Below are 72,089 nucleotides of genomic sequence, written 5' to 3' on the forward strand. Positions count from 1 at the left end.
ATTTTATTTTACCGTTGTTTCCCTTTTCTTGAGTTTTATATATCCCTTTATTTTCAAGATTTATTCTTCATCTTATTTAGAATAGTGTTTATAAATAATAGATACATTTTAAAACTGAATTATTTTACATTTACTTAAAAATATTATTGTTTCCTCTTTCCTTAACTTTTACTCCCTTACTTACATAACATGGCCTCCCTCCGTTTACATGCAAGTTCTATTTAGGTTATCTATTTCAAAATAGCCCTTAGTTGAATGAATGGATTAATGAACAAAACAGATATGAATGTGAAAATTTTGCCAGGAAAGGACATGGTTTTAAATATTTCTGCTAGAGAGAAAAACGCTGAATTGGGGTTTTTAATCCTGAGTCAGGAATAGAAAAAACATCTGGCTAGATTTTAATTTTGCCTCCAGGTAAATCTATCTCCATCCTTTAGCCTGAAGCTGTCTTTGATGTTCTCCTTTAGTATACCATAGTATATGAGAAAAATATCGTAATTCTTCTTTTCTTAGGTATAGGAACTTACACCTAAAAAATACCTGGTACTTAACACAAGGCCTGACACATAATAATGACCCAATATATTTTTGTGAGCTAAGAAATCTAAATGTTAAAAAGAAACTTTTAGGACCAGCTGCAGTGGCTCATGCCTCTAATCCCAGCACTTTGGAAGGCTGTGGAAGAAGGATAACTTGAGTCCAGGAGTGCAGGACCAGCCTGGGCAACATAGTGAGACCCTACCTCTACAAAACAAATAAATAAATAAGCTGCATGTGGTGTCGCATACTTATGATCCCAGCTACTCGGGAAGCTGAAGTGGGAGGATCACTAGACCCAAGGAGATCAAGCTTGAGGTTGCAGTGGGCCGTGATTGTGCCACTGCCCTCAAGCCTGGGCAACAGCGTGAAATTGTATCTCAAACAAAGCAAAACAAACAAAAAAGGAACTTATCATCTGTTTCAACCTTCTACAGAATGCATAATATAATGAAGTTAAGATTTGGGTTCTTATTAAAAGATATTATTGACATTTTAATCCAAGTCTTATGTTTATGTATTTACTTTCAGTTCCTGGAAACTCTTTAGAATAAAGAGTTTCAGGTTGCCCCCCAAATATGTGGATACTTTTAATGGATAATCAATTATTACTATTGCTTTTTTAATGAAGGTGAGAACATTTTATGAACTGATTTTTCAGGTGAGTAAATAGTAGTTTAAGGAGGTGAAATAATGTGATGATAAGGAGGACACCTGGTGATGAAGCCCACAGTATTGTTCTTACAGGTTTTAACCACCTAAGTTCCATGCCTCATTCATTATTCATTCTGAGGTAATGATACTACACTTCATAAATAAACATGACACTATTGTATATAGCATTTGCTTTTCATTATTGGCCCAGTGGTATCACTGATCTAATTATATTTTATCATAGGTTCCCCACCAAAACAAAATATATTTCCAAGTTAGTTAGCTGATGCTAGGGGTGCAGCTGGTGAATCAGAACAGAAAGACCCATCCAGCCAAGTTCACTAATCTTTTTCATGTCCTGAAAAGCCTGAAAGGAAATGCCAAGGTGTCAATGTAAGCACATACAATCATAAATTAAAGCTTTGTTATATTCAAATAAAGTAATACAATGTTTATTACTTGCTGAAACAGCTTGGGAAGCAGCTACATTTAAATTTCAGTAGCCATGAAAATAACACAAGTTGCTTGTGGATAACAAAATTTACACAGAAACCATTTCTGAGATATCTTATAGTTGATGTATTTGTTTATGCATTCACCTAATTCACAGATTACCTCTTTTTAATGGAATTCCAAGTACTTCATAAATCTCACTTATAGAGGAAAATGCTTAATTAATTGGGGATGAGGGCTGGGAGGACATTAAATATCACTGAGGAAAGCAGTATCGTGAAGAATTTGCGCCTGGGGAAATCTCAATTAATTCTTAAACATGAACAGGACATGATGTCTTCCATTTTCATATAGTAAGAGCAACCATTCAAAACCGCAGAGGCAAGATAACTTAGAACCTGCCAGGTTTGAGCTGAGAATTGCTCTGTTACTAAGCAGTAGTCTCCCTGTTCACCAGGTCATTGCTGGAGATGGGTACGTGGTTATTACAGCAGAGTACTCTGGAAAATATTTGCTAAATTCACCTTTGTCTCAATCCCTCATAGGTCTATGACCTCAAGGTTGCATGTCTACATAAGCTGTTGCAATACTGCACTTAAGTATCTCCTTTTGACAAACAATGGGTGAAACTAGGAGAAGGACAGAGAAGTATTTATTAAGATTCTTGCAATTTCTCTGTGGCATATAAACTGTTCAAAATAAAAAGTTTGGGGCAGAAATAAATATAATTGAATCAAAAAACAAACAAAAAGTTGTATCGCCTGTTGATCACATCTTGGTTGGGAGAAGAAAAGAAAGGGTCTGATGGTGAATATCGGTACCAGTTAAGATTATTTGCATAAGAATGTGACTCCCAGTGTAATCACTTACAAATTAAAATATTTGTATAAATAGAGGAAAATACCATGTTTCTGATTGCTATCCTACATATTACATAATGAGTAATTCATATAAAAGATGACTTTGCTAATGGAGAATTGAGGAAAGGGCCAGGCACGGGGGCTCATGCTTATAATCCCAGAACTTTGGGAGGTCAGGGAGGGTGGATCGCTTTGGTCCAGGAGTCTGAGACCAGCTTGGGCAACATGGTGAAACCCTGTCTCTACAAAAAATACAAAAAAATTAGTTAGGTATGGTGGTGCATGCCTGTGGTCCCAGCTATTTGGGAGGCTGAGGTGGGAGAATCACCTGAGCCCAGGAAGCAGAAGTTACAGTGAGCCAAGATCACGCCACGTACTCCAGCCTGGGTGATAGAGCGAGACCCTGTCTCAAAAAAAAAGAGAAGAAAAGAACAAACAAAAAAGAAAAAAAAGAAAATTGAGCAAAGGACATGGATAGGCAATTCACAAAAGATAGTAAAATGGTCATTAAATATTTTTAAATATCTTGCTTGTACTACTAATTCAAGATATTAAAATTAAAGTAATTACTAACATTTTAATCATAATATTAGTAATGGAGAAGAAAAATAAAAATTAAATATGTAATTCTGTGCATCAGAGGTAAATCGGTACAATCTTTCTGGAGAGTTACTTGGCTATACATACATACACACACACACACACACACACACACACACACACATATACATATTTTAAGTTTAAAATGCCAAAACCATTCTTTTTTTTTTAGGTAGGTTCTCACTCTATCATCCAGGCTGTAGTGCAGTAGCAGTAGCACAATCAGGGCTCACTGCAGCCTGGGCCAAGCAATCCTCCCACATCAGCCTTCCAAAGTGCTAGGATTACAGGCATGAGTTACTGTGCTGAGCCCAACACCTTTATTTCCTCCAGATATTCTGCTTCAAGTGATTTATCGTAGAAATAAATAAATATTATATTATAAATATACATTTATAATGTGTAAACAATATTATAAAATAACTATTTTAAAATATAAAATAAATTTATATTATAAACAATGTATACAATGTATTATATAATATATATTCACAAAAGGTTTATGGAGAAGGATGTTAATGTTAGTACTCTCTTTAATAGAAAAAGGTTGGAAAAAACCTAAATGTGAAATGAGAGGAGACTGTTTAAATAAATTCCCATAATAGAATATTATATGGCCTTTAAAAAGTGAATTACAGAAAATGATACTATAGAAGAATGTTAAATAATATGGAAAACTTTTTGTGACTCAGCGTGAAAAATTCAGGTACTAAAACGTGTACAGGGTAAGACAAAAAACATAAATGAAGGTATTAGCTGTTCCACTGCTTGTGTTGAAATTATAAATGGGTCTGATCATTTCTATATTTCCCAAAATGTCTAAAGAATACAGGCTACTTTCATTATTTAATTCCACAATTAATGTTGTTAAAATAAATGTCAGTTGGCCAAGCACAGTGGCTCACGCCTGTAATCCCAGCACTTTGGGAGGCCTAGGCAGGTGGATCACCTGAGGTCGGGAGTCTGGGACCAGCCTGACCAACATGGAGAAACTCTGTCTTTACTAAAAATACAAAATTATCCAGGTGTGGTGGTGTGCGCCTGTAATCCTAGCTACTTGGGAGGCTGAGGCAGGAAAATTGCTTGAACCTGGGAGGCAGAAGTTGCCATGAGCCGAGATCGCGAACATCATTGTACTCCAGCCTGGGCAACTAGAGGAAAACTCTGTCTCAAAAGCAAACAAACAAACAAACAAACGAAAAAAACTCAGCCTGATTCCACTTTCCATGTGTATGCATTACTATGTACCAATTCATTGCTATTTGGCGCAGAACTGCACACCACAAGAAGTTCAAGCAAGAGCATCAGATCACATGCAACAGTGAGGGGGGAGGATGGAATTCAAAAACTAAAGTGTCAGCTCTATGTACATATGAGAGGTAGCATCTGTAATTCTTTTCTATACTTCAAGAGAATTTGAAGTCCAAGCTAGAGAATCACCAGAGACTAACAGCAGTATGGTGGAAATAGTGATTCTAGCATTTGGAGACATGTTAAACCCAAGCCCAGTCCTAAACATAGACAGTGGTCACCTATGAAGTTATTCAGGATAACTTTAAGGATGACTATTTGCTCAAAATATTGCCTCATGGTCACCATTTGAGTGAAAAGGATACTAGGTAAGAAATATCAAGGGAGTCTCGGGTAAATACAAATGTGGCCTCTATCAGTAACTCTGAAACCCAACCAGTGATCAGTAACTCTCAGGGACATCTGTTTTAAAATGGAGCCTCAGGCTCTTTCCCCATAGAGACTCTGATGTAATAAACCTAGGTTAGTACCAAGAAATCTGCATTTTTTTTTCTTTGAGATGGAGTCTCAGTCTGTCGCGCAGGCTGGAGGGCAGTGGTGTGATCTCAGCTTACTGCAACCTCCGCCTTCCGGGTTCAAATGATTCTCCTGCCTCAGCCTCCCAAGTGGCTGGGATTACAGGCACACACTACCACACTCAGCTAATTTTTGTATTTTTAGTAGAGACAGGGTTTTGGTTTCACCATGTTTGCCAGGATGGTCTCAATTTTCTGACCTCATGATCCGCCCATCTTGGCCTCCCAAAGTGCTGGGATTATAGGTGTCAGCAGGTTTAAATGATCAGCATACAGGATATTAAGTGTGTAATGCTTAAACAGAAATGTGAGCTGAGCTACTGCAGCTGGTGATGTGTGACATCACCCATCTTTTTGCCCCATGGTGGGAATCTGTAGTCAGATTAAAAACAATCCCTGAATTAGCTGTTTCTCTTGATTCATAAATAAAGAGGAACTAGAGGCTTATGTCCCAAGTGCATATATCCATTATAGTTTGTAGCAGACTTTCAGTCCTAATTGTATAATTTTATACACACACACACACACACACACACACACACACACACATATATATATACATAATAGTTCGCATGCCAGAGTGTGGGATTAAAAACTTTCAGCTAATCTTTCTATTATCTTAAAATCATGAGTTATATAATACTGTTTCATATATTCTAACTAGGGGAAGCTACCTTTTTTATTATATTCAAAATTGTGATGCCTGAATGGGCAAATTCAGACACATAACATTTCTTACCAAATGACGCCTTAAGAAAGTGCATTTCTTTTTTGTTATTGTATTTTTGTTTGTTTTTACAAGTTTTATAGTAGACACAGGGCCTTACTATGTTGCCAGGCTGGCCTCTAACTCCTGGCCTGAAGCAATCTTCCCACCTCATCCTGGCAAAGTGCTGGGTTTGCAGATGGGAGCCACTGTGCCCAGCGAAGAAAGTGTATTTCTTTCTAGATAGACTTACATATTACCTGGGAGTGGTCTCTGTGTTTTTTCTATTTGTACATTAACTAAGAATTGACCATCATATTATCTACTTTAATGGTTTTTCTTCTATGGCATTACTTCAAGTTCTAAGGATTCCTTTGATCCTCTGTGAACACGTAAGGAGTGAGCAAAAGTCTGAGGACTGCAGTCCTCCCAACCCCCATCTTTCATTCTGTGAACTTTTGCGACTCTCAGTATTGCCCCAAAAGTTCCGTATTCAAGAATTTTGCATGTTAAGTTTCTGTTTGTGGCTTTATCGGAAAATGGGTTCTACATTTAAAAAGGAGGATATTCAAGACTTTGAACATCAATGGATTTAGCCATCTAGCATTCACAAATGCTGGATGAAAATTAGCCATTCTGAAAGGCTAATGATTCTGGAATCAAAGCTGGATAAGAGCTCATTGTTAGTGAAGGAAAGCGTTATACCAAACAGATAGGCCTCAGGCATTCATTGTCAAAAAGTAACAAAATTTGCCCAAGAGTTTTAGAAAGTCTTCTCTGGGCAGTGACAGTTAAAACAGTTAAAGCGAGGTTTAAAAACAAATAGCAGTTTGTCACATGGTGTTGGGAGGAAGACATTGCTGCAAAGAGGGCATCATATAAAAGGACCTGAACATTGTGAATAATGTTGCAATGAACATAGATGTACAAATATTGCTTCAAGATTCTGATATCAATTCTTTTGAATATATACCCAGAAGTGAGATTGCTGGATCATATGGTAATTAGAATTTTTTTCTAATTTTTTAGGGGCCTCCACATTTCTTCCCATAGTGGCTGCACCATTTTACATCCCTAACAACAGTGCGAAAGGATACTGTATGATTTCACTTACATGAGGCATCTGAAACAGTCAAAGCAGAAAATATAATGGTAGTTGCCAGGGGATGGGAGGTAGGGGGAAATGGAGATAAAATTTCATTTATACTACATGAATATGTTCTACAGATCTGCTGTAAAACATAGTGCCTAAAATTAATAATACAGTATTGTGCACTTAAAAATTTGTTGATAATATTTCATATTAAACATTCATACCATGAAAAACTAAAATAAATGAACATAAGGAAACTTTTGGCGGTGATGGATATATTTAATATCTTGACTGTGCCAATTATATCATGGGCGTGTGCATATTTCCAAAATCATAAAATTGTATAATTGTATATGTTTAACACTTTGTATGGCAGATGCACCTGATGGCAATAACTCAAGAATACTCTGAGAATGACTGTATGGTCTAAGAAGAATATGTGTTCAGAGTCCTAAACTAAGGAATCTGGGAATGGCCAACCCAGAGAGATTCACTTCTTATCTGTGAAGGACACTTGAACTCCCTGCCTGTCCCTTGGAACGCAGGATGTGCAAGGAACCAAGGTCTTTTATTTTGGGCTAAATGGAAGTTGCTAGATGGAGAGTGCTAAGTAGAAATGTTATATAAACTGCATACTCTTTACAAATAGTAGCGGTCCTGTCCAGCCCACTGCCACTGGACCACATCTGTATTTAAGTCCTAAATAAACCCTATGTCCCATTCACTGGCTCTGGGTCTCTTCTTGGACACGATGCCATCCCTGTTGGAATCAACAGGACTCCAGCACAACACATGTGCAGGATATTTTTATATCAATTATGTCTCAATAAGCTGTTGAAATTTTTAAAGGGCCTGACCTGTCCTGGAAAGGTTAAAAACTTAATTGTGGCAAAAATGTACGTTATAGTGAAGGGAACAGGAAATGGTACTGGGACCATTTTTATCTCCAGCTGAAAAATTTGAATTTAAGAAATTTGGATATAGATAGCAAGGAGCCAATATTAAGCAGGAAAGTAACTTGATGAGAGTTTTCTATTAAATGTGATGGCAAAGCGGTAGGTGAGTACAGGCTCCAGTGGGACAGAACTTGTGGCAGAGAAACCAGGTCAAAAGTTAAAGTTGGATTTGTTAAGTAATTAAAGAGAGGAGTAGCATTTCTAAGATATAAATTAATGAGTTTTGCTTACATGCAAAGATTAAGAGGATAAGCTTAAGAACAATAAGTACCATAAAAATGGGTGGCAATGATGATACACTAGGGGTGAAGGACCTAGGGTTGTAGGGTTGCCCATGAGTAGTTGGAGTGAAGTGTTGAGATGATACGCCTATTTCATAGGGAGAATTAGAAAGAACAGAAAATCCACTTTTACTTTAGTTCTGGTATAACTATGTAAAAAGAAAAAAAAAGCAGCCTAATTGAGGACAAGAATAGACCTCATTTCTATGGGCAATAAGCACATTTCATTATTTCCCTTAAAAAACACTTGGTGAGGACTTGACCCAGATTATCCTCTTGGAATCTCTGATCCCGATGTCTATTTAAGTGTCAGAGTGGTGGCTTTAGATGGTAATGAGATCTAACTTTAGATGGTAATGAGATCTAACTCAGAGTGATGTCTATTTAAGTGTCAGAGTGGAAGCAGGTTGTGAATGCTTCTCCTTCCTTACGAGCGCAAAGCCTAACTCACTGAATGTGTGGATTACAAAACAAGGAAACATTAACTTATTGCAACAGAGTCTGGTTTAATTAATTAATCTTTTTGGAAGTTTTCTTTGACAGATCCTACATAAATAAATATAGTTTTTAAAGTGGACTTTTAAACATCAGTTGTTCCTTTTCCTCAAGGTTTTCCTACAACAAGGATAAAAAAAATCCCTCTTCCTTATTTGAAACTTCTCACAGTCAACTAGATTTGAAATTATGAACACTGACTCTGTCAAAACTATACTTTTAGTTACTTCTTGGTGAGCAAGAGAAATGAAGAATACAAAAGAAAATCATGTGCTATTTTTAATTTAATTTATCCTATACTTTTTTCAAAAAGTCACACTCACATCTGCTTGAGAGTTTTAGAGGAATATAATGTATTAAAGAAAATTACAATAACATAATGTACAAAAATGTTGTCACATATAGAAGAGCAAAAATGTACGTATTGGGGACTATTGCTGTGGGAAGAAGGGCCTGATCTTCATACTCATCTTCTTCATTGAGTACCATGACCCCTTCCAATTCATCCATACTACACCATCATCTGTGCCATGCTTTGCCATGTCCCAGCTATATTGTCCACCCCAGTAGTATCTGCCATTTGGATTGGCTGCATGACACCTATTATACCACCATCCACCACCATCTTCTTTAGAACACTGTTTCCTGGGATCTGCTGTTAACCTGAAAGAAAATGTGTTTGGGGTTATTAGAAACAGAACTACAGTGGTCAAGTTACTTTTTGCAGATTACCCGTAAAAGAGTGCTACACTCATGTGCACAGTACTCTTTCCTTTGGGTGCTACACATAGAGTCACACTAATACACCAAAGACCTCCTGTGCCCTATAGCAAGAAAGAGAGAGAACTGGGCCTTTGTGGCCAATCCATCTAGGGACTGCATTGGTTACTTTATACTGGAATAATAGCTTTTACATCCCTTAGTATCAGAGAACCCTGGAAATGAAAATGAAAGTTTTCACATACACATTAGAATATAGAGATGTAGGTATTTATCTAAAAGCTCATTACTCAGAAAGTAACTGTGCTCAAATTCTAGTTCTATCTCTGGGTAGTTGTGTGACATTGGACAAGTCACGTAATCTCTGTAAACCTCATCTGTAAAATGAGAATAATAATGTCTACCTTATAGTTGAAATGCTTTAGAGTGATGCATAAAGAGCTCAGTACAGTGGCTGACAGTAAGTGCCCAGGAAACAGTAGCTATTAAAAACATTGTTAATGATTCGGAGTAGTAATATTAGTGGGATTTTTTAAGCAGGAGCAAAGAGTGCCACACATACCAGCCGTCATTGTCTCTGTCATATGTGCTGAAGAACATGCCATTGTGAATGGTCATGGTCCTGTTTTCTCCCGTCAGCTGAGATGCTCCATCCATGAGGGCATTGCCAGCTGTTCCTCTATATTTGTTTACTGAGAGCTGGTATTTGTTGGCCTCATTCTGTACAGTGAATCCTCCATAGAGAGCCTTTACTTTATCTCCTTTCCAGTCCTCCATTTCAATCAAAAGTTCTGTGGGTCCCATCCTGGTAAGCTGGCTAATTTTATCATTTCCAAGCCAATACTCACCTAAAAGAAAAACAAAATAAAATCTCACCAAAAATAAAATTTGGGGAAACTAAACACTGCCTTTCTTCTCTTATCTTTAGCTTCCACAGTTTTGTCAGGAAACTCCTCTTAACTGCCTAAAACAGGCTTCCAACAATGTATGTTTTTTAATGAAAAAAAAAACCTCATTTCAAATAGAATGATTTTATTTTGCATGCCTGTCTGTTACCTGGTAGGCCACAGTAATTCTTCCCATCTGTGTTGGTTGCAATATTTCCAAATCCCTGTTTATATGGATTCCATTTCCTGCCAAAGTCAACGCTACCATCTTGACGATTCTGAATCACTGTCCATCCTTTGGTTAACAGAAACAAAAAGAGCATATATTAACCAACAGCAAATAATGTCACTTTGAAAATAATATCTGAATCCCCTGTCCATTCCATTTATTATATATTTGGTGCTCTCAAATAGATACAATAAGGAAATAAATGTGAGAGGAAAACTTGTAAAATCTGTGAAAACTACAAGTGCTTTATCCTACCCCAAATCGTGAATTATAGATACTTTATAACTTTTTAAATATCAGGTTGAATTCCAAATCAAATTATTCATTGTCAGCTATGTCAGATATTAGAGCTAAGTCTTGTTTCCTGGCTTTTCAATAAATTTTTTTTTTTTTTTTTTTTTTTGAGCAGGATCTCACTACCCTCTGTTGCCCAGGCTAGAGTGCAGTAGCATGATCAAGCCTCCAGGTTGTGGGCTTAGGTGATCCTCCCATCTCAGTCTCCTGGATAGCTGGGACTACAGGCACATACTATCAACCCAGCTGATTTTTTCTTTTTTTTTTTTTGTAGTCTCATGGTCTCATTATGTTGCCCAGGCTAGTTTCAAACTCCTAGGCTCAACAGATCAGTCTACTTTGGCCTCCCAAAGTGCTGGAATTACAGGCATGAGCCACCACACCTGGCCTTGTTTCCTGGTATTTTATGTCATCCAAATAATTATAGATCAACAGGTCAACAACTGTCGAAATCTTACCTCCATTTTCTGTGTTCATATCACAGTATACTCTATATGGTTTGACAGAACTGTCGGGTTGAATGAGATACATTTCAGATGTTTCACCACCTTTCCTGATAATTTCCTCACATTCTGCAAACATAAGACAACATTATGTTCAGGGGCTTAAGACATAATTACTTTGTCTTTAGTCACCAATTCTTTAAGATAGCATTACATAAGTTACTAAGGAATGTTTTATTATAGACCTTTGAGAATAGTATAACAAATATTAGATTTTCATTTTACTGTTGTAAATCCAGCCCAGTTTTGAAGATGTTTATCTGCTAAGAGGATGAAAAAAGCTCTTCTCTACCTTTTGTGTCCTGGAATAAGCTTCCAGAACACACAAGACGGAGAAACTTCTATATCTATCTGCGGTTCTGCCATCTGTTCAAGCCAGTACACAGATGTACACGTCAGCCACCCCTGGGACTACCACCATTATTATCCTGTGCCCCGTCCTGCTCATCAAAACCAGTAAATGCGCCAGGCTGGGCCAAAACACAGCCGGCTAAGGATATTTTTGTGATGTACTGTAACGTCATTATGATCTGTTGGGAAAATCCGCTCAACATTTTTATTGTCATTGTTCTCTTATTTTTGGTGTGTGAGTTCTTCTGGAACTCTCTAGAAATATGTTTATGAGTCAGTTACCTTTGCCAGACACCACAGGAATATTGCAACTGACAGTGCATGGGGTGCGACAATATTCCATTTGAGCTGAGACATCAGATTCTAACTTTTGTATTTTGCTTCTCAGGTTTTCCAGGATTGAACGAAGCACACGAAGATTAGTTGGGATATTACTATTCACAGTCTCGTCTATATATAATTGGTGCTTTTCCAGGTCTGAGGAGTACTCATTTACTACATTTTCATTATCTGGAAAAATGAAATTATGTAGAAATAGTCAGCATTTTTGCCTCATAAAACTAATGTATTTAACTATACAATTTTGATTTTCTGAGAATAAACTAATAAACACTGAGCTACCACCAAGCAGTTATGATATATAGTCATATTTATAGGAAATTATTTGGCCAATGACATATACAAATGAATATATATCCTAACTACCATACTAGTAATTTACCATAGGTAAAAGCTAAAGATTGTGTCCAGTAATAAATGAAATAGGTTGTTTATTTCTTTGGTGAGGGAAAAGAGGAGAAAGCAGTATTGGGGTCTTCCATCTGAGAAGTTCAATCTTATAGAGTGGATACGCTTGATTTATTTATCCATTTCACGTAAGTATAGCAGAACCTTGAAATTTATAAGATCTCAAGATTTCTTTGATTTCTTTGAAAAATTTCCAACTGTGGGTATGCTACTCACTGAGATGCCTGTGCCAGGCTCATGCACTAGCTATTTCCTGACCACCAAGTCAACAGCACTTAACATTCTGACCTCAAGATTCACAGGTTAGGTGTCATTATCCACAATACAATTGAATATATTATGGATAACTCTCTCATTCAAAACCTCAAATGTTGAAACTTTAAATGCTAGCGTTTTTTTCCCACTCTGTGAATATTATCTTCTGAGTCACAAGTTTCTTGTATACTTAAAATGAGGAGTCATAGTGGAATTTTTCATAGAAAATCATACTTGCTGATGCCGGACTTGGAATAAGAGCTGAACAGTGCTTATCTGGCAAGTTGCTGGGGAAGGTGCCCAAAAGCAGTATGAATGCTATTTAACTAACCCAGAAATGTTAATCTTCTCACAGCCATGCATTCTCGTGGCAGTCAACAGCTCCAGTTTTATAGCTGAAAATCAAATAAAAAGCACAAGGATATCTACCTTTTACTTGCTTCTGCTTCTTTTGCCACATGTCTTTCAGCAAATACATGTACTGAAAGTTAGAAGAGGAGGTCTCGGAAACAGCTTGCACATTGCTATTTAACTCATCAACACTGTTTCTGATTGGCCTTTCCTGTTGTAGCAAAGCTTCTTGCAACTGACATCCTGTAGGACACAACACCCCCTAAAAACAAAGAAAATAGCAGGCATTAGATGAAGGATTTGGGTCGTGGACATTTGTTAAAATAGCACATAGGAAAATTCAGCAATATGATTAGCCAACATAAAAACTTACTACTTGGTTTTCTGTAAGACCAGAAATTTGAAAGTCATCATCATACTCTCGTGGAGATTTAAAATATTCCTTACTATAGAAGAAATATAATTGGGCTATGAAAATTTTACCAACTGAACAAAGGCAGTGGGAAGAATACAAATGGAAACGTGGCACCCACATATCCTAATTTGTAATTTTGGGCCCAGACCAAAGAAAACAAGAAAGAAAGCCTAACCCAAGGCCCAATATGTTTATGTTTTGAATTTTATTTCCAAAATAAACAAACAAAATAACAATGATGGTAACGCAGGTCAATGAAACATTAGGAGACTGCCTTGACTACAGGCTTTCTCTGCGTGAGAGAGCCACCACTGCAAGAAACATCAGTGCACCCACCATGTCTGGGTCAGCGTGAAGACAGCCTCCAGCATCAGGGGCTTTTCTTTCTACTTTCTTTTGACTGGCAGCTGCTTTGGCTGGACGAGCCCGATAGCCACCCCCACTGATGGGCGGTGGGGCAGGCCTCAGGCTGGGAGCCTCTTCTCTCTTCTTGTCAAGGGGTCGATGACCGCGGCCACCGAAGAGGCCCTACAAGGATCGAGGCAGAAATAAAATGAAGAGTGTTATAGAAGATTTAGAATGTAACTATTTCAACATCCTCATTTCATAATTTAGGTTATCACAAGCTTGATGATTCATCAACTGACTGGTTGGTGATAGTGAATCTGTAGGTTGCTTACTGTTTAGTAACAGTAGAAAGACCAACTGCACAAAAAGCTATGATGCAATGTAGTTTTTAAAGAGAGGCCTTAGAACAAAGTTGTATCAGATTATGAATAGTAATGACTTCATATTCCTAAAACATACATAGGAACACACAAAATTTTAAAGAATCTATACTGTCAAGAAGAATGAATATTCTCAAGCCACTTGGATTGTTAGATTCCTATGATTATTGTTAATCACTTCCCTACTTTCATTTTTGTGAACTGATGATTAGACTCATTTACAAACATGTTTAAGAGACATTAAAGACTTATTAAAGTTTGATTCTTCTTAGAATGTATTTGTAATAAGACAATCTTTGACCCTCATAAGGTACTCTGGAGCTAGGCTGCTTGTAAGTCTTGACCCTACCTCTCACTAGCTATGGGACCTTAGGCAAGTTGCTTTATCTGTGCCCCAGTTTTCTCATCTGTGAAATAAGTGTAATGACAGTTTGAATCTGCCTTACAAGATTATTGTAAGGATTAAATAACTTATTGCATATGGTACCCTCAGAACAGTACTTGGCAATAATAAGTGCTCATTATAATTTTTATTGAATTCACACATAACAAGTACTACAGTTTAAGTGGCCTCTCCACTGATAAGTTCACTTTTAGTCTTATCTTCTATCAACAAAATTATTGGTTAAACCATTATCTTGAAATTTCCTACATGATTTCTTTATGAAACACCATGATTTTCTTGTATTTAAAATAATTATCAAGCCTTGTGCATTATAATTCAAATTACTTGCTAACTTAAAATATTACATTAAAAGATAATGAGGCAGAAAATATGCATTGCAATAGGAAAGTTTTGATTTGGATTAACTACATTCTCATATATTTTTGTCAGTAGCTACATCCTTTGGATCTTAATTATAAATTAACAAATGGCATGATTTGGAACAACTGAGCAACAACTGAGTTCTCTTGCAATTTTGTGAGTCTAGAAGTCATCAGATGAACTCTATTTGGAATTGTATTGTCATTTATTCATTAGGTTATAATATTATTTAACATTTAGTAAGATGGTGCTAGGATTAAAACCCAGCCAGGCTGGCTCCAGATGTTCCTGTTTAACCAGTTGACTATATATATCCTTAATATGTAAAGATTTGGAGGATATATACATATTTCACATTGAAGGCATGGTCCTAGTCAGAGCTTACCCTCTCTAAAACAGATTTTAAGAAATGTGATTCATCTGTTTATTACAAATAAAATTATAACAGGAGAAAATTATTTTCTTTTTATTTAAGAGTGCCACTAGAGAGGTAGCATGCATGGTCTGACTTTACTAGAGAAAACGAAATTTTAAAAAATACTTAAAGAAATTATATACTTAAAGAAAAACACTTAAAGAAATTATGAAGGCCACTTGTTGAATAATCAAAACCCCTAAACTACTAAACTATCTCTGTGAGGATTAGTTGGTAAACAGAAATGTGAAAATGGTTTGCAGAGTACTTTACAAAAATTTAGTCTTATATATTCTTTATATTTTTCTTACCTAATATGATTAACCAGACTTAACCAGATTAACCATATGTTTTTACACATACAAGCAGATTAACTATATGTTCTTACATGTCGAGTCTGATAATTAGAACACTGAAGTTCCCTTGAAACTCAATAATGATCCAAAATGAATCACTTCATTTAAATATTACTATGTATTCTTATTTCTAGTTTAATACTATGCTATATGTAAGAAATTTGGCCAAGATACATTTGATGATAAAATTTAAATTTCTTAAATATTCATTGTCCTAAACGCATTTCTGTATTTTTAGTAACTGCAAATTAGCAGCAATAATTCAGCAAAAATAATAGTTGAGGACAAACTGTTCTACAAACAAATTAGACTGAACCGTGCTTCATAACTATTAATAATAACAATACACACTACCTCTAATTTAAATTTTTTCATCTGAAAAAAGCAGTATTTCATTTTCTATCATTACACTTGATGTATTTTACTTTTAGGCTTAGTTATAATTTTTATAAATAATAATCTCAGTAATAATATATTACCTTCCCTCACCAAAGAACAATCTACCTACCACCAGTATTTTTTTATTTTAAAATACTGCTCTTTTGTTATTTTATAGTTTGTGACATTTTCAGATCTTGTCCTCTTAATTGTAATCCTGTATTTCTAGAAGTAAATGAAAATCACAGTACTCAGGATAGCAAGTGAGAAAAGCACACCTTACATTAGCTAAACCATCTTCATCTTAAGAAAACACAGGTGATAAACCAGAAAACAAGAAATTACTTTGTTTTTATATAAGAAATACTATGAAACATTCTTTAAATACAATAAATCAAAGGTTAACAATTCAATTTCATAACTGTAAGCAATGCTAATTTCATTGAGATAACTATTCACATAATATAATTGTTACATCTTATATTAATAATACTACTACTAATATAATAATGCTTTAAAAAATTCACCTCCTCATTGCCGTTGACACCTTGGGACTTAACTAGAAAAGCACACAATAGTAGCAATAATAGATGTTTCATGGTTTTAAATTTGTGGAAGCTCCAAGAAACCATCCTTTTCATGTAGACTTAACTGAGAGATCTTCAATCCTATATATATCTGAGTACTCTGCTAGGAGTGACTTTAGAAATGGTTACCTTTCCTTAGTTAATAGTTAATTTTTGGTTCACTTGTTGGCTGAACCATTTTATCACTTAAGCAACATCTTCCCAGCAAAACTTATTTACTTGTCATACAACTATTACTCTCTGTTGGTCTAGTTTAGAAACATTAAGTATCTTCAATCCATTTAATTGGACAAAATGATGGGAAGTTGGGGCATTCCTAAAAGAGAGATGTGTATCTTATTTCTGGTAAATTAATGTGGAAACTGTACAAGCTCACAAAGAATATGTGAGAAAACAAATCTAAGCTTAGTAAATTTGACCTATAAATCAAGAGTAATGTTATATCATAATGTGTTTATCTTTTGTTTTAGACATTAATCAAAATAATAAAATAACAAATTCATATCCTATTCTATGAAGGACAAACATCAGAAAGACTTTTTTTTTTGCTCTGAACATTTATATTTTGTCCTTAATTCACATAAGGTAAAATGTTCAGCAAATTCTATACATTATTAAGATAACTGATAAATTATAGATTTCTGAATCAAAATTATGATGATGATTAAATACATCTTTAACATTCTATTTTATTATTATATGATTTATATTCCAGTATTTATAAAAACAATGTTATTTTAACATCAGTGAAGTCTTCATACATCTATTTCGATTAGTATGCTCACAGACTAAATGAGGCCCATTTTCCTTCATTTCCCATAAGCCACAACATTTATCTCTCTTGTCTGTTCACTTGTGTGTTGCAATCAGGATTAATAACTCCTACAAGAATCGATAGGAACACCAGTCAGTAACCCAAATCTCAGTAAGTGCGTTGATTCAAAGCATTTTTCTGTTTTTTGTATGGAAAGTGAAACATTCTCATTAAATTTAAAAATAAAAGATAGCAGGTTATCAGGGTTTGGATCAGCAAAGTACTGAAACAATGCTTTGAAACAGAGCCTTGAGAATGGTGTGAGACCCACTACACTTCTTTCTTCTCTAGGTAGCAGACAGTGCATTCCCAAATTCTTTTAACTCGGATTCCTAGAAACAAATTCTTCTCTTGGTAGTATATGTTGTCCTCCCAAATTCTTTTAACTTAGCTTAATAGAGACAAAGTACTTAGTTTAAATTAAAAAAAAAAATTCACTTGAGTCTTTCCAAATTTGTGTTCCCTTTATTAGTACTGAGTAAATAATATATTTTGAGAGTTTTTGTTTAGTTTCAATGTTTCTTAAAGGGATAAATGATCTGGCAGAAAAAGCAAATATGTATGTGGATATTAATTAAAATATATGCAGGAATATTTACCATGAAAATATAACTGATAACAAAGTTTATTTTAATAATCTGGACAGGATTTTATTTTAGTGATGTACAGGTTCATACTGATTTAAAAAGAATTATCTGTTAAGAAAACTATAACAATTTTTTTTCTTTTGAGGTAACATATTAGTACATTTTCAATGACTGATGTTTGGTCAACTAACAGTAGAATCATCATTTAACTTTCAGAAGTCTGTAAATTTGTGAAGTTTTTTCTAGTATATAATAGACTCTTGATCAACACTAAAGTGGAGTAGTTCCTTTACTTTCCTACTTTGTTCTACTCTGACTGGCATTCTTCCCATGGTCAGAAGGAAGATGGAAGAAATCTAGCATACATGCACCATAACAGCACAGACTTAACATTCATCTTACAAATAGTTCTTGAGAGTCTCCTCAGTGACAGGTAGTGTGATAGGGGCTGGGAATGCATTGGTGGGCAAGACAGACATAGTAGGCTTTCAATACATAATTACAGGATGAATGAGTGAACTAGCCGTCATTGGTACATGCCTCAGATGCCAAATTAGGGTAGTCATTTACCGTATTTAATTCTTGAAACCACTATGTTCTACAGATGATGAAACAGATTCAGAGAGGTTAAGTAAACTACCCCAGAGTGTATAGGTAGTAGGCGCTGGTATGAGGACTTGACCCATGTCTGTCTAACTACAGTCCACACTCTGTGCCCATTACATCATATTGCCCAACAGTATATAAACATTATAAAAATTTACCTCCTCTACCTGCTTTTCGTTTGTTTGTTCTTTTGGAGTTTTTGGCCAGCCTGTCATCTTGGAACTATAATGTATCAGGCTGACACACTCACTCATAGCCCTTACTTTTACTTATCTTTTTACCCTCATACATGGGTATAGGCATTCATGTCTGTGTGAGGCATGTGCAATGCAGTGATAATGAGTTTCTTTAATTCTAGTTCTTGTTAGATATGTCTTTTTTTCTGTAGAGTTATATACAGTTACACTACCATTCTGAATTGCCTAATATTACAAAGTAGATGATCATGTTTTCAGGGAAGAAATATATTTGCAGAGACACTGCTTACTAAGATGCTTAAATTTTTTTAGAATGTTGATGCCATTGGTGGAGGGGAAAGGGAGTACTATTTGTTCAGTTATTTTGAGGTCACTAGTGCAGTGTTCTTCATATTAGCTGATGTCGTTGCATAAGTTAAGAGTAGTAAATCAGTGACAGAGAAAGCAGAGATAATCTGTCCTGCCCAGCGGCTCTCTGGCTCGAAGGGCAAAGACTTGCCGATACCAATTGTCAATATACTTGTTGATACTTTTACAACTCATGTCAGGCCCAGTCTTCATAGCACAAGGCAATTTGGGCTTAACAACTATTTACAGAGCATCTACTTCATAGCAGGTAGTTTGCTAGGGGCCCGGGAGACCTTAGCGAAGTCTTAAGTCTAAAAGGAAAGACAGAAAATGAAAACCACTTACAATAATTAGTGTTGAGCCTAAGATTGGGGGAGGTGAGGCTTTGGGACTGGTAACTTAAGGACCTAACTTCCTTCAGGGGGAAAGGAACTTCCAAGGAAAAGGGCTTTTAGACTTGAAACTTGGTTTGAATGACTGTATAGTTTATATCATTCACCTGGCACATAGCCAGTATTTAATAAATAGTGGTTGAGCAAATTCATGAATATACAAATGGACGAATGACTAAAAGGAATACTGATTCTCGTTGTCTAAATAGGCATAGGTTTTGAAGTACTGTCATAAGTTGTTAGTCTCTGTACGTATTTTCCTTGTGTTACCTTGAAAAACAGTTTGAGAACCACTATCCAAAGGAAAATTAACACTGAAGAGCTGTAGGCCAGGCTGGACCAGAGCTCTTGGGGCAAGCCTGAAACCAGTGCAGTGGCGCCACCTGCAATTGGCTACTCATCTTTAGTGGGAACGCCTATGGTGGGGAAGAAATAGGAGATGACGCCATCTCTTGTGGAATGTCTCCCTCTACTGGCTTAGATGTCAGTTTCCTTTTCTTATGGGAGCCGACATAGAGCATGGTAATAAGGGATAGGACATTTTCTCCTCCAACTGGATGGAGATCACAAGAGCTAAGAAAAGATAGAGATGCTCTTCTGCTTTTGTCACATTAAGACCCACAACCATTAAGAGTGTAATGAACACCTCTGGGAGGGCTGCTCCCTTCTCCTGGAATGACCCCTAAAATGGAAATGTGAAGCTTCATTGGTCCCGTCAGTACTACAATACCCTGACCCTCCAACCACAGGTGACCAAGCTAGAGGTAGACAGACCCCTTACCCAGCTAAACCTACCAGATTGTCTCTCCAAATTTGATATTTGCTGAAGAAGAAGGAGGAGGAGAGGGAAAGGGAGGGGGGAGGAGGGGGGAAGAGGGACGGGGTGGGGAAGGGGCAGGGGAAGAGGGACGGGGTGGGGAAGGGGGAGGGGGAGGAGAAGAAGGAGAAGGAGAAGAGAACTGGGTCAATTGGCCTGATGTCATATTCATGGCAGCATTTTAGAGGGGAAGCCTACCAACTGCAGCAACAGAAGTAACCAAAACTTCCAAACATAATAATTTGATTCTTCGCAGCCCAATCTGTGGACACCTGATGTCCTTTCTATAGTACTCATTTTACCTTTCATTAACTTTGACTGAGATGATTTTTGGCATTTGTTGAGAAAATTAAGATCAAATTTTTAGGAATCAGACCGGCTGTCTTATTTTTAAGCATAAATTGCATGTTAGAAAGAGAAGCTTTATATTCAAATACTATAATCAATCACTAAAAGTTTTCATATATTAAGCACATGGGCTGGGCGCAGTGGCTCACAGTTGTAATTCTAGCACTTTGGGAGGCCAAGGCTGGCGGATCACTTGAGCCCAGGAGTTCGAGACCACCTTGGGCAACATGGTGAAACCATATCTATACAAAAAATGCAAAAATTATCTGGGCATGGTGGCACACACCTGTAGTCTCATCCACTCCAGCTACTCGGAAGCTGAGAGGTGGGAGGATGGCTTGAGCCTGGGAGGTTGAGACTGCAGTGAACTGAGATTGTACCACTATACACCAGCCTTGGTGACAGAGCAAGACACTGTCTGTCTCTCTCTGTCTCTCTCTCTCTCTCTCTATATATATATGTATATATTTGTATTTTTTTGTAGAGATAGGATTTCACCATGTTGCCCAGGCTGGTCTTGAACTCCTGGGCTCAAGTGATCCACCAGCCTTGGCCTCCCAAAGTGCTGGAATTACAGCTGTGAGCCATCACACCCAGCCCATATACTTAATATATGAAAACTTTTAGTGATTGATTATAGTATTTGAATATAAAGCTTCTCTTTCCAACATAGAATTTATGCTTAAAAATAAGACAGCCAGTCTGATAGTATTAGCAGTGAAACTCTAGGGAAAATGGGAACTTTTATTTTGGTGCATGTCAGTGACATGCATTTCAAAAATTTCAAAAATCTTTCACAATTTAATAACTAATAAGTATTTCTTGAATTAGATTAACAATATTTTCTGTAAAATGTGCACAGGATTGGACAAAGGTCTAATAAAATTTTTATGAAGAGTTACAGTTTGATGAGAAAGCATGAACCCTATAGATAAAAATGGGCAAAAGATGTATACACATGTGTATATATATGGATATATATATTTTTAAAAAACCACAAACATGTACTTGAAAAAAATATGGAAGCTAGATATAAATCAAAGAAAGCCAGAAAGGCTGGCTTCTAGAAACATGGATACAATGTTAGGGAAGAGGGAGAGGTGGGCAGAAAAATCTCTATCCTCTCCACATAATAAAGAGGTAACGACAAACTAAGTAAAAGAGGCAGGTTGAATGAAGATGGACAAAGTATGCGATTGGGTCCAGGATCTCCCTTCAATCCTTTGCTATTTGCTCAGTGTTTCAATCTACTTTGTTGATATGGTTTGACTGTGTCCCCACCCAAATCTCACCTTGAATTCTAGTTCCCATAATCCTCATGTGTTGTGGGAGGGACCTGTTGGGAGGTAATTGAATCATGGGTGCAATTACCCTCATACTCTTCTTATGATAGTGAGTTCTCCCGAGATTGAATGGTTTTATAAGGTGACTTCCCTGTTTCGTTCTGCACTTCTCCTTCCTGCCATCATGCGAAGAAAGACATATTTGCTTCCCCCTTCTGCCATGATTGTTAAGTTTCCTGAGGCCTTCTGAGTTCTGCAGAACTGTGAGTCAATTAAAATTCTTCCCTTTATATATTACCCACTCTTGGTATGTATTAGTAGTGTGAGAACAGACTAATATATGTGCTAATATTTTGCGTACTAGGTTTCCTTGTGGGGAGTATTGAGATCCACCGTAGGTTTAGATTAGGATGAAAATAGAAGCTGCTTGTGTTGACCTCTGACTTCTAGTTTACATTTATGCAGCTTTCTCCTCTTTTAGAACAAAGGGGATAATTGTTATCATATAACTAATGCTTATGGACCAAGTATTTCTGTGCCAGTCACTGTTACTAGTATGTTACACTTAATTCTTACAATAACTCTATGAGGTGGAGTAGTACTATTATTCTCATTTTACAGATGGGAGAATTGAAGTACAAAAAGAAGAAAGTTGCACAAGATGATGCAGAAGGTAAGTTGCAGAGAAGAAGTTGAATCATGGCATTCTGACTCTATACCCTTACCTACTATGATGGACAGTTTCTTCCTGTTATGCACAAAGCTATTTGTTCTCTTGTATTGATGTGGTGTTCCTACCTTATCAAAATGAACACCTGTGTCTGTGTATCTTTGCATCCTTCTATGAAGATTATATATAATACATACATACATTCATACAGACATACAGACACACACATTCTCGCACACACACACACACAAACACACATACATACATACCAAGGACATTTTTAGAAAGTAAATCTATTGTAACAAAAGGTATGCAAACAATTTTGGGGCCAGGAGTGGTGACTCACACCTGTAATCCCAGCACTTTGGGAGGCCGAGGCAGGAAGGGTGCTTGAGCCCAGGAGTTTGAGAGCAGCCGAGGCAACATAGTGCGACCCCTGTCTCTACAAAAAAATTAAAAAATTAGCCAGGCATCACAGTGAACACCTGTAGTTCCAGCTATTTGGGAGGTTGAGGTGGGAGGATCTGCCTGACCCCAGGAGGTCGTCCACTGCAGTCCAGCCTGGACAACAGAGAAAGACCCTGTCTCGAAAAAAATTGTCAGCTTATTGATAAACTACCTATGAAAACGATTGCCACCATTTATACTCTCATCAATATTTAGGTTGTCCCTTATCCTTGCCAACACTGGTTTCTTGTCAAATTTAAAAAATTTTTGCCAACCTGTTAGGTGAAATATGTTATCTTATTGTGATTGTGATTAAAATTTCTTTCATCATGAGCACACTGAGATCTTTTTAATTTACACATCAGCCACAATGTCAGTGGTCTTTCTGTGAACTGCCGGTTCATGTGCCTTATCTTTTGAGTTGTTCATTTTTTCTGTTGATTCATGAGAGCTCTTTTCATATTAAGAAAATTAGCCCTGTGGCTAACATACACATTACATGTATTTCCCAATTTTTCATTTTTCTTTTGTCTTTGCTTATGATATATGCAACTTTGGCCTCATTTTCACTGAGTGGAATCCCAACAGCAGCATCTGCCAGGCTGACATGTTTGAAAAAGGCAGCAGCTAGAATGCCTAATGCCTCTTTGTGTTCCTTCACCAGCTGCCAGGCATTCAAAACATCCCACAAGTTTATCAATCCAGGGGCTCCATTTAGAACTGTGATGCAAAGCTTAGGCTTCCGTGTATATTACCTGCACAGGAGTCTGAGGAGGGATCATTCTATACTGCAAGGGCATCTGAGATATTCCTTTACTGTACTATTTCCTGAGGTAATCTGAAATTGCTTCATCATATTGTGCCATATAAGTGAATGTGAATGCCTTCAAGGCTAACTGGCGTCTAGTCTCCAAGAAGGTGTCCTTACTCTTGCAGCTCTGCCTCTCTGTGGACACTGCCTCATAGTCCTCTGACATACCACTGTCACTGGATTGTGGTTTTTGGTGGCATCTCTCAGTAAGGTTACTCTACCAGTATAAATGTGCTTAACAGCCTCTCAACCATTACATGGAGAAGCCACTCTCTTCAGGAAGGGATAGAGATTACAGGCAACAATCAGGCCTGGCCATATCAGCATTACCTTTTGGAATATTATGAGCAGGATCCCAGCATGGATTTCAGGATACAAAGTTTTCACAGCATTTCAGGAAATCCTGTCAGCTCAGAGACCTCTCTGACTGCCAGACCAGTATCCCTGACAGCATTTGCAGTCCCTCCAGAAGCAGCAGTAATGGGGCCACATGCACAGGGAGGAGGGAGGTCCCTGAATCATGTTTTCACATCTCTTAATTTTTTTTCATTTAGGTCTTGCACATTTTAAAATTTATTGCTATTTTAAATAAAAATCCCTTTCCCTGCTATATTTTTAACTGCATAAACGAAAACTATTGATTTTTCTACTCAGCTTAGTGAATTTTCATATTGTTTCCAATAGTTTTTTCAATTGTTTTTTCAGGTATAAAGTCATACCATTTGCAAATAAAGATAACTTTGCATCCTATTTCCTACTTAAACAATTTAATTTTTTGTCCAATTGAATAACTAGTACTTTCATAAAAAATAAACGTGGATAATAGTGGTGATGGTGGACATCCTTGTATTATGACTAAACAATAAGAATATTTTTAATGTTTCTCTGTGAATATGACACTGGCTTTTGGTAGCATATTTCTAAAAGAAAACCTAAAAGTGTCTAAAGAGTATTATTTAATATAAATAAAATGGGATCTATAAATATGAAGTAATAATAGTAAAATATTCAATCAAATGCCTTACTTTTCTTAATTATTCATGTCAAGAAGTATTTCTGCTAACTAAACTGAATATTAAAAATGTTTCTACAGATAAATTGTATTTTGTAACTAAGTAGCTAAGTTTTATAGAAACTAAATAAAATTTAGAATTAACTTACTTAAATGTAATGGAAAATATTTTTCATTGTCGTAAAATTTACAATGACCAGAAAAACAGAACTGAACTGACTTTTTATAAGCAATTGTTTGCATTACACATACAGAAAGACTGTGATCAAATTAATGGTTGCTGAAATAGCATCTTTTCGGGGTGAGCACATCACACACACACACACACACACACACACACACACACACACACACACTATCTTTCCTGTATATTCAGTAGCTGCAACTCCAAATCAAAATTAAAGTCTCGGCCGGGTGCAGTGGTTCACACCTGTAATCCCAGCACTTTGAGAGGCTGAGACAGGTAGATCACTTAAGGTTGGGAGTGCGAGACTAGCCTGGCCAACATGGTAAAACCCTGTCTCTACTAACAATACAAGTAATCAGCCAGGCGTGGTGGTGCCCACCTGTAATCCCAGCTACTCCAGAGGCTGAGGCAGGAGAATCATTTGAATCCAGGAGGCAGAGGTTGCAGTGAGCCGAGATGGTGCTACTGCACTTCAGCCTGGCCGACAGAGCCAGACTCTGTCTCAAAAAAAAAAAAAAAAAAAAAAAAATTAGGCTTTCAATGCCACCTACACCCATAATTAAGTGTATACAGTATAATAGCTTACTTATTCATTCATTCAATAAATATTGAATGATTACCAGTTGCAAGTCAATTAGATCCTGACTGTGTGACAGTAAACATCATGCCATATTCACCCCATAAGTCTAGTGGGAAATACAGATATTTATACAAATATTACAACCAAACATTCAGCTAAGAAAGCTGGAACCAAGACATTGTTATTTCTTCTATGGCAGTATAAACACCAAAAATATTTCTGTAAAATAAAAACATTTGTAAATGCCTGTAAATATTCATAAGTACAAATTCTTATTTGTAAAGGTAAACAACAAAAGTCATGATTATGTTCAACATTGTCACTTGTTTTGTGATATGGTGTTGTGGGTTGAATTGTGTCCCCCCCAAATTCACATTCTGAATTCCTAACCCCCAGTACCTAAGAATGTGACCTTATTTGGAAATAGGGTCGTTTTGGATGGAATTAGTTAAGATGAGGCCATACTGGAGTAGGGTGGGCCTTTGATTCAGTATGATTAATGTTCTTTAAGAAGGGGAAATTTGGCATAGGCATATGCACAGCAAGAACGAAATGTGAAGTTGAAGGCAGACATAGGAGTGATGCAATAGAAGCCAAGAAACGACAAAGACTGCCAGAGAACTACCAGAAGTTAGGAGAGAGGCATAGAACACATTGTCTCTCACAGCCCTCAGAAGGAACCAACCCTGCCAACACCTTTATTTCAAACCTGTTGCCTCCAGAACTGTGAGACAATAAATATTTGTTGTCTAAGCCAACCAGTTTGTGGTACTTTGTTACATCAGCCCAAGCAAACTAATACACATGAGATGGGGCTTCATGTAGTAGAGGATGGTGAAATTGTGATAAGTAAGACCTGAGGCCTCTCTCTCTCTCTCACACACACACACACATCTTGCTAAGATATTTATAACTGACAGTTTATAACTGATAATACAATCTAATTACTCCCAAAGTCTTCCCAGACATTAACAGGAAGAATAATCCCTTCATGTAGTAGAGGATGGCGATACTGTGATAAGATCCGAGGACTCACCCTCTCTCTCACACACACACACTCCCCCCCACACACACCCACACACATACACCTTGCTAAGATATTTATAACTGACAGTTTATAACTGATAGTACAATCTAATTATTCCCAAAGTCTTTCCAGGCATTAACAGGAAGAATAGCCCCTTCGCTGTTCCTTATAGTCCCAGAAGCCTCTGCTTCAACTATGCTACAAGAAAGTATCTGCTAATACTACCTTAGTATTTAGGCAAATTCATAGCATTGTGCTAAACAATTAAAGATCAAACTTTTGGAAGAAATGTCCAAGTATCATTTTTCACAGGTTTTGACCTCAGAAATTCAAATAAACAGTGATAACTCCCACGATTACTTTCTTTTAAATTAAGGAACAATTTCAAATATGAAATTTAAGGGCTGGACATACTGAGTCACACAACTCTAAAGAACATTGCATACAGTGTTTTTGAAAGCTTGTATATTTAACCCTTTAAGTTGAAACAGGAAAATAAATAGTAATATTTATTATTTTATGATTATAAGAATCAGAAAACACTTCTTATAAAAAATATCATAAAAAGCTGATGAAAATGGCACTAAAATCTATACTCACATGACCTATCGCTGTTCAAGAGCAAAGGACAATATTTGAAGGAGAATAAAAAGACTTTCTGTATTGGTGAGTTTAAAAAATCTTGCCTAAAGAAGGAGGGCTTTCCTTAAAACTTGTATTCTTGGTTTTACACAGACATAATACTAATATTTATATTAATAAGTTGCTTGCCATGTCTGCTTTAAGGAGAGCGCTGAGGGCCCTTACGAACAGCAGTAGTGACACCTGCTGTTCAAATAAGGCAGCTTGGTGTGTCAGCCAGGCCATGTGTGTATCCTGGAGCCCTTCAGGAATCCAGTGAAACTTGTAGATCCTTTCTCCAGAAAATAAAACATATTCCCATATAAATACAAAATTTTCCTACAATATACATAATTTATGAATCCCTGAACTAAATAATAGGCTCACTTGAGTTCTATATTTATCTAAAATACTGTAAACTTTCAAGTGGATGATGTAATTCTATAAATTCACGACAGTGTTTTAAAAGGAGCAAATTCGAGGCAATTTACCTCAATCATTACCATGTTGATATGAGTCTGGGCCTATAAATTAATGTCTCCAGGATGATTAAGTATGTAAAAAGTTAATAGGTCCAACCAGACAATTAACATATTTCCATAGATAGTAGTCTTGCTTAGGTTTCCGTGGTTTTATTGTCATTTCAAATCATTATTTTCTATAGTTATTATTCATAGGTGAGTATATTATTTAGTTCCTCAAGTATATATTTTATAATTACGGTATTTTCTTGCAAGGAAATACCATCACTGGCCACTTTCACAGAAAATCAATTCTTAGGACAAACTCACAGTCAAATACAGAGATGTTTTATCTTCATGTAAAAACATGACCTTAAGGCCGGGCACGGTGTCTCATGCCTGTAATCCCTGCACTTTGGGAGGCCCAGACGGGCGGATCACCTGAGGTCAGGAGTTTAAGATCAGCCTGGCCAACATGGTGAAACCCCGCCTCTACTAAAAATACAAAAATTAGCCGGGCGTCGTGGCGGGCGCCTGTAATCCCAGCTACTCCGGAGGCTGAGGCAGGAGACTCGCTTGAACCCGGGAGGAGGAGGTTGCAGTGAGCCAAGATTGCGCCATGGCCCTCCAGCCTGGGCGACAAGAGCAAAACTCCGTCTCAAACAAATAAAAAACCATGACCTTAATGTTTTTAATGAATTTCCAAGTGAGGTTGATTTACACTGCTATTCTTTTGCTAGATTGTTTCCCCCTCTCAAAGTGTATGCAGTATGCTGTCAGGACAGGATCAGTGAAACTAAAACAGGGCCAATAAAATGTTTTGTCTATTTAAGTTTGCAAATGCCCAAGTCCATCCATTTTTCTTTTTACATAGAAAAATAATTAGGTAGGGTTGATCAAAACCGGAGATTTTACCAGGGTAGGAAGCAAAAATACCAATACTTGGCACAAGGATATGTATAAATAAAAATGGCTGAAGTCTCCAAGTTTGTCTTTCTTCTACCAGCTTTGAAAAGCTGTACCCTGGCATTGTTGAAGCCACAATAATCAACTAGGAAATGGCCAAGAGCTATGCAGTTTTGAGAAATTAAAAAAAAAATCTATTAGCAGAAAATAAATATGTTTTTTAAAAATATCTACATGTCAAAATTTTCCAAATTAAAACAGCTATTCCTCAACATTCACTCAGCAAGTGTTTACTGAACTGTTTAAGCGAAATTGTTTTCAGGTGTTAAGCCTACAAGTGTCCAAGTGCTTCTCGCCAGGATTGGAACCAGGAGACACAAAGCACACAGGCGACCTCCAAAGAGATCAAGGCAGTGGAGGCGCCTTAGATAGAGCCCACGGGAGTTTGCTGTCCAGACGCTTAGGCTCTCTGAATAAAAAGCATTAAACTCCGGGTAATACAGCACTAACAACCAGGGCCCCAGCCAAAACATTTAAGGCTGTGATATATCACAAAACATAATTCGAAGACTTCTTCAGAGGGGCGAGTGAAAGCCTCCAGTCAGGCGCTTCCAGGTGTCTCCCCTCTACAGCCTGGAGACTCCGCCCTAGGGGCGGTCCTGAGGAGGGAGACCCGCCTCTTGATCCCAGAGGGCCGGGGGAGACTAGCGCGCGTGCGCAGAGGTTGCATCACATCCGCCGCCTGGGCGCCCAATTCCGGAAGGTGCAGCACAGTTGTGGCGGCGGGTACTGCGTTAGTGATTAGGGTTTCTTCCCTGCCGGAGGTGGGATACGCTGTAGCATCATGGTCGAGGTAAAGTGACACTGGGACTCTCAAGAGTCGTTTGTCTCTGGACTGTTTTTCTTTGGCAGTGGGCGTGGGGGATTGAGAGTGCTTGGAGTCCGGAGAGAAGAGGCTACGAGGGAAGCTGTTTGGCCAAGGCCGGGTGGTCTCTTCATCGGGTTTTCGGGGAAGGGGTAGAAGCCGGATGAGAACCCGAGTCGGAGGTTCAGTCCGGGCGCTAAGCCTAAGATAATTCGTCCAGTCCTCGTTTGACTCTTGGGAGCTGGAAACTGTCCTTGGAGGCGGGGCCTCTGTTGGTGTTCGACCACTGGTCCTCGCCGCCCTCGGGGCAGTGTCAGTGATTCTGTGCCCGAAAAGATTGGCGGTCTTCTCTATCATGCGTTCAGGTCGTCTCTTATTTCAACTCTACTCCCAGAAAAACTTGCCATTCTTTACATCTTTTCCTGGCATGAACAGCCAGCCATTCTGTTAGCTGGTCTTGTCCATGTTACCCCACATGTTTATTGATTCCATTCACTTTTCTCCGTATCCACTGCAGTCCACCTTAATTGAGACCAACATCATCTTTCACCGGGACTGGTGCATTAGCTCCCCGTTGATTTCCCTGCTTCCATTTTTGTTCCATAAGTTGTTCTGTTTAAAATGTAAGTTGTTCATACCTTTCTTGTTTAAAACCCTTTACTGACTATGTTGCTAGAACAAAATATAGGATGTTGTAATAGTCTAAAAGACCTTACCTAATCTGGACCTTGTCTACCCTTGCAACCACAAAGCACCGTCTCATCCACCATATACAGCTGTGCTGCCCTCCTTGTATTATTTCAGTTAACTGAACATTTTTTTTACATGACATTTCCATCAGCCTGGTTCGTTCTTACCTCTGTTTTGTGCAAGGCTAACTCCCTTTCTGCTTAAATATCACCTTAGTGAAGTCTTTCACAATTATACTTAGTCCTTCGTTTCCTGACCCAGTGCCTTGCTTGTTGCCCTCATAGCACTTATCAAAATGTGGAATTATTTTACTTTTTATTTGTTTCCTCTTGAGCACAGGGACCATGACTACCTTTTATCATTCTATTGTGAGATTCTAGCACAATACCTGCCAGACACACAGTAGGAGCTCAGTAAATATTTATTGAATAAATCACTAAACTACGGCATCACTCAGTTGCTATACCTGAGGTTCTAGCCAAAGAGGAGCTTCCTCCTCTTCTCTGAACTTGACTCCTGTAGCTCCCAACAAGTAGCTATGGTGAGTGGTATAAAGCTGTTTACATATTTAAACATGTGAAGTGTATAATCAATCTGACATTAGGTTATGATTTGTGTAATTTGTAGGTAGGTGTGTAATTACATTTTTTTTTTTTTTTTTTTTTTTTTTAGGAGGTACAGAAACATTCTGTACACACACTTGTGTTCAGGTCATTGAAGAGGACCCATGACATGTTTGTAGCTGATAATGGAAAACCTGTGCCTTTAGATGAAGAGAGGTTGGTATAGTTTTTTTTTCAATTGCTGAAATATTTAACATTCTAATATTGGGGGAAGAGAGCAGGGAGAGGGAGACCTTTAAAGATAAACTGGTAATACTCATGGACTAATTCAATAATGAGTGGTGTTCTGGCATAATTTAAGCTGATTTAACTTTTTTTTTTTTTTTTGGCCTTTTACAGTAAAAGTTCCATTAATTAATTGCATTTTACAAATACCCAGTAATTAAGAGAGTCCCTTTTAGGTATTTTATTTTATAATCAATCACTTTGTATGTGCTTTCAGCTTCCCCCTGCTCTCAAAGCCTTGCTGAGCTGAAATTGTACCTGGCCAGTACCTCTACTCCCATCTTTTCTCGTTAGTATGATGAAGATTTTTGAGTGGTGGCATATTTTTGGTTCTACATATCCAGCTCCAGTCTGGGATTGCATTATGTGCAGTGTTCTTTCTTTGTCCTTTACCCTTTTAAAATCTACTTAACTGCTCAAGCAAGCATTTATATTTAATTTGTAGAGTAGACTATTTTTAAAAGTAATATAAGTGCATTTCTTTTTAAAATATTGAACCAATTAAGTACTTTTCTTCGTTCTAACTAACCTGTTTGGATACATCTAGTAAAGGTTGCTATAGAGTTTTTACTATATTTAAATTTTGAAGGAAAGTATATTGACTTTCAGGTTTCTTAAAGGGCGTGTTAGTTTCGATATATCTTTCAAGCAGACCCTGGATAGTTTATCATAAAATATTTTCTGTTTATTAGGTAACAAATTAAAATATTACTTAGGTTTAATGAGTGCTGTGTGGTGGAATGAGCAAAAGAACAGATATGGTGGGGAAATGCACTTGGAAATTTTTGATTCTTTTAAATACTACTTAAAATCTTACTAGAAACTTTTTCTACATGATTGGGCAAACTTAAGCTGTCTAAGTGTTTGTTTTAAAGTATTTATGGATACGTTCTTATGTTTATAATTTCTAAATAGTCACAAACGGAAAATGGCAATCAAGCTTCGTAATGAGTATGGTCCTGTGTTGCATATGCCTACTTCAAAAGAAAATCTTAAAGAGAAGGGTCCTCAGAATGCAACGGATTCATATGTTCCTAAACAGTACCCTGCCAATCAAGGTGAGTATGGTATTATCAGAAATGTCAGACTTACATGTGAATTTTAAAAATAGAAAAATAAAATATGTTATTTTTGCCCCTGCTGGCAGGACTTAGGTGTGGTCATACAGTATTTAATGGCTGTACCAGTATTATAATGGAAATTTTGATCCTCATGGGAATACTGAGACGTTGGTTGATGACTTTTTTCTTATAGGAAATAAAAATGGTAGTATAATGATGGCAGAGATTCTTAGAATGTGGAGAAGGTCACAGTAGAGATTGAAGGAAAAAATTGGAGAATATTCTTAACCTGTGGGGATACCATCTATCCTGTTTGTAATTCAGAAAGAGATATTAAATACTGAAATCTTAATAAATGAAGAGAATTCAAGCTTCCACAGGAAACCATTTGCTTGGAAGAAGTACCAGAGTGGATTGTCACTTGATAGGAGGGCTTCTTTGTATACCATTGCTATATAGCAAATGGACAAGGACATGGTTTACAGAGATCAAAAGTGACCAATTTCCCTTATTTCTGAGGCTTGACTTTAGTTGAGAAAATCTGATAGATCCAGTTGAAAATGTAATATTATTTGATACTTTAAAGAGATGATAACTTTTATATATAAGATAAATTCACTACTATTGATTTTTTTTGTCTTTTTTCTAGGACAAGAAGTTGAATACTTTGTGGCAGGCACACATCCATACCCACCGGGACCTGGTTAGTGAGTTGTTGTATATTGAAAATGTCTTAAAAATGTCACATACATTTTCACTAACGAGCCAATAATGAGATTCTTGTTGCCTATAAATTGCAAGATAAGCTCAATAGCCAAGCATCCATGCATAGCTTTGTAGGTGATAATGAATACTCATGTGCCTTTATTCAGCAAACATTCTTGAGTATGTATAATTTTTCAGGCAATGTGCTAGGAATTCAAAGACAGTAAAACTGTTGCAGGCCTAGACAAATTTATTATCTGGTGGTTTAGGCAGACATGTAAATATCACCAAGCTTATAAAAATGATGGAAATGTTAGAGGCAGTATCTTAGAAACATGTCCTCTGTCTGTATTAAGGTATTGGCCCACAGACGGAGTGGCCAGTATAACCGGGTAGAGGACAAAAGGCTTAGTATATATAGAAAGTACAGGAAAATTGGGTGCTTCTAGTTGTAGTAAGTTACAACCACTCTTGGAAACATTCTGTTTGTATTTGAGGAACTGCTTAATACTGACTTTTGAAACTAATACCCAAATACAATGGAAATTAACTTTACTGTTCTGGGCTGCTTTAATACCTTGTAGGCTGTGATCAAATTTGAGTTATGTGTTATTAAGCAGTATTTATTGTAGAAATTAAAAACAAAGATGAGCAAAACTTAATCAAAATTTTTATCACTGCCTGGAATTAATAAACATTTGGAATGTTTTCCTTCATCATTTTATTTTAAGTGCATGTAAATGAATAATATAAAGCTACTAAAAGAAATTGATTTTTCATTTAAATAGGGGTTGCTTTGACAGCAGATACTAAGATCCAGAGAATGCCAAGTGAATCAGCTGCACAGTCCTTAGCGGTGGCATTACCTTCTCAGACCAAGTATGAAATATTATAATTACAAAGATCTTAAAAGCATATTTCACTGTTCACATTTTTTCTTTTTAAAATTTCTTTATAACTATTGTATGACATTTTCCTTTATTAGGACTTATAACAATTTAAAATAAAGGGTTAGTTTTGCAGAATACATGACTGGAGGCGTTAATTACTTTGAATATAATATTTCTTTTGCCTCAGGGCTGATGTAAATCGTACTGCACCTAGTGGAAGTGAATACCGACATCCTGGGGCTTCTGACCGTCCGCAGCCTCCAGCGATGAATTCAGTAAGTTTTTTCTGCGTCAAATAGCAGGTTTCTAACTTTTTAAACATGTTGCCTTATTTCCCTCTGATCGAAAGTCTTACCTTAAATACTAAAGAAATGAACACTTTGGAATTATTAAGATAAATAGCAGCCTGAGCTAGTCATTCATATTTCATAGTCCTAAAACTCAAGTTGGTAGTAAATTAACATTTTTTGGAATGCTGTTATTTGTCTACTTGTACGTTGTGTGTAATATGTGTTTTGATAAAGATAATGTGATGTTGGTATTTATTGCCCACTATTAAAAATGCAAGGAGAGTTTTTCTGAAACTTGTGTTAGTATACATTGCATATGAAAGTCTTTTTTTTTTTTATTAAATTTTAAGTTGGTTTGTACAGTTATGTTGAGTGCTATTAGTGTTGTACTATTCATGGGCTATACAACTAGTCTTATAAATGAGCATTTAGAAATAAGTTTATCTGTAGGTAAATGGCAACTGGTATTAGTATGGTAGAAATAGTTGTAGAATTATTTTCTATAGTTATTTTATTGATTTATTTTTCTGCCATGTATTTTATTATGCTGCCACCTGAAATAAGTGCTGGCTTTGCTTCTCAGCTCATTATGCAATTGTTTTGACTTCATGAAGTGAATGAATGTGTAACCCCTACATCTCATTTCTTCCTTTATCTTCCATTCAGAGCATATCTTCTGTCCAGGCTCTCTACCCTCCTTATGAGGGTGTAATTTAAGCTTCTTGAGGGCAGGAACTTTATGGGCTTAATTATTTTTTGGATGACTAGATGACTGCTAACAATAGATGTTATATCAGGCAGTATACCTGTTAAAATAGTATTTAAATATTGTATTAGAAGATAAATAGAAGGAACTATCATATCAGTCTTTGCTACATTAAATCAATAATGTTAAAGTATGACAATGAAAGGCAGTGGCATTAATACACTTAAAATGACTTTAATAATGGGAGCTTACATGGAGCATTTACTACTTTTTAAATCTTTGTAGTAACCCTATGAAATAGGCACTGTTTGTCCCATTTTATAGGTGAGGCACATAGAGGTTACGTAATTGTTACCTAATGTCAAACAGCTAGTAGTGGACCAAGCTGGGATTTGAACCCATACACAGTGATGTGTGTTCTTAAGTCTAATGTTCTGCCTCTGTCTGATTTTATAATTGCTTTTTAAAATTAACATACAGAAAATGTTATTTCTTCATTTATGGAAAAAATCTTTTGTAAGTTCCCTCTTTCCATTTCCATTTCTGAATTGATATGAAGCCTTCGGTATGATATCTTTAATAATAATAATGTCTCTTCTATGTCTAGATTGTCATGGAGACCGGCAATACCAAGAACTCTGCACTGATGGCTAAAAAAGCCCCTACAATGCCAAAACCCCAGTGGCACCCACCGTGGAAACTCTACAGGGTGAGTGACTCTGCATTTATTTTATTATGTGAGTCATGATTGCTTTCTAGTTGACAAGCACTGAAGAATAGAGTAAGGAGGAAAAAGAGTGAATATGAAAAGCCGGTAGAGCAATCTGAGGTGGATTGAGAAGAGTCTTAGGGAGTATCTTAAAAGATCTCTTGGGAAGGCGACTTCCTTAAGTAAAAGTTATACTTGTATTTTATGTAAAATCATATAAAATGTCAAGATAAAGCTTCTAAATACGGATTGCAGACTAAATAAATTTAGAAAGTGTTCAAAGTAGTTTGAAGGTGAAGGGGGAAAACACCATATAAAGAAATTCTTTGGGCCTACCAGTTATTCTTTCAACTACAATAAATTAAAATGAGTCAGAGTGTATCATCTAAAAGAAAATGGACATGCATGCTCACTTCGGCAGCCCATATGCTAAAATTGGAACGGTACAGAGAAGATGAGCATGGCCCTTCTGCAAGGATAACACAGATTCGTGAAGTGTGCCATACTGTTCATTTTGCATTGCTTGCCTGTATCAAAATATCTCATGTACCCATAAATATATTTCTACTGCATACCCACAAAAATTAAACTCAAAATTTTAAAAAAGAAACTGTATATAGTAGAAAATGTACAGCTACATGTAATTTAATATATATTTTAAAATTTTTATTTTTCAAATGATTGTACAGCAAGAGACTTTTTGTTTGACATACAGGTGTAATGAATTGTAATAGATGTATTGATTTGGGTAACCGCTACCACAATTAGGATATAGACGTTACGTCACCTCAAAAAACACCCCTGTGCTATTCTTTTGTAGTTATATCTTCCTTCACCTCTGACAATCACTGATCTGTTTTCTGTCACTATAGTTGTCTTATTTTTTTTCAATAATTTCAGTTCTAATTTATTTTTAATTTTTATGGCTAACATAATAGATGTGCATATTTATGGGCTACATATCAAATCTGATACAAGCATACACTGTGTAGGCCAGTATGGTGGCTCATGCCTATAATCCCAGCACTTTGGGAGGCCTAGGCAAGTGGATCTCTTGAGTCCAGGAGTTCAGTACCAGCCTGGGCAACACAACAAAATCCCGTCTCTACAAAAAATACAAAAATTAGCTATGTGTGGTGGCGCACACCTGTAGTTCCAGCTACTCCAGAGGCTGAAGTGGGAGGATCACTTGGGCTCTGGAGGCGGAGGTTGCAGTGAGCCAGGATCACGCCGCTGCACTCCAGCCTGGGCGACAGAGTGACACCCTATCTCAAAACAAGAAACAAAAAAAGCATACAGTGTGTAATGATCGAATCACGGTGATTGGGATATTTATCTCCACGGTAATTGGGATATTATTTCTTTGTATTAGGAACATTCCATTTTACTCTTCCAGTTATTTTGATATATACAATAAATTATTCTTAGCTATAATCACCCTATTGTGCTACCAAGCTAACTAGCCAAACTAGTGCTACCAAACACTAAATCTTACTCCCTTTATCTAACTGTATTTTTATACCCATTATCCACTCCCTCTTTATCCTCTGCCTCCCCACTATTCTTCCCAACCTCTAGTAGCCATCATTCAACTCTCAAGATCATTTATTTTTTAGCTCCCATATATGAGAGAAAGTATGCAGTACTTGTGTTTCTGTGCCTGGCTTATTTCACTTAACATAGTATCTTCCAGTTCCATCCTTGTTGTTGCAAATGACAGAATTTCATTCTTTTTAATGGCTGAGTAGTATTCCATTGTGTGTATGTACCACATTTTATTTATTCATTCACCTCTTGATGGACACTTAGGTCAGTTTAGCTGTGTCTTTTTGACTATGTCATATAAATGGAATCATACAAAATGTACTTTTTGAGATTGGCTTCCTTCACACAGCTTAATACCTTTGTGAGTCACTGAAGTTGTTGCAAGTATTAATAATGTATTCCCTTTTATTACTGAGTAGTATACATTATATAGATGAGCCACAATTTGTGTATCTATTAACTTGTTGAAGATAATTTAATATTATAAAATATAATAGTCAAATTATCTTTTAAATTTATGATTTGAAGATGGGAGGGCAATTCAAACTTGGGCTGCAGTTAAACTTAAAAACATTTTAACTTGTATGTTAGCCGCCCATTCTACTTTGTTTTATACAGGTTATCAGTGGGCATCTTGGCTGGGTTCGATGTATTGCTGTGGAACCTGGAAATCAGTGGTTTGTTACTGGGTCTGCTGACAGAACCATAAAGGTAATAATGACGGAAGAAAAAATAAACATGACTTTGTGTTTGTCACATAAGTTTAATCAGTTACTATTTCCTGTGGCAGGAATTGCTATTGCAGTTCCTCTGTTATTTTAGACCTGAATAAGGAGTAAAATTTATCATTTATACTAATAAGTGTTCTAAATAAATATCTGTTTGAAAAGTGGTATTTAAACCTCTTTTTCTTTACCTGCTGAATACCTACCACTAATTCCTTTATACTTACATTTTTGTCTCCAACTGGTTACAAAATTAAGAGCATGCTCATTCATAGAAAATGTGGAAAATATAGAGAATTATGAAAGTACGTAGACCTGTATATAATCCTACCATTGTTAGATACTTGGATAAGTTTCATTTTAGTATTTATTTTTGTAAGTATAAATGCCTTTACTTCTAAGCTCTTTTCCTGTGTGTGTATCTTTTAAAAATCATTCTTAGTATGTAATTTTGTATCTTGCTTTTTTCCCTTAACATTGTATCAAAGGCATATTCCTGTGAAAAATTTACCATCTTTTAAAGTGGCTGCATAATATTATATCATTTGGATAGTCTATAATCTGTTTTCCTATTGTTGGATGGTAGAGTTTTTAGTCTGATTTTCACCATTACAAGTAATGCTGTTAAGTTTTGTATATAAGACTTTTTCTGTGTTTTAAATTATTTTGTTATGGTAGAGTTCCATAAATGGAATAAATGGGTCAAATATTTTTGAAGCCAATACCCAAAGTACAAATTACTTTCCAAATGGGTGAATCGATACTTGCAGTTAAGAGAGGATCCTTTTCAGCACATTGGTTGTACATTCCTTTACAAATATCTAATATGGTAAGCAAAAATGGATACTTAATTTTTTTTAAAAAGTTTGTATAGGCTGGGCGCGGTGGCTCACACCTGTAATCCCAACACTTTGGGAGGCTGAGGCGGGCAGATCATGAGGTCAGGAGATCGAGACCAGCCTGCCTAACACGGTGAAACCCTGTCTCCACTAAAAAATACAAAAAAATTAGCTGGGCACGGTGATGGGCACCTGTAATCCCAGCTGCTTCGGAGGCTGAGGCAGGAAAATGGCGTGAACCCAGGAGGTGGAGCTTGCAGTGAGCCGAGATTGCTCCACTGCACTCCAACCTGGGCGACAGAGCGAGACTCTGTCTCAAAAAATAAATAAATAACTAAAAAGTTTGTATAAAATTTCTAATGAGTGTGAACTTTTTCACATCTGTATTTGCTGCTTTTAGGGTTTCTTTAAGTTGTTGCTGTCCTCGGTTAATTTAATACCATACTTTTCATACTGTTATTATCAAAGATTCCATTTATATAACAAGAAGGTTAATCTGTCATCTAATTGCAAATATTTTTCCAGTTTGAGCATGCCAGTTTTTTTCTTGCTTTTATTGGTGGGGAGTCATTTTACAAAATTTTTTATTTTTACATATTTGTTATCTTTTTCCTCTTCTCTTTGAAAACTCAATTTTAATAATCAGGATTCTAAAATTTTGCTTTGCGGTAACCAGGGAAAGAAAAAAAAAAAATTCTTTGATTGCAGATCTGGGACTTGGCTAGTGGCAAATTAAAACTGTCATTGACTGGGCATATTAGTACTGTGCGGGGCGTGATAGTAAGCTCAAGGAGCCCTTACCTGTTCTCTTGTGGAGAAGACAAACAAGTAAAATGCTGGGATCTTGAATACAATAAGGTAAGGTTGGAATTAAGGATTTAAAACATTATGAACCACTGTTTATCTTTCTAATTCTACAAGTGTTAACTGTCCTGCTTTGTCTTTAGGTTATAAGGCATTATCATGGACATTTAAGTGCAGTATATGGTTTGGATTTGCACCCAACAATCGATGTGTTGGTAACCTGTAGTCGAGATTCAACTGCACGGGTAAACGGGATAGAATTGTGTTTTTATCTGTAAATATATTGCATCTTGTAGGGTGCACGTTTGATTTCAGAGTCTTCAATTGATTGATAGAGAATTAAAGATAGTTGTCTTGAGTCATCAATATCCTACTCCCTAAGTTTCTTAACTTGCATTTTTTTCCACCTTAGTCTTCAGTTCTATGACCTCATGATGTTAGTGTTATTAGTGCCCTGCCCCTGAAATGTGATATTCTCACGTTCCATTCTGTAACAACTATTGTCCATTAGTTCTTTCACTCAGTAGTGTTAAAAAGTAGTCCCATCATGCCCATTCTTAGATTTTCAGTGCCCTGATCTTTTAGCTTTTTAAAGTTCTTTCAAGGTGTCTCCTATTTATATTCTTCCTCCAGTTGATAAATCATTATCTTTCATTTAAGCATTTTCTTTATTATATTCAGGCACTAGTTGTCTAGTAAATTTTCAGCCTTGAATTGATCCAGTTATCTTCTTGAGATAATGAATACCTATTCTCTTTCCTAATACGTCTATTGCGTTTTTATAGATTTGGGATGTGAGAACTAAAGCCAGTGTACACACATTATCTGGACATACAAATGCAGTTGCTACAGTGAGGTGTCAGGCTGCAGAACCACAAATTATTACAGGTATGATCGATACTTTTCAAGTTTACAGAATATTCATATCAGAATCCATGTTATTATACATATACTTTTAATATTCACGATGACTCCTGCTTTGCATCGTGTTTACAGTGTTTCTGTGTCATATTTTAATCATGGACATTTGAAATATATTCAAATGAAATTTCATTCCACTGTTTTTATCTCGTGGTTTTTACATATCATAGAGTATGCCATACATGGTATCCTGTAATGTCTGACTAGAATACTGTGATACAAACAATGAAGTATTATTTTATAGTGTCAAAATTATTTTTCTAGGAAATTGAAGTTAGAAGACAAAATACCTTGAGACTAGTAACCTTTAGAACTGATTTGAATCTTACTTTGCCTAAATAAAGTTAGTAACAATGGCCGGGCGTGGTGGCTCAAGCCTGTAATCCCAGCACTTTGGGAGGCCGAGACGGGCGGATCACGAGGTCAGGAGATCGAGACCATCCTGGCTAACATGGTGAAACCCCGTCTCTACTAAAAAATACAAAAAAATAGCCTGGCGAGGTGGCAGGCGCCTGTAGTCCCAGCTGCTCGGGAGGCTGAGGCAGGAGAATGGCGTAAACCCGGGAGGCCGAGCTTGCAGTGAGCTGAGATCCGGCCACTGCACTCCAGCCCGGGCGACAGAGCGAGACTCTGTCTCAAAAAAAAAAAAAAAAAAAAAAGTTAGTAACAATGGAACTTTAATACTAGAAAATAATTCCTTTGCCTGATGTATTTTATTAACTTAAAAAAATCATTGAAGTTTTTTCCTTTTCACTAGAGTGTACAATCATATATTTGTTTTATTTGTTATTTGCATGTGTTTTAGCTGTTCAGTTGACAGTGAATCAGTTGTTGTATTTCATTTTTTTAAAGAATTAAAATCAACCTAAAATTTTGGAACTATGAAGAAATTAACCAAGACTGATTTGCAAGTGATAAGGCTTTCATTTAGAACATATGTGTTTTGGAAGAATGCTTTGTATTTTATTTAACTTTTGCATTATTTTTCCTGGTCTATGTTTTGAGGGGTATATTTGTTTCCATTACAGGAAGCCATGATACTACAATTCGATTATGGGATCTGGTGGCTGGAAAAACAAGAGTGACATTAACAAATCACAAAAAATCAGTTAGGGCTGTGGTTTTACATCCAAGACAGTAAGTGTATTTTCCTAATTAGCTTCTTGTTTTTCTTCAGTTCTTAGTATAATGCTGAAATGCTAGTGGTGTCAGCACTGCCTTTGGCAGTCATTTAGCTGCTGTCATTTCCAGGCCTGTGCCACATAGGAATGTGTGTTTCTTTCATTTTCCTTATGTACTATTTTGCTTCATGCCCTGTAAAACATGAGGAAAGCCTTCTACTTGATAACAAATAAATAATGTCAAATGAGACAATGTAAATAAATCATGATTAAATGCTGCATGTCAGAATAAAAGATATTAGTGGCTGGGCTTAATGTTTTGGACATAAATGATACTGAACACTGAGACATTCATTGAATAGTTTAATTCTTAAGGAGGAAGTTAATATATGTAGAAAGAGAAATAATAAGAACCGTGAACATTATAGTCAGAGTATCCAAAAAGGTGGAGCGTATATATCATATTGATATTTAGATATCACAAAAACTATTGTTTGTTGTATCAGATCACTCTGACACTTTTCTGGTTATATTCATATTCTTTCTCTTCTCCCTTTCCTCCTCTCTGTCTTCTACTCTCCATACCCTTTTCCCCCTCTCTTCTTCCTTCCTTTGCATGTCTTTCTCACTCTCATCTCTCCTCACTCCCATTCTCTCTCTTCCTCTTGCCCTCTATTCCTTTTCTCCCTTTCTTCCTGTTCCTGTCTTGCTCTCCCTCCCTCCAAAAGAGTTGCATAACACATTGCCCTTCTTGTGAAATAGGACTTCTACACATTTATTGCTCTAGCTTAGTGCAGAGCATTAAGGAAATGAAAGAATAAAACTTAAAGGAAATGAAAGAATAAAACTTTAGGACTTAAAATATCCTATTAAAAATGTGAAGATCTGATTTAACTTTGAACAAATGTCTTAATATTTTTACATTTTGATAGGACTATTTTGCTGAATATATAAATCATTGAGTACACAACACAAAATATAACTGAAATAAGCTTTTAAAAACCCACCACTTTATTTAACTTGGTTTCCTTTGTCATTAATTCTTTTTAATATTATTTCAGTTACACATTTGCATCTGGTTCTCCAGATAACATAAAGCAGTGGAAATTCCCTGATGGAAGTTTCATTCAAAATCTTTCCGGTCATAATGCTATTATTAACACATTGACAGTAAATTCTGATGGAGTACTTGTATCTGGAGGTAAAATAAGATTTTTATAATAAATATGTTTATCTGTTACTTTTAATGATGAATAAACATTTGTAATGCTTCTAAGCTGTCACACTTAAGTATTATAGCAGCACTTGCCTGATTAGGGCATATTTGCATGTTACTATGTGTGTTCATGCATATACATAATACATGTAGTATATTTCATAGTTTAGTCCTTTTGAGTTCCAATCTGATGAATCTCAGGGATTTATGCTGGGAATTGCCTAAAATTTTGTTTATTATTCTGGAATTGGATGTTAAATTTTGAGGTGCTTTTTAAGATCTATAAATTCTGAACCCAGCATAAATGAAAGTAGAAAAGCCAATATTAAGAGAAGATTGAGTGCCTGTGTCTTATGTATTTTTATAACTGAAGTATTGCCATGCTTGGGCTAATGATGCTTAATAAATGTTTGTCAAGCTGTACTGCTGAAGGGATACCAGGTGTAACTAGATTTTTCCCTTTAAGCTGACAATGGCACCATGCATCTTTGGGACTGGAGAACTGGCTACAATTTTCAGAGAGTTCATGCAGCTGTGCAACCTGGGTCTTTGGACAGTGAATCAGGAATATTTGCTTGTGCTTTTGATCAGTCTGAAAGTCGATTACTAACAGCTGAAGCTGATAAAACCATTAAAGTATACAGAGAGGATGACACAGCCGTAAGTTCTCTGTTTCACATTTGTTAAGTAAAGCAGCTATACCAATTTGGCACTGTGTTCTCATTTAATTATCAGAAGGAAAAATAATCTTTATAGTATTTAAGATATTTGTTTTCTTGAATAGTGTCTATTTATAGATTTCTATATTATTTCACTGATGCCAGTGAATTCATGGATGGTTTTAATTTTATCCCAGCTTTCTTTGTTATAGTTGCTGGGAAATGTTGCACCAAGAATAACAGCAAATAAATAGATTGTTATGCAAATTAATTTGAGAATCATAAGCTTTGGTGTTAGTAGAATATCCAAATAGAAATGTTATTTTAGATGAAAAACTGCAAACTAAACATAATGAATCCATCCATCTCTTATTAGACTTGGATAATGCCAGAAGTTTATCAACTCTTCCTAAAATTGTCAAAGAACTACTAAGTATCTAATGCCAGTGAATAATGTTAGAGGAGATACCTTATTTCTGTTAGAAAGGAAGACTGTTAGACATGAAGCAAACTAATAATACTTTATTTTAACTTGCTTTTCTACTTTTAGACAGAAGAAACTCATCCAGTCAGCTGGAAACCAGAAATTATCAAGAGAAAGAGATTTTAATGAATGTGGAATTTTTCTTTTTCTTTTTTTTTTTTTTAAAAAAAAAAAAAAAGCTTGGCGTTGATGAGGATACCCAGTCGTTTTGTGCTCTGGCTGGGAATATAAAGGAGAAATTCACTTGCTTCAATCATTGCTGCTTCATATTTTACAATAAACTGTCCCCTGTCCCCTACCCTTGTGTTTTTATTTCTAAAACAATTTGTGATACTAGGAAGATGCAGATACCAAGTAAATGCAGGTTTATTGAATGTAACTATTCTAGATGTAATATTTTGACAGTCTTATTAGAACAACCCTCTTTTTTTAAAAAATGTATGAAACCGATTATTATAATAGGACATTTGAGGGAGCAGTAGTTTTTTTTTTTTATTTTAATCCTTTAAAAATTAATATCTGTGACTAATAATTTGAGATTAAAAGATTTGAAGTCTTATGTATGTTTATTCCAAAAACGGTTTTTGAGTGTATGTTCTACAAAGTTCTGCACTAGATACCATTCGGGAAATAGACAAGTAAGATGTGTCTATCCGCTAAGACTTCCAGTTCGGTAGCTTAGTATAGAAATTCTGTAATGGAGGTGCAGGTGAAATGCTGGGGGAACAGAAGTGGGAATAAGATCATTTATTTTTCTCAGGAAGGATTGTGGAAGACTTCATAGAGTAAGTGGCATTGGAGATGACTTTGAGGTGAAGGAGGACAAAGAAGGAAAAGAGATAAGGCATGAAGCGATGAAACCAGGCACAAGAAAGTGTGCAGTGTGTCCTGGGACAAAGAATTTTCTGCTACTGTTGAATAATGGGGAGTAAAGCTGGCTTGTGAGGAAAGCTTATACAAATTTGGATTTTATTCCACAACTGGTAGGATAAAAATACTGCCATTGAAACTTGGGGAAAATAACTGGAGATACCAGCGCAGCTGTTTAAAACTGTAGCAAGGGCTGCAATCTTGTATAGATTTTAAAGAGAAGTTTTTCTTTTTTTTTTGAGCCGGAGTCTTGCTCTGTCGACCGGGCTGGAGTGCAGTGGCCGGATCTCAGCTCACTGAATGCTCCGCCTCCCGGGTTTTACGCCATTCTCCTGCCTCAGCCTCCGGAGTAGCTGGGACTACAGGCGCCCACCACCTCGTCCGGCTAGTTTTTTGTATTTTTTAGTAGAGACGGGGTTTCACCATGTTAGCCAGGATGGTCTCGATCTCCTGACCTCATGATCCGCCCGTCTCGGCCTCCCAAAGTGCTGGGATTACAGGCTTGAGCCACCGGGCCCGGCTTAAAGAGAAGTTTTAAAGTTTCTAATACTGATGCCTCTTTTTGGTAAATACAAGTTTTATAAATCTTGCCCTGGGATCCTGATTCCCCTTTAGTCAAGAAGATTTGTCAGACTTCACCTTCTATAATGAGAAAACACAGTTATAAGAACAGTCAGTTTTTATAATTTTCCAAATTAAAAAATTGCACTATGATTTTGAATAAGCATTTCCAATTACATTACCCATCTTGCATGCTATAGGTGGGAGTATAATTGGCACAACCTTTAGGAATGTAGTTTTCTGGGGTTTATTGAAACTGTTTGAACCTTTTGGCCTACTAAGTTCATTTCTAGGAAACTGCCTAATGGGAATAATCTGACAAGTGTACACAAGCAAATTCATTGCACCTTTGTTCTTTAATACCTAAAACTAACCCAAATGTCCTGTCAATAAGGGATGGTTTAATAGATGGTACCTTTATGCAATTTGTTTCTCAGTATTCATTAAGAGTGAGGAATGTCTGGATTATTAGGGCAAAATTTCCAAACTTTACTCTTAGTTAAAAAGTTGTGCAAGCATTTTTTGTGAACAACTTGATGCTCCAAAATACAACACCACATTACGAACAGTGGCTTTGTTAGGAAGCAGAATTATGGAAGAACTTTCACGACTGGCTTTACATATTTCTATGTTTTAATTTTCTATAAGCATGTATTTCATAAACTTAAATAAAGAAAAAACGCTGCACTTGCATTCCTGAGAGATTCTGATATGCCTTCTAACAACAAAAATCAGAGGTAGATGCTGTTAAAGGCCAAGAAGAAATGACTAGTCCAAGGACATGAGAAAGCCCCTACCAATCTTTTTAGCAAAGCTTCAACTATTGTGTTCAAGTTATGTATACATATCAAATTCTGAAAAGCATTTAAAAAAATCTGTTTCCCTGCTCCATGCTGGCCTGTATTACAGTGTTCCTTGAAACTTCTGTTGCATTAAGTTCATCTACCATAATGTGTTCATGGACCCTATGAAAGGTGCAGAATTTCATGCATGTGCCCTTTTACTTACCTGACAGACCCCCCACCAGGGTTAAGCCCAAATCTCTTCCACTGCCCATCGTGTATAGCTTAAGTGTAGTCAAGCTGTAAAGTGTTACCAAAGAAAAGCAGCTCCACAGACTGGACTCGTTCTTGGTCTGTTACCACATATCTCAAGTGAGCCATCAACAATGACCAAATACACATCTCCATAGTTAATGCCTTCTGCCTGCTGTTGCAGAGGATGAGCAATCGGCCTCACAACAATTCCCTCTGTGCAGCTGTTGCCATACACTCTTGCCCACCCAAGGACCTTGCTCCCATGATTAAACCCTTTCTCTCCTGTACCTGAATTTCTTTCCTCGGCCCTAAATGAATGTCATCAAAAAATAGGTTTCAGTACTGCCTCTTAGAAAAAAAAAATTACTGAACCTAATGTTTCCCTCTAGGAATACACCCATTTCTCTACTCTTATAGCTAAACTTTTAGAGTTTTTGATAAACATTTCTATTTCTTCACTTTACATTTTCTCATTTTCTCAACCAATTGCAAAAAAAAAAAAAAGTAAACATTTTTCTTTTGAAAAAAGAAATTGGTAAGTTAATGAAATAAGGAAAAATAGTAAATAAACTTAAAAATTGATTTTTTTGGTACAAAAATAGGTAAACCTAGATAAACCAATTAAACAGAAGTATAAAAAATAGAAACAAAGGGAAGAGGGAAGTAAATAACAAAAGAGCTCTGTCCAATTCCATGACATTCGCCAAACAAAATGATTAGTTTTAGAGAAAAAATTAGCCTATGGCTATTTCAAAAAGATACCGAAAACATAAACAGATTAATTGCCATAAAGAAAATGAAGTTGTCAAAGACAAATAACGCTGCCACCACTAACATACATCACTAAACCCGAAGAACTTCAGAATTGAGTCCTTAAATCATTCCAATGCACTTGACATTTTTTCCAGGACCTAGATAAAGAAGGAAATCTTTTGTGTGTTTTTAAATGTTAATATAACAAAGACACCCAAATCCAATAAAGAACAAATAAATTGTGGTTTCATCTCACTTATGGATGCAAATACTATTAGGAAAGTTTAATAAAAGAATCGGCCAGGCGCGACGGCTCAAGCTTGTAATCCCAGCACTTTGGGAGGCCGAGACGGGCGGATCACGAGGTCAGGAGATCGAGACCATCCTGGCTAACACAGTGAAACCCCGTCTCTACTAAAAAATACAAAAAACTAGCCGGACGAGGTGGCGGGCGCCTGTAGTCCCAGCTACTCGGGAGGCTGAGGCAGGAGAATGGCGTGAACCCGGGAGGCCGGGTTTGCAGTGAGCCGAGATCCGGCCACTGCACTCCAGCCTGGGCGACAGAGCAAGACTCCGTCTCAAAAAAAAAAAAAAAAAGAATCAAGCCACATACCCAAGCGGAGATTATTCTAAGAATGCAAGGATGGTTCACTATTAGGAAATAAGTTAATTAGCTATATTGATTTAGACAAAGTAGAAAATATGAGCATCTTCATAGATGCCGAAGAAGGGTTTCTATATATAGATAAAAAGAAGACAGAGTTTTGCTCTGTTGCCCAGGCTGGAGTGCAGTGGCACAATCGTGACTCACTGCAACCTCTGCCTCCTGGGTTCCAGCGATTCTCCATATAATTTGAAACTTATTCTTGGTTAAGAAACTTATTAGCATAGCAGTAGATAGATATTTTGATTAAATATGACTCTTCTTAACTTGGTCAGGGAAAGTTTCTCCTGAAACTTCTTTAGAATTTAGAAAGCTGAAAACCAGAATTCTCATGGAGAATTTCCGTCTTTCTTTCATTGAGAATAATTTGTTGCCTAATTAACATATCAAATAGAAATATTGACACCTAAGAGTCATAAATTATAGTTTAATTTTGTAAAAACTGAAGTTTACTGGACTCCTCTGTCTTAGAATGGGAGGAATGGGTGTGCTTTCTGCTTGATTTAAAATTGTGACCCTCCTATCTAAATCACATAGTACTCCCTAGCTATCACCTATTTCTGCTCTATTTTTCTCGATTATTATTTTTTATTGTTTGTTTCACCCAATAGAATGTAAGCTGCAAAATAACAAGTCTATCTTACCAATGTGTTGGCTGGTATTCACTATATTTTGTTAGATAACTGAAGTCAGAAATGTTAATAATTAGGAAATTGGAAGAATCACCTTCAGTGATCTGATTTGACTTTTTAAACTTTTGTAACAAAAGCAAATTATTGAATGAATTATTAAACAATGGAGTTTTAGAAGTAATTTTAACAAGGTTAATTTATACATTTATGAATTTAAAATGTAATTATCATTTAACAGCAAACTCAGATTTGGAAGATACTTTGATGTGATTAAGCTGAATTTAGAAAGTGTGAGTTACAATCTCACAGCATTTGTACTGTTAAATTTTTCAAGAAGTAAAATTTTCTTCTTTGAACAAACTGCACCCTCTACTGCTCTTTTTTTTTTTTTTTTTAATAGCTTATGGTTAAAAGATAGTGTCAGCTGGGCATAATGGCTCGAGCCTGTAATCCCCGCAATTTGGGAGGCCAAGGCAGGAGGATTGCTTGGCCCCAGGAGTTCAAGACCAGACTGGGCAACATAGTGAGACCCAGTCTCTACAATTTTTTTTTTTTTTTTTTAATTAACTAAACATGGTAGCACAAACCTGTAGCCCCAGCTAGTTGGGAGGCTGAGGTGGGAGGATCACTGGAGCCTGGGAGGCTGAGGCTTCGGTGAGCCGTGATGGAACCACTGTACTCCAGTGCAGTCAGCAACAGAGTGAGACCCTGTCTCACAAACAGAGTGTTTGCATTTCCAAAAAATTTAGCTCTGAAATACATAAATAATATAAGTAAATAGAGTATGCATTACATCCTTGCTTAATTTCTGCCTGAAATTCAGAAATTCAGATAAGTGAGGATTATCTGAAGGTCAGTGGTAAAAACATTTCACCTGTTTGGATACAAAACTGAGATTCCTATAACCTGCACTGAGTTGAGAGACCCCCTGGGAATAAACATATTTTTGTCATGTGGCTTCACCATAAACTGAATTTATTAAAGACAAGGACTGACATGCATTTCAAGTAGCCTTTCTTTATAGCTATCATTTGTGGTGATAAGTATCAACTGGAAATTTCTGGAAATGAAATTGAAATGACTCACCCCGAGAAGAGCAATATTTGGTTGGCATCTCTGACATCATACTTAAAAGAAAGCCTATGAATTTCTTAAAAACTTTCAGACATTTCAGTTTGTTCATCTTCAGCACCATCCTGACGATTCTGTGATGTCATGTGATCTTTTCTTCTGATCAGATGTCTGCAATTCTGGAAGAGGAGAAGGTATAGTTCAGAGCAGAGAAATTCACCCTGGTTTTATTCTTGGCTCTGACACTGGTTAATTGTGCAGTGCACTCGTCTACAAGTGACTTTAGTGACTGTATTTTTCTGTTTCTCAGTTTTCTCAGTGGTGAAACAGGGGTGATAATATTTCTAGCCCCATCAAGTTATTGTGCCTATTAAAGAGTAAAGTCATTACAGGGCCTGGCAAATCGTAAACACTCTATGAATATTAGCTATTATTTTGCCAGATATGTTAATTGCCATCATGGTTGGTTGCTGCTGCTTAAGTCGTTTGTGGTTGTCACAGGTTCTTTGCTCTCCTTTCTAGCTTGAGCTGTTGAATTAGTTCTAGACTCTAGGACACCCATCTCTCCCAAGGTCTTTGGCAAAGCGGCTTTTTTTATTTTAGGTGCAAATCAAGATGTCTCTAGAAATTATCCAGTTTCTGGTGAATGTCATGTGGGGCACTCACAGAGAAAATGACTACACAGCCTTGGAGGGGGCATCTGTGTTATTTTCAGGCTTCCCTTACAAATGTGTTTCCATATCTTCCCACATACTATTTTTCCCCCACAGAATTTATATACATATATTTACATATAATTTACTATATGTTTATTTTAATATAATTTATATTTTATATAATCATATACATTTTCATCTTTATATATAACATAGATAATTGTATTATATATAACACACTTGAAATATTTGACTTTGTTAATTGCCATTTTAAAATCTTAATGGAACCTTAATTACTTGGTTATTTATCTACATATTTCTTATGAAACAAGGATGAATTTTCCCCACTATCCAGTCCTCCCCCAGATATGTACCTGTGAATTAATTCCACGCCAACTCTTTTCAAAGACCTAGTTCTATTTTTCATTTTTTTTAGGAGAGGGACATATGGTAGGGTGAATTAATTTTCAATAAGGATTCTTCTCTTTCACTTTATTCCTTTTTTTTTTTTTTTTTTTTTTTGGCAGGGGTCAGTGGGGAAGGTGTGAGGGACACATTCACCTAAAATGCTACATTTCTCAGACTTTTATTCAGTTATGTGTGGCCATGAGGGCAAGTCCTAGCCAGTGAGATTTAATCAGAAATGTTGTGTGGGACTTTCAGAAAGTTTGTTTAAAGTTGTTGACTCAGCTGGGATATGTGGGCATTCACCCTTTCCCCTGTGAGGAAAGCAAATGTGATCGCTGGAGCAGCTATCTCCAGCTGGTGAGACAGACAGCTTGTCTCACCATCTTAGGACAAGAAGTGACCCTGAAAATCGAAGCCAGTGTTAGGATAATGCAGCAGGGATACAGAAACAGCCTGGGGTCATTACGAAAACAAGGCTGCTATTCCAATTCTAGATTGCTCACCTTTAGATATCTATTACATCATAGAGAAATAAACTCGTATCTTCCTTAAGCTACTGTTATTTTGACTTTTCTATTTTATAGGCAGCCACATTGTTTCTTAACAGATCCAGGGGACTCGCTTTTGAGTGCTTCCAAAAGTAGGTACATATCCATGGCAGTTCAGATGGGAGCTCATCAAAGTCTCAGGGCAGGGGAGAGGGTGAAAGATTGGTGAGAAGTTGGCTTTTGTTGAATGGCCCACAGTCCAAGTATAGGCAACAATGTGAGGAAGGTATTCACAGGAAAGTCACGAGAAGAAACTTGTAGCTTTTCTGCCAGGGGCATGATGATGAGCTCACAGGAATGGCAAGGGGTGGTCTGTAGGTGTTGGCTGGGCTTCTTGATGTTTCCAAGGGGTGGAGCTGACTCTTGGCTGACTCTTTCTTTTTGAAGAGGTTATAAACTCTCTGCTCTGTTCTCCTTGGAGCTTCTGTTTTGAATCTTAAAACCCTACTTTCTACTTCAAAAATAATATTAAAATAGTTTCTTTCTCCTTAAATTCCTGCTCTAACAATCTTAATTCTCTCCCAGGCAACATGTTTGCTTCTGACTGATGAGGGGAAGGGTCAGGAAGTGGAGGAGAGAAAAACACAAGGATTAATATGCTGGATGTTATCTCATTACAAGTACCTCCACCATGGTGTCTTCTAACACTATGGAAAAATGATTGTTAATATGAAAAAATACTTTTGTGTAAGCAAGTCAAAATCAGTGTAGTTTCTGTTGATTAAAAAAATACAAAAGAAAAATATCCATCAAACTTCCTAAGACATATTGTCCTGTACTGAGCATGCCAAATTTAAGAGAAAATTCTTAAAAGGAGAACCCATGAATACTGATGTTGTCAAAAAGTATGACATTATCATTTAGTAGATTGTTTTATGAATGAAAACAACTATTTGAATAAAAAGTCTTGGCTGTCTACCATCCTCTGGAAAGCTGTTTGCTACGACAATTGCAATTAATAATAATTAGATTATTAATTAATAATAATGGCTTCCAATACCTTTGGTGGCATTAGAAGTGAATGAAGGTACTGTTTTCTTTAGGAATTACTTGTAGGATTTTTCATTTCATTTGTACAAGGTGTGAAGGTGGAGACGTATTACAGTAAATCATTTACACTGGAGTGTGGCCAAGAGAGGGAATGTTGCAAGAGCAAAATATGATGAATGTCCATGAGAGAGTGGGAGGCCATAGTAGCTACAGGGAAGTAGGATGGAACAGGAATAATCTCAAGTACTCATATGACTGGGACTATTAGTGAGGAATAAGAAACAAGATTCCCTGAGCAAGCTCGTGACTAAATGAAAGTACCAGAGTCCACTTTCACTGGGGTGAGGATGTTAGCTCTTCCTTGTCCTCTGCTGGTGTTTGAAAAATTTGATATCCAACTGTTACTAACATAGGCTCAAAATACTGAGAGAAATAGCTAAGGGATGATCCCCAGATACAATGAAAGTAACTCTGTTTTCTTTATTTCTGGGTCCTAGCTATGGCAGGTTATCTCCTATCTTATTTTAATAAGATATTAGATCTTTGCATGATTCATTCACTCATTCAACAAACACTTGTTGACATGTCATTCTTCCCTCTTTCCAGCACAGAGGCAGTTTTTCTCTGTTTTTGCTTCTTTTAGTTATTTCAGTTGGGAAATTTGTGTAACTATATACAAAACATATATATATGCACACATTTAAAATTGTTCCTGAATTTTGAAAAATCATTTTGGAAAAATTATGACATAAAATACATAAAAATATGACATAAAATGTATGTATGTATAACATTCATCCTGTATAACATAATATACAGGAATTATAATGTGGGCCAAACAAGTCATTCTTGATTTTCAGATGTGCTATAGTTTTAGTTTTACATTTTATCATTTTGTAACATTACAGATCTTGCTAGTACATTTAATCGAACTTTATTAAATTGTGTAACTGTAAATGGAACTTTCTAAGTGCAAGTCTATTCTAGCCAGCAAAATGTATTTTATCAAGTATAGTGACAGAAGAGTGAGATACATAGGTTAGAAGTCCATATCTATAAAAAAATTATTCTAAGACTTGACATAATTGTAACCTTTTATTGGACTATGAACTTAAACTTGGATGTATATATTGTCATTTAGTTGTAACCTTATGTTGGACTATGAACTTAAACTTGGATGTATATATTGTCATTTAGGTAGTGTCATATATTGACACTAACTTGCCTGTCTGTGAACGATTAGAATGCTGAAGGCTTTCACATCTAGACTGTTTTAAAATTGTCCACTACTGAGACTTAAATCAATTTTTAATGATAAAACTGCATTATTGATTAATATGTATAAAGGACAGCTAATGTGTTAGTATTACCCTATCATTTAACTTGAACTATGGAAGAAAAATGTAAGATATTCCTTTAAGTACTTTCTGTTCAACACCTTTTAAGCAAGACTTGGATTTGAGGGGGTAATAAAACATTTATTCTAGTGTAACGTCACAGATTTGCAGATAGTTCATTTTATTTATTTTTATTTTTTATTTTTATTTTTTTTTGAGACGGAGTCTCGCTCTGTTACCCAGGCTGGAGTGCTGTGGCGGGATCTCCACTCACTGCAAGCTCCGCCTCCCGGGTTCACGCCATTCTCGTGCCTCAGCCTCCCGGGTAGCTGGGACTACAGGCGCCGCCACCTCGCCCGGCTAGTTTTTTGTAGTTTTTAGTAGAGACGGGGTTTCACTGTGTTAGCCAGGATGGTCCGATCTCCTGACCTCGTGATCCGCCCGTCTCGGCCTCCCAAAGTGCTGGGATTACAGGCTTGAGCCACCGCGCCCGGCCAGATAGTTCATATTAAATCTCTGAGGTCTACACTCATCAACACTGACTTATAAAAAAGAAAGATTTCCATTTACAAGATTCTTGGTAAATAAAGAAAAATACAAATATCACCAGCCACACTGTTCCCTATCCGCCCCACAAGCCTCAGCCATAGGGTGGAAGATATTCATGGACAGAAGCATGCTTTTCAGGGTAAATGTGACTTAGGATTCTTCCTGGATGGTGCATGTGCCTCATAGTTCCCCCTTCTTCCATCCTGGAGAGAGCTAGAGGAGTGAATGGGGTGTCTTGGAATTTTCCTAACACAATGGGGGAATGCCTTCGCAGCATCCCTCCCCATCTGTTGTCATGACTTGCACCTGCAGGGCGCTCACTCCACCAGCTACTGCCCACCTGTGCAGAATCCTCATTTCACTTCCCTTCATCAAAGACCCAACTGGTGGATGGAGCTCTAACTTCTCCTGGCTTAATTTTCTTTATCTTAAATAAGGAGACAAATTCAATAAACTGGAACATTCTTCTGGTTTGATTGTGTGGATCAATCAATTTGTGGTCTTTGATATCTTCTGAAATAAAACATACTATTTTATTAAAGGTAGAACAACATACATAGGTGAAAATATTCCAATCAAAGGCTGCTACCAACTTTACTTTTTAAAAAATCATCAGCCCAATTTTATATAACCATAAGCAGAAATTTCAGAAATATTCTCCTTAGATGATAAAGTGAAAAAAGGTTTTTAATGTTTCTAACCCTCTGAGACTTCTTTTCCTTAAAGGGTTGGTCTGTCCTCATGTTCTGTCCTGTAACCTGTTGTTTTGTTTGTTTGTTGTTTTTTTACCCTCATCTTTTCCGTGATGGTAAATCTGTTCTTTTTTGTCAATGTCCTTGATCTTCCCAGAGCCTGGCAGGTAACCCCACCCTGCCCTCTCCACAGACTTCCTTCCCCTTGCCTTCAGTTCCCTCATCCTCTTCCTCCTTAAGCTGCTCTATTACCAGTAACACATTTTAAATGTGGGGTTGGCTTTTTATAGATAATGGTTAGATTTAATATGTATGATTTATGTTTGAAAAGCAAGCAAGTTGTGGAAAGACTTGGGAATCAAGATTTGTTCTCGTTCTTTGATTGAAATCAATTTTGAAGAGTGGTACATAATACCACATGCAGCCTAAGGAACTTTATATCACGCTAGACTTGGTTTAGTACACATGGATCAGAATGCTGCTGTCAGAGGCGACATGCTCAAGATTTTGTTCCCCTTGGGATATTTAGGACAGTGTTCAACTTATTTTTCAATAATTGAGGCCTCTTGTCTGTAATATTTTATACTTTCCAAAGAATTTTCATTTATTTTAATTTTTTAAAAATTCTGGTAAAATACACATAGAATTTATTATAACCATTTATAATTATACACATCAGAAGTGCTGGTACATTCGCATTGTTGTGCAACCAATCCTGAGAACGCTTTTCATCTGCAAAACTGAAACTCTGCACCAACTAAACAATAAACCCCCATTTCCCTTTCCTCCCTGCTCCTGGAAACCACCTGTTCATTTTCTGCCTTTATGAATTTGATTACTCTAGGTTCCTCATATGAGTGGAATTGCATTTATCTTTTTATAGCTAGCCTATTTCACTCAGCATGGTGTCCTCAAGGTCCTCATCCATGTTGTAGCCCATGTGAGAATTTCCTTTCTTTTTAAGGCTGAATAATATTCCATTTTATGTATATACCACATTTTATTCATCCACTCATGTATCAATGGACACTTGGGGAGCTTCCACCTTTTGACTGTTGTGAATAATGCTGCACTAAACATGGGTGTTCAAATATCTCTTTGAGATCTTGCTTTCTTTTTTTGGATATATATCAAGAAGTTGAATTGCTGGATCACATGGTAATTGTACTGTTCATTTTTTGAGGAATTGTCATATTGTTTTCCAAAATGGCTGCACCATTGTCAATTCCCATCAACAGTGCACAAGCGTTCCAATTTTTCCATATCCTCACCAACACTTACCTTATTTTGTTTTGTTTTTGTTTATGTTTTCAAAAAAGGCAGGCCTACAAGATGCCTGAACTGTTTATTTCACCAGCCGGTATTTTTCATTTTCTTCCTGAGGCTGAATTTCAAAACTTTAGAAGTCTATACATACTGCATTTAGACTTTCTATATCCAGAGAAAGGGGCTGAGAGCAGAAGAGGTCAGGCCCCAGGCCGGTTTTGGGTGGGAAAAGTGGCAAAGATTTCTCCGTAACAGTCTGTGTCAGTTTTCTAACAATTAAAATGCCTTTAAGCTCTCCATCATCAAACTTTCCTCTATGACATCTGAGACAGAAAAACACTCCTCTTTCTTACACACGACACCAGCGGAGAGCAGAGGGAAGGGAGTGAGCAGAAAGGAGCGGACATTACACAGGCACAGGCCACATTTTTAATTCATCCAGAAAAAAGGATTTCTGATTTAGTTTAATGGCAAGGAGTTGGATAAAACCATAACATGTTCTGCCTCTTCCTCAAAGCGAGCTGGGCTGAATTTTTGTGATTGGAAGCATTTCTCATAATGGTGAATTAAGCGCTATAAAAAATAAAATCAATCCCATCTCTATGAGTAGCATAAGAGCTGCTTCCAGGAACCTAGGGATGCCCACATTCCATACACCCCCCTCCCCCCACCCGGACATGGCCAGTTCCTCAGACAGCTACATGGGAAGAATAAAACTCTTCTGTCAACTTTTTTGGGGAGCGAGGGAGAAGTGGTGTTTAGCGGAGATGTGGGATAGATTTTTTTTATTCCTCCCCCACCGCCCCACCCCCCCACCAAAACCTACATACATACACTCAGATGCACCTGCACACCCATTTTAAAGAAAGCTTTTTCTCCCTGTGACTACAGGATCCCAGCATCCAGCCTCCTTCAGGCTGCGAGATGATGCCAATTAACGGCCCAGATCTAACTCATCAACATACTACAGAAGGCTCCTGTGTTACCTCACAAGCTGAGGGGACAGGGCCAAAGAAGTGGACTCTCATGGGGGACTTGCTGTTTGTCTTAAGTCCAATCTACTCAGCAACGCTCTCAGGTCCTGGGGCTGGGAGAGGTTCTGTGGACACTTGTGGCAGACGAACTGATGGTCCTAGCCCATTGTGGTAAGCAGAAAGTGACTGAATGGGGATCAAGCAGCATCTCTCGCAAGGTCACTGTGGCCTCGGCTTCTAAACATCTTAGAAAGGTTGGAGTCCAGCACAGCCAGTGAGCCATCTTCTCTGTGAGAGGCCAGGAACGGAACATGGTGCGAGGAAAACACCAGCCCAGTGACACATTGGTCTCGTATAGCTGAACCAAGAGCACCTCCCCCTCTCTTGGAGTCCACAAGGGAGACTGTCCCATTCCCATCACAAAGATGAAGACTTCACTTTGCTGAGGATGCCAAGCCAGTGAGGTGGGAAGGCAGACAGAGACACTGCAGCCCACCTGTGACGCCGGCTTGGGACACAGAGTATGCCGGAATAAAATTCTACAGTCCTCACTGGAAGAAAGAAACAGAGTCCTTGCGGAGAGAGGAAGGAGCACAGGTGACCTGCCCAACATGAGATCAGTATGAATTCAGTGCCGCCGGTTGAGCAAGGTCCCAATCCTTGATGCTGAAGTCTTTGCTGCCGTTGACAGCTGAGAACGCTGAGGGTAGACACAATGTCGCCATGCTCATACTTGCAGAACTTGCTGACGATAAGTGGCCGGTTCTCATCCACCTCCCACAATTCACCAGCACCTGAATCAGAAGCCGCTATGATACCTCTCCCCTCCACCCAAGTGAGGTCGGCCACTCTAGCCTCCATTTGGGCTCCAGCAGAGCAGAAGCTTTCTTTGGGGATGGCACAGGGGTCCTTAAAAAGGCAGAGGGGGCCGGGAGCGGTGGCTCACGCCTGTAATCCCAGCACTTTTGAGAGGCCGAGGCGGGCAGATCACGAGGTCAGGAGGTTGAGACCATCCTGGCTAACACGGTGAAACCCCGTCTCTACTTAAAAAAAAAAAAAATGCAAAAAAATTAGCCGGGCATTGTGGCGGGCGCCTGTGGTCCCAGCTACTCGGGAGGCCGAGGCAGGAGAATGGCGTAAACCCGGGAGGCGGAGCTTGCAGTGAGCCGAGATCTCGCCACTGCACTCCAGCCTGGGCGTCAGAGCGAGATTCGGTCTAAAAAAAAAAAAAAAAAAAAAAAAAAAAAAAAAAAAAAGCCAGAGGGAGCCAGCCCAGCAGTGACCACTGAGACGGGAGGACCGGGAGCCCCCATGGGACCGGTACCGCGTAGCTTCCAACTACTTTCCATGCAGGCCGGTGCGTTAGGGGTCGGTAGGGAAGACGGATTCCTTCGGCATCTCCATGGTTCCAACTCCAACCTGGATTCTGCTCAGGTAGCAACTCCCACGTGCTGCACTGTTTGTTTTTGGTGGTTGTTGTTGTTTTCCCCTTGATAGTAGCCATCCTAATAGGTATGAGATAGTATCTCATGGTTTTAATTTGCATTTCCCTGGTGTTTAGTAGTGCTGAGCATATTTGTATGTGTTTATTGTCCATGTATATGTCTTCTTTGGAGAAATCTCTGTTCAAGTCCTTTGTCCGTTTTTAAATCATGTTGTTTGGTTTTTTTAATTGGTAAGTTGTAGGATCTCTTATCTATTCTGGATATTAAAGCCTTATCAAACATATGATTTGCAAATATTTTCTTCCATTTCATTCGTTGCCATTTCATTCCGTTTATTGTGTCTGTTGATGCACAATGATTAATTTTTATGTAGTCCAGTTTATCTATTTGTACTTTTGTTGTCTGTGCTTTTGGTGTCAGGTACAAAAAATCATGGTCAAATACAGTGTCATGAAGCTTTTCTCCGATGTTGTCTTCTAAGAGTTTTATAGTTGTAGCTCTTCAATTTAAGTTTTTAATTCATTTTGAGTTACTTTTTGTATATGGTGTTACTTCCGAGTCCAACTTTATTCTTTTGCATGTGGATATCTGTTTTTCCCAACACCATTTGTTGAAAAGACTGTCCTTTCCCCATTTACTGGTCTTGGCAGCCTTGTTGAAAATCATTTGACCACATATGGATAATTTATTTCTAGGCTTTCTATTCTGTTTCATTGGTCTATATGTCCCTTTATGCCAGTACCACACTATTTTGATTACTATACCTTTGTAATACATTTGGATATCGGGAAGTGTGAACCCTCCGAAGTTGTTCTTTTTAAGATTGTTTTGGCTATTCTGGGTCCCTTGAGATTCCATGTGAATCTTAGGATGGATTTTTTTTTCTGCTTAAGCAAAAACATTAGGATTTTGATAGGGATTGCATTAAATTTGTAGATCACTTTGGGTAGTATTGACATCAAAGTTGCCATTTTTGGTGATACAGGATCACTCTTGAGTTCAGAATTTTTATCCATAGTTGACAAAAAGAGATAAGGAAAACAACCATATGTAATGAGTTTCCAGAGATGTGAATATCAAAATATCAAAGAACATTCACTCTGTGTCCTCAGCTCAGGAGTCAGGCTTCTAGTTTCCTTTCTAGAACTCATTCATCTTTTTTACCCCAGCCTGCCTTACTTGTAACAGAACTGGATATGAACATTCCTGTAAGAGCGCTTACCAAATTTTCGCTAATTGACAGAAATTCAACATGTGAAATGTTTTAAGCACCCACACTACTTTCAGTTCCAGAGAAAAAGGACTTTTGAGATGGTAAGTGGCAAACAACATGCCCACTCTAAATGTAAACTCCGTCCCTTGCTTTCTACAGCAGTAGGCCTTTACCTCCAAGGAACTTCACATTGTCCATTTCACATTTGATTTTTATTTCTTCCTTTCATGTTTGAAAATCTGAACCTCCTTGGCAAAGCTAACTTTTAAATATATCATTATGAGAAAGCCTAATTATTTTTTAGAACCTTCATGGTCATTTATTTTTCTTAAGGGCCATTCATTTACCTGTTTCATTCACTTAGATTGAACACCCATCATGATTTTCAAAGTCATTTTGAAATAATGGAAACCCTGCCCAGTCCTTTAAAGGAAAGAGCTTACTTTAACAGATTTTGAGGGGTATCCTAGCAACCAGTCCATAGTGAAATTTATCAATTTCTTAAAGGGAATTTGCACTAAATCCATGAAAAAGACACTTCAATTTTAGTTTCTTAGGTCCATCTTTTCTACATTGTTCCAGGGATTGGACTTGATTCGACATCTTCACTTTTGAGACTTCATTTAATAACCATTAAAAACATAGTTGATGTTCTTCCACTCAGCGTAGCTCCTTTCATGGCATTTGACTCTACCTAACAATAGATAGATGGATACATAGAGAAATATTTCTAAGTTGTATAAGTATCCCAAAACTTAGTGCAAAAATTGAACACATATTCGTGCTTTTTGTTCTTATTTCTGTACATGGAAAACTGCAAGGCAAAATCTTGATCCCAAGAAAAGCCAAGGCTTGGAAAGCATATTCATTCATGCCAATCTTGGCTTTGCTGGGTGCTATGAATGAAAGAATACTTATTTGGTCATGCTTTCAGATATTAGTTGTTTCCAAGCTGCAAATTTTTAAAAATAATTCTGAACACAAATCAAAATAAAAATTTTCCCCAGGTATGTAGACAAGTCAAGCGTGAAATAGCATAAATGGAGTATACATTCTGCAAGTAGGATTTAAAATTGAGAAGGCTATTAAAATTAAATAGGATTAACAATTCAACTCTAGATAATGTGCTGGTGAAAAAATGAATACTTTAAGCATTTAGTAGCTGATATTTACACTGATAGCCTATTTCTGGCACAGTACCCACTAACAGAGTTTGAATTTATATAGAATATTTTTCCTTTCAAAATATTAGGTATTTGGCCAGATGCAGTGACTCACTTGTAATCCCAGCACTTTCGGTGGCCGAGGCAGGTGGATCATTTGACGTCAGGAGTTTGAGACCAGCCTAACTAACATAGTGAAACCCCACCTCTACTTAAAAAAAAAAAAAAAAAAAAAAAAAAAATTACCTGGGCATGGTTGCTCATGCCTGTAGTCCCAGCTACTCAGGAGGCTGAGGCAAGAACATTGGTTGAACCTGGGAGACAGAGGTTGCAGTGAGCTGAGATCACACCACGGCACTCCAGCCTGGGAGACCTCTGTCTCAAAAAAAAAAAAAAGTATTTAATAAAGATTGTTTTGTTTATTTCACCATACTAATTATTCTTTACAGTATTTTTATCTAAATGTACTCTGAATTTAAAATTTTATTCTTTCAGTTATTCTTTGAGCTCTTTTAATATGACTTTTGCTTTTTTCATCATGTTTGCTTATTTTTTATTTGTTGCATCTATTTTTAACTAGTTAGTTTGAAAGATTATTGTTCTTAAACATTTGATCCTTAGCTTATTGAATCCTGCTTTATTTGTTTTCCTTTATCTTTGGTTTCCTGAAAGGAGTCAGGTTATTATTAGTTTTTGTTGGCAACAAGGAAGTCTGAGACAGGGTGACAGCAGCAGCAAGGGCTCACACCAGGGAGGTGGGAAATGTTGGAACCCATCCACTTCCCTGGTATGGTCCTTCTCCTTTGACTTCTCTCATCCCCAAGGCCATCAGTGTTGATTCTCCAAATAATCTTAGCTAGCGCCATTTAAGCATCCCCCACAGGCTAAGAAGGCTTTACAAGGCAAAATTGTCTTATTTATTCAAACAGCACACTTGGATTCCCATCACCTTAGGCAGTCCTCAATTCACAACTCCCAGAACAGCAATTACTGACTAAATAGCTGTATGCTGACTTTATGCCCTATATCTGCTGTAAATTGGTTGTTTGGAACTCAGGAAGCATTTTCCAGAAACATTCCTATTCTTGTGTCTGGGTTCTTAGGTCAGTTGGCAAAAGCCCAGGGAATCTAAACCAGTCTGACTGTTCCCCTTTTTTCTTTTATTAAAAAAAAAAAAAAAAATCTTAGCATACTGAAGTCTTTTCTGTATATATTTACAACAATCCCAAGGAATTGGGTTTTTATTGAGTAAGTTTTAAGCCACTCCTTCCAGGGTTAATTGAGGTAGTGGGAGAAATAGATAGGGATGGCAAAAATGAGCACAGAATGTGAGCTGCAGTCTCAGATGGCTGTTCCTGGAGCAAATGTGACAATTGGAGAGTAATTCCAGCACAGGGGACTGAGGACAGTGGAGGCAGAGATAAGCACAAACACTTGCTGAGTGAAACTATCAAATATGTGGGGCACTTGGGATGGGAGAATGGACACAGAGACCAATACATGTCTGTGTTTTATCTTCAACAATGCTAAACAGATTTATGACCACCTCACTAAAATGGACTATGTGGGAGACCCTCAAGAGAGTATTCCAGAGAGTAAGAGATGTCAAATGGAAATTCATGGTATAGAACTTATCATTACTAATAGTTTCACTCTCAATCTTGATGACCTCCAAACAGTTTTTCCTTAAGATCTTAAATTTCTCAATCTGCAGCTCTCTACTGCCACCATGGTGGCAGGCATTCAGCCACTGAACTGGAGAACTGAATACTGAAAGAAGCCAAGACTAGCACAGTGGTATTGTAATACCCTTAATTAAAAGAGAAAAGCATTAAATTACATTAAAAACAAAATCGTGGGCTTTTGTTTTGTTTTGTGTTTCATTTTCTTGAGTGCTGATGATTAAGGAAAGGAAAGTCTAATTAGAGGAGGATAGAGAGATTTGGAATGGGACTTGTGGCTGCTTTCAAGTGCTTTGAAAGTTGGTGGCATTGATTCCTTTTGAACTTTTTTCTTTTCAATGTTTTTATGTGTAAGTCTGGATTGTTGCCCTCCAACCCTCCTGCTCTTCCCTCACTACACACACAATCTTTTAGTTTGGCTCACAAATGAAACAAAAATGGAACAATAAATGAGAAATAAGAAAGGTGGATTCCTGAGATAAAGTATCAGAGAGGAAGAAAGTGAAAGGGATCAAAGGAGATATTGAGGGGGAAGATTTCTCAAAGCCTAACTAAGAGAGTAAGGAGAGAGACAGAAAAGGAGATGAGAGCAAGGGAGAGAAGAAAGCAAGGGACAAAGGGAAAGAGTAAGGCAGGGAGAAAAAGGGGGAGAGAGAGGTGCAGAAATAGGAGCGCAGGAGATTCAGTGAAGATCTGATGTTAGCAATTTCAGATGGGGCAGAGAAACTTTTGATCTCACAGTTCTTTTAGCTAGTGCTGTGGACCTGCAAGTGCTTGGTTTAGATCAAAGAAACCTGGAATCAGAACAGCTTAAGGACTTCGTTCTTAACTCTGGCTTCACATTAGATCCACCCAGGGAGTTTTAAAAGCCACCTAGACCTGCCTCACCTCCCAGAAACAGGGACCAATTGACCTGGGGAGTGGCTCGGACGTCAATATTTTTAAAAGTTATCTGGGTGGTTGTAATGCCCAGTCACGGTTGAGACCCTAGGCAGGTCTGGAGACATTGAGGCAGTACAAAACTGGCTTTGTGCACTTGTGGGATGCTGTTTGTAAGCTAGTTGTCACCCTGAGGAGCTTGTCTACATCTAAGTACTATTCTAACAAAAGAGGACCCGGGGTGCTCTCCTGTGCTGAACTATTTCTAAGGAGTATGGGCTCCACAAAAGCCGTGGATAACATCTATGATAATTATCAAATAGGTTTTTTCAACCATATTATTCTTACATTATAAATTCTTTCATTCTTTTTTTTTCTTGACACAGTCTTACTGTTGGCCAGGCTCCCAGGCTAGAGTGCAGTGGCGTGAACACGGCTCACTACAGCCTCAAACACCCAGGCTCAAGCATTTCTCCCACCTCAGCCTCCCATGTAGCTGGGACTACAGGTGTGTGCCAACATGCCCAGATAGTGTGGTTTGTTTGTTTGTTTTTCGTAAAGACAGTCTCATTATGTTACCCAAGCTGGTCTTGGACTTCTAGGCTCAAATGATCCTCCTGCCTCAGCCTCCCAAAGTGTTGAGATTATAGGCATGAACCATCACACCTGGCCAAAATATTTATTTAAAATAATAACTTGTTCCTAGTCCCCTTTTTGGTGGCTCTTCTGCTGCTCAGATATACAAAGAAAGAAAGCTCTTTTGCTTCAAACTGTCAATTAATATAGGCAAATTTCTCAAACATTAAAGAATTTTGCAGCTGGTCAATAAAAAAATTCCTACAGCTGGATTTTTAAAGCAGGGGCCAAGAAATTTGAAAGAAAAGATCCTTATTAACTAGGATATTATCATCTTTATTAACAACTACTCTTTAATGAGCACCTACTGTGTGCCAGGCATCCTATTAGGTGAATTAGAGAGGAAATGTCATTTCATGCTGACTACTCTCTATCTAAGGTTTAAATGTTGTTGACAGTGATTACAAGAGCTAATCGAGCATTTAAGGGAGTTTTGTTCACATTCCCTGAGAAGTCATTACAGTATAATGGCAACTTTGTCTGGAAGTTAGAAACCTAAGAGACCTATTCATTTCTCCAAGTTGTGGCTCTTTTATTATTAAATGTGTTCAGACTGCATGATTTTGTAAGTTTATGAAAATCATGGTAAGAATATGTAGTTGGATAAAACTACGAGCTGTTGGGTGCAATACTGATTTATTTCTGGTGCTTTGCAATTTCCATTTCCATTATAAATGTCATTATTTTGATTCTCACTCAGCTCCCTTGTGAGGTAAGCAGTATAGATATCACCTCACCATTTCTCGAAGCAAGCCTGGGAATGTTATTTTTTCTTAAGAAGTACTACAGAAAGGGCAGTCAGTTTTTTTTCTTTCTTGCAGTGTGAAGCAGTGGGAAAAGTAATTGAGAGGTTCTATGACTGCTAAAACAAATATACAAAGAAATGTAAAAGCTTGACTTTTTCACTATGCATTGCAAATATTTTACGAATTTTCATTTTATAGAAGAAGAAAATCATGTGAATTGTTTCTCTCTAAAGTACTCTCCTTCAAAAGGCAGTTCAGTCTCCTAGCAACCAACACTTCTCCAAATGAGAAAAATGTCTGGAGGAAAGGAGACACTACAATTACACAATGAATAGAGCAGAATTCTCATGAGCCTGGAAGAGACTCATAAAGGGCATCTTAGCCCATTTCCATTTTCCCAGTGTCAGCTTTGGGGATTCTCAGAAGCTCCAAACAGAATCACCAGCAAGGTCAAATGTGGTGGCTTACCTTATGCCTAGGCCTGGTACTGGGGCCTCTTCCCTCCCACCCCCCTTGGAGCTTTGCTCTTTATAACCTTAAGAGTAAAATCCTCTGGAGTAGTGCTGTCAAAAATGGCAGCTACTAGCCTCATGGTTTGAGGGGGAAAACCAGTATTTTCTCTTCTACACCCCCAACAACACTTCTGGTCACCAAAATGTGTAGAGCTTTTTCCTATGACAAGCAATTCTCCAATTCTCTGAGGACACCAACTGGATGTCCTACAATTTAACTCAATTCTGACACCATTTACCTGGAGATAGCATCTGATCCCACAGGTTGAGGACTCAGTCCCCCAAGAAGGTCCGCCACTTCAGATGTCAATCACAAGTAGTGAGCCCCAGGTTGCCCATAACTTCTGTTTGACTTAGCTAATAATAACAGGTCCTCTCTGGCAAGGGCAGCTCACGGAACTCAGGAAAACAGTTTACTTACAAAATTACCAGTTTATTACAAAGAATACAATTTAGGTACAGCCAGAGGGAAGAGATGCCTTGGGCCGAGGTACGGGGGAAGGGATGTGGAGCTTCCATGACCTCTCTGGGCCACTGTCTCTCACAGCACCTCTACGCATTCACCAACCCAGAAGCTCTTCAAACCTCATCCTTTTGGGTTTTTATGGAGGCTTCATCTTGTGGGTGTCATTAATCAAATCGTTGAGCACTGGGATCAACTCAACCTTCAGACCCTCTTCCCTTCCAGAGGTGGGGGGATTGGAGCTCAAAGTTCCGACTCTCTAATCAGGTGGTTGGATTCCCCAGCACCCATCTCCCTGTCCTGAGGCTGTCCAGAGCCCCCAGCCACCAGTCATCTCATTAGTATATAGAAAGACATGATTGCTTCAGAGATTTCAAGGGTTTTAAGAGCCATGTGCCAAGAAATGGGGAAAGAAGACCAAAATATATATTTCTTATCATACCATACATGGCTATTTAAATTAAAAGACTGAAATTTTAATTACCTAAAATTAAATAAAAAAGCAGTTCCTCACTCACACCAGCCACATTTCAAGTGTTTAATAGCCACATGTGGCTAATGGTTGCTATATTGGACAGGTCAGTTTTAGAACATTTCCTTCATTCCAGAAAGTTCAATGCTGCTCCAGAGGCTGCTCTGGAGAGCGCCAACAGATCAGATTTGGATAGAGAAATTTCAGGTAGAAAGGGTTTGGTTGTATGAGGGGCATTGGAATTGCCTCTCGGAATTTTACTTTCATCCTTAGATTTTTCTCACCATATTTACACATTAGTTTTTTTTTTTTCATATAGTCCCATCCAATTGAAAAAGGAATTTTGAAAACTGGTAAGTTAACATTATGAATGCAACTAAGAGTTGCAGAGGGTAAGAACGGGAGAGGACAAGTACTTTGGGACAATCATGCAATTGATGTTTTCTCGAAATTTAAATCTGAAAGTTTATGGTACAAGTAGGAACAGCAGGTCACTAACAATAAAATTCTACCTCAAGATAAGTTGATATGGGATAGTCTGAAAGTCTTAGACATTGTTATTTTTTATTCCATTTTTGGTTTGCATTATTTGGCCAGCACATGAGCAAATGCTGCCATTCATGTTTGGGAATGAATACGAATTTCAAAAGATAGAACAGGATGTTCTTCTGGATTTCCTAGTCTTCTCTTTTTCTTTCAACTTACACACCACGTTAATAAGCTGCTTTGATGCCCTATGCACATGAAATAACTCAGTGCTTTGGAGGAAAAGATGAGGCAGAACTGGACTGTGGTGGTCCTGTATTCTGAATCCATCTGGACTGAGACCCTGAGAGGACCTGAGTATTAGACATTGGTGGAACCACCTTTGCAAAATTATGACAGCAAGAGAAATCTGACATAGTTGATTCCATCTTGCTTCTAACTTCAGAGCTTTCCTCAGTCATCTCTGGGCATAGGCCAAGCTAACTTTGGAAGGAATTTAATTTATAATTTAACCTTAAAGTGAAGATGATAATACCCCTTCCCAAAACGAAACTGCCTTTGTAAAACTGAAGAAAAGCCACAAGGTTAGGGTCATGAGAAAGGGTCCCGAATTCTGCGAAGACGTAGATGTAATTAAACAATAACTAACCATTGTTCTAGAGGTCACAAGGTTTGTAACTTTTCCAATTCCTCCTATAGATAACATCACTATTTGTAGAACCTAAGATTGGCCTTTTGAGATGTTTTTCTGAGGTGTATTTTCTGCATTTCTGATGACTGGCTGTCTCTACCTGCACCCTCATGACTCAACCAGTCCTGTGGTCCCACCCAGTGGTAGACTCAGTGCATGGGACCATTTTCCACACACCTATAATTGCTTCTTCAACTAGTAAGCAGCACCTATTCCCTAGCCCCCTGCCCACCAAACTATCCTTGAAAAACCTTAACTCTGAGCCTCCAGGGAGACTGATTTAAGTAATAACTCTGATTCCCTCTTGACTGGCCTCCCATGGATTAAACTCTATCTTTACTGCAATGCCATGATCTTAGTGAATTGATTTTGTCTGTGTAGTGGGCAGAAAGAACCCACTGTATGATTACATAAGGACCCATCAGTGAAATATCCAGCTCAGGCCACTGCCAGCACAGATCCCCCAAATGGACCCTTAGCTCCCACATGGCTGTGGGAGCCAAGCAGTCAATATGTGCCTGTCAAAAATGGATGCTCTTATTCTCTTTTCGTTTTTTTATTACTGAGACAGGGTCTCCCTCTGTTGCCCAGGCTGGAGTGCAGTGGTACAATCAGAGCTCACAGCAGCCTCAGCGTCCTGGGCTCAAGTGATCCTGCTACCTCAGCCTCCTGAGTAGCTGGACTACAGGCATGTGCCACCACACCCAGCTAATTTTTGTATATATATATATATATATATTTTTTTTTTTGTAGAGATAGAGTTTCACTATGTTTCCTAGGAGGCTGGTCTTGAACTCCTGGGTTCAAGCAATCCTCCTGCCTCAGCCACTCGAAGTGATTACAGGCGTGAGCCATCACACCCAGCCTGGATGCTGTCATTTTTGATGGCACTGTTTGTTTTCCTGGAGGGAAGGGCTTCCATGAATGCTGTACCGGAGAACTCAGCTGAATCCATATATCATTCGTCAAAGAAACTTCACATCACAGTTTTTAATTTTAATTCCAGGACTCTCATAGTTATGTCCACGTTTATAAAAATTTATTCTGTGCTTCCACAAAGCAGTTCTAAGTTGTATTTCTTCCTCCATAAAGTGAACATTATTTCTTAAGAAAATATTTTTACAGATAAGTCTCTGGAAGTCTTAATTTTAGAAAATATATGTCAGCTTGAGAGGCAAATAGAGCAAAACCAAGAGATACCTGAGAATTTGACTTAGTGTATAGAAGTGTGGCTTCCTAGGAAATGGCCAAATTTAAGTGCTCTGTGATCTCTTGTACCCACAGGGTACTGGGCAAGACATGATGGAACAGCTATGCTGAAAGGGAGGATGTTAACTGACATGCTCAGGGAGTGATATAGCACCCACATTCCTGCCCAAGGGTAATCAATCCCAAATGAGAGTCCAAGCCAGAATTGATCCACAGCACTAGCAAAGGTTTAAAATATTGCTCTTTCCATGTGGCTGCAAAATACAGAAAGCAGATCATGGCAGAGAAAAAAACAGATGCACAGAGTTGGTTGAGTGTCTAAAAGTTTCAGGGTCATGATCTTGTTTCCTTAATGACTAGAGCCAGCAGCCAGCAATCCAGAGCACAGTGAAGCAAGCAAAAAACACCTTCCTGAAATCAGTGAATAGATCATAATAAAAGGGGAAGCATTTTAAACATTCATTACACTCAGATTGGTAACTTTCTTTATTTTTATGCAAATCAACCTGCAAGCCCTATTTTGGCCCAGTGGTAGAAAAACAACTTGGCCAATTCAACAAAACTCAATTGCTTCTCGTTTGAAATACAGTCAGGTCAGAATTTAAACTTAAGAAAATATTTCTGGGGCCCTCCTGCTTCACACACACACCTAGACATCCACTCATGTTCTTCCTGCATCTGAAATCTGAGGAGTAGCTATTTTTTTCTGCTGTGGTTTATAGTATCACACCGTCCACTCTGAAACGGCTCTCCTAGAGCTCTATACAGGAATTGGGGCATGGATTTCCCAAACTTTTGAATACTCAAAACAAACTTGGGGTTTCAATATTGCCTCGTTCTGGGGCTAGATGCTGGGGATGAGGTATGGGATGGGGAGGGGCAGTGAGTCACCATTTTATTGGTGTCTAAATGCCTTTGCTCTCTCCTTTCTTTTCCATCCTCCCTCCAGTCCTCCAGCGACAGCTGCTGTCTGTCCTCGGTGTAGAGGGAAACTGTTTACACACGTGTACATTGTTCCTCTCCCCGTGACTTATAGCATGCCCAAAGCCTCCAGTGCTCCACTGTCTAGCTCTCTGGAAACACAAATCTTTGTCTCTCTTAACAAAGCCAGCCTTCTGCAAATGAATGCCTTGCTTTCTTGTTTGTTATTTATGTTAGAGATGGGCAGAAATTAATTTAGCACTTTAATTGATGTCTTTGTTGTAGGTTTTACCCACCTTCCTCCTGGGAACAATGAATGCTTTTGATTAATTGTGTGCCAATCCCAGAGGCTACTAGAAACTACTAGAATCACAGGGAATGAAGAAAACACATTAGTTACAAGGTCAAATATAATGCTATAATGATGATAATGGTGATAACCATCATATGTTGAGCTTTTATTATTTGCCATGCACTGTTGTGAGATCTTTCCTTGTCTCATGTAATCCTCAGACCAACTCTGTGAAGTAGACACTGTTCCCATCATAATTTTTTTTTTTTTTCTAGAGATGGGGTCTCCCTCTGTCACATAGGCTGTAGTACAGTTGTGCGATTGTGGCTCACTGCAGTCACGGCCCTCCTGGTTCAGTGGTCCTCCCCCATCTCAGCCTCCTGAGTAGCTGGGACTATAAGTGTGCACACCCATGCCTGACTAATTAAAAAAAAAAAAAAAAAAAAAAAAATATATATATATATATAATTTGTAGCGACAGGGTCTCACTTTGTTGACCAGGCTGGTCTCAAACTCCTGACCTCATGTGGTCCTCCCGCCTTGGCTGGGATTCCAGGTGTGAGCTACCGTGTCTGGCCTCCCATCCTACTTTACGGATGAAGAAATTCCCAGTCTTAGGAAGGAGAGGACATGTGACCAGGATTGTCCAGCTGGGAACTAGAGGACAAGGGATGCGAATCTCCATAATCTGACTCTGGGACCCTTGTTCAGAGTCACCCACCATATTCCTTCCTCACTGAGTGTCATGAACATCCCCCAAACTGCAGAAGAACTAAAACAATTATCAGAGCATTTCCACCATATTGTGTTAACTATATACTCTTTCACACTTTCAGAGGAAGATCACTTCCATAATAAAATCTACCAGAACATTCAAAAAGAAAAAGCTCTTCAATTGATCTTGCCCATATAAGGGAAAATGATGTTATATTGCCCTTAAATGAAAAAAAAAAAAAGCAAACCAGTGATGGAGATAGCCCCAAAAATGAAATTATAATGCTCCAGAGGCCATATTTGACTTGGAAATGTGTTGTCTGAGCCAGCACGAATTCTAAGGGTATGTGCATTTTTAGGAGGGGCACGCACTCCTGGTTTCATGTACTCCCTGCTATCTTAACCTTGGCTCATTCACACATTTATATTACTCACTGGCCCCTGAAGAGAGTTGAATTGCCATTAATTAATTCATCTGTGTTATAGGTATAAATGCAATGTATTAGATCCTTGTCATTTACAGATCTACTTTTTGAAGTGTGTGACCTGTAGCTCTTTTAAACTTTGTTAAGTACAAGTTTTAAATCCTGCTCAACATGTCACACAGGGCCACAAATAAGTGAGCCTGAAACCAACAGAACTCACATCTCCAAGTTTTGTTCTGCAAACATAAAAGAAGATTTTTTTCTGTGTATTAGGGGTTAAATCATGAACTATCAAAATAGCCATACATGTGGATATGTATCAATGTCCTGCTGTATGCTAGTAAGTATAAAATAATCACCTATCACAGCCATGCAAGGTTTAATCTAGACAATATTCAGGAGCAAGGCTACCAGAAATCAACACAATGAAAACACCAAGAGTGGCTCCAAGAAACAAAGTATGTTACAACTTAAAAAGACAGCCCCAAAAATCAGTCTGGGATGTTTTATGTAGCAAGAAACAGCTTCAAATACCTAAGCAGGCCCTGGGGGCATTGGGGAGTGGAAGAATCAGATATTCTTAATTACATCAAAGATTCATGGAGGATACTTCAAGTTCAGCATATTTTATTTAAAAGGCAGAATGTGAGCAATACATTAAAATATATACACCAAGAATGTACTCTAAGTCATAAAGGATATTTTCATGTGAAATGGGGCCAAATATAATTATCTGAAAATTTTGCCCAACTCCCTTGACAATACTGAGTTAGACAGTTTATTAAATCTGCGTATCAGTTCTGTAAAAAAAAAAATTAAACATAAGACAAAATGCTTCTCTATCCATATGGCCTTTGCGAACTGTCTGCCTGTGAGAGATTTGTTACGTGTGAGAATGAAAGTGCAAGAAGGATCCAATGTGTGAGAATGGAGTGCCTTTCCTATAGTTTTAGGGAGAGGACTGTGCCCGACATGGGGCCACCTACTAAACAACCCTTGGTGTGTGCTTGGTCCATGACTGGAATGCTGACCTATAGCATTTCCCCATTTTTTTTAAAAGCTGACTTTTTTGCAGGTAAACCAGAAACATTTGGGTACTCCAGTGAAGTGATGTTAAACCATGTTCGTGCATATGTTGAGGGCAGGGCAAGCCATCCGGCCATGTGTTCTCACACACTGCCAAAAGCAGACAGTTGGAATTATCAAATCCATGTTACAGACTCAAGACAATATCTCCTCTTGTCCACAGGATGGACATAGGATTTTCCAATCTCTCCATACAAAGAAATTCTTCCAGGGAATAATTTCCCAAAAGTAGGCAGAAAATGAAAGCCCTTCCATCTGAATGATATTAATTAGCTGCTATCTCCACCATGCCTGGTCTATCTACTGTTTACACGTGATCAAGAATGTGGGAGATGGCTAAATTTCAGCACACACAAAAAAAAGAAATATGGAAATTAGAGAAGTCAAAGAATGGCAAGTTGGTTAGTC

At 37.6% G+C, this 72,089-nt stretch overlaps 2 protein-coding genes, 1 non-coding gene and 1 pseudogene across 3 annotated transcripts; 2 read left to right on the forward strand and 2 right to left on the reverse strand.

Annotated features, from left to right (window-relative positions):
* Positions 1 to 8,455: 8,455 nt before the first annotated feature.
* On the reverse strand, positions 8,456 to 16,539 carry FGB (fibrinogen beta chain). The gene is made up of 8 exons (XM_023227932.2): positions 16,387 to 16,539; positions 13,553 to 13,744; positions 12,880 to 13,063; positions 11,731 to 11,958; positions 11,053 to 11,166; positions 10,241 to 10,366; positions 9,747 to 10,032; positions 8,456 to 9,127 (listed from the first exon to the last, which is right to left on the reverse strand). Exons 1-8 carry the CDS (start codon positions 16,498 to 16,500, stop codon positions 8,896 to 8,898), a joined length of 1,476 nt encoding a protein of 491 aa, XP_023083700.2. The 5' UTR covers positions 16,501 to 16,539; the 3' UTR covers positions 8,456 to 8,895.
* Positions 16,540 to 29,277: 12,738 nt separating this feature from the next.
* On the forward strand, positions 29,278 to 44,197 carry PLRG1 (pleiotropic regulator 1). The gene is made up of 15 exons (XM_023227921.2): positions 29,278 to 29,413; positions 30,788 to 30,894; positions 31,879 to 32,021; positions 32,674 to 32,727; positions 33,518 to 33,608; positions 33,807 to 33,894; positions 35,223 to 35,324; positions 37,488 to 37,580; positions 39,142 to 39,291; positions 39,381 to 39,482; positions 40,023 to 40,125; positions 41,187 to 41,295; positions 42,341 to 42,480; positions 42,962 to 43,155; positions 43,705 to 44,197. The coding sequence occupies exons 1-15, from the start codon at positions 29,405 to 29,407 to the stop codon at positions 43,762 to 43,764; spliced, it is 1,545 nt and encodes a 514-aa protein (XP_023083689.1). The 5' UTR covers positions 29,278 to 29,404; the 3' UTR covers positions 43,765 to 44,197.
* On the forward strand, positions 35,730 to 35,834 carry LOC111554195. The gene has a single exon (XR_002735178.1). It is a non-coding gene; the product is annotated as a U6 spliceosomal RNA (small nuclear RNA).
* A 12,533-nt stretch (positions 44,198 to 56,730) lies between the features above and the next one.
* Positions 56,731 to 59,502, reverse strand: LOC111551933 (annotated as a pseudogene).
* Positions 59,503 to 72,089: the final 12,587 nt, after the last annotated feature.

This window comes from Piliocolobus tephrosceles, chromosome 3, assembly GCF_002776525.5.
Source record: "Piliocolobus tephrosceles isolate RC106 chromosome 3, ASM277652v3, whole genome shotgun sequence".
NCBI lineage: Eukaryota > Metazoa > Chordata > Mammalia > Primates > Cercopithecidae > Piliocolobus > Piliocolobus tephrosceles.

Excerpts from the sequence above, each read along its gene's own strand:
- FGB (XM_023227932.2), bottom strand. The coding sequence starts at position 16,500 with ATGAAAAGGATGGTTTCTTGGAGCTTCCACAAATTTAAAACCATGAAA. Across the intron at positions 13,064-13,552 it reads TTCACGCTGACCCAGACATG|GGGGTGTTGTGTCCTACAGG; the intron begins GTGGGTGCACTG and ends CTTTGTTTTTAG. Across the intron at positions 9,128-9,746 it reads GACAGAGACAATGACGGCTG|GTTAACAGCAGATCCCAGGA; the intron begins GTATGTGTGGCA and ends ATTTTCTTTCAG.
- PLRG1 (XM_023227921.2), top strand. Across the intron at positions 40,126-41,186 it reads AGAACCACAAATTATTACAG|GAAGCCATGATACTACAATT; the intron begins GTATGATCGATA and ends TTTCCATTACAG. Across the intron at positions 41,296-42,340 it reads GTGGTTTTACATCCAAGACA|TTACACATTTGCATCTGGTT; the intron begins GTAAGTGTATTT and ends ATATTATTTCAG.